The sequence below is a fragment of the Drosophila hydei genome, unplaced genomic scaffold (genome assembly GCF_003285905.1).
Source record: "Drosophila hydei strain 15085-1641.00,03,60 unplaced genomic scaffold, DhydRS2 tig00008114-arrow-pilon, whole genome shotgun sequence".
Lineage (NCBI taxonomy): Eukaryota > Metazoa > Arthropoda > Insecta > Diptera > Drosophilidae > Drosophila > Drosophila hydei.
In genome coordinates, this window is record NW_022045827.1 from 4,423,393 (window position 1) to 4,495,481 (window position 72,089).

At 38.5% G+C, this 72,089-nt stretch overlaps 1 protein-coding gene across 1 annotated transcript; it reads left to right on the forward strand.

Moving 5' to 3' along the window:
* Positions 1–5,351: 5,351 nt before the first annotated feature.
* LOC111599455 lies at positions 5,352–56,641 on the forward strand. The gene is made up of 5 exons (XM_030224424.1): positions 5,352–5,742; positions 15,142–15,185; positions 36,335–36,365; positions 52,584–55,025; positions 55,092–56,641. The coding sequence occupies exons 4-5, from the start codon at positions 53,496–53,498 to the stop codon at positions 56,295–56,297; spliced, it is 2,736 nt and encodes a 911-aa protein (XP_030080284.1). The 5' UTR covers positions 5,352–5,742; positions 15,142–15,185; positions 36,335–36,365; positions 52,584–53,495; the 3' UTR covers positions 56,298–56,641.
* The last annotated feature ends 15,448 nt before the right edge of the window (positions 56,642–72,089 follow it).

Consider the following 72,089-nt stretch of genomic DNA (forward strand, 5'->3'; position numbering starts at 1 on the left):
CTGCCTCGCCCTAAATAGCAGTGCATGGAAAGTTTTGGTAATCGAAAACCAAATTGCAAATCCCAAAACAAAAGCCTTAAAATAAATGTGGGCAGCAGAAATGGAAGGTTTTATGCCCTGGCTGCCTGCCAATGGACCCAAAAAGGGCGTTCGAATCTATATATATATATATATGGATTTCACATAAAAAGTTGTTAACAACTGGAACAGCGCGTCAGAGCTAAAAAATATTTGTAGAAAAATATTTCAAGTGTTTGCAAAAATTTAACAAAAAAATAAAGTTTTCTTTTGTTTTAGTTCGAAAGGCACTCAGTGCAAGCCAATGATTGTGCGAGACAAGGTCGAAATGGGTGAGCTCTGTCGGGGCTTTCAATTAGAGTTGCGGCATAGGTAATTACAGCTGCCACGCCCACACAAACACACAGAGAGACATAGATGCAATGCAAAATAGCTATGCCTCCGTCTATCTGTCTCACTCTCTCGCTCACCATCTCCCCCCATGCCGCTCGCCAACTCTGCCCATCTCTCTCTCACCTAGTCACACATAGACATAGTCTGACAAATTCTCAGTTAACTTCCTTGGCATGTTGGCCACGTGCGGAAATTAAAATTCCAGTTGCGTCAAAAGACTAAAAAGCAACATGAAGCAAGAGCGAGAGAGACACCAAATAAAAAACGGCTGGCAACAAGAAGGAAGACGCATAGACGTCTTCTGTTTCCTCTTCTTCTGCTTCGTTTTCTTCCTCTCCATCTTCTTCTTTGCTTTGCTTTGCTTTGCAATTGTCTAGACTTGAGTCAAAGAACTGCGCCAAATTGTATGCTACGCTTTGTTACACGTGCATAAAAGTGTAGCTCGAGTCGTAGCGCAATCAACACTCCCCCTGAAGTAGATCATAGTTACAACTGTAGCACATACACACATACACACACATACATATATATGGCAGCTAAAGGTATCCATGACTTCAATTAGCTTGTTTTCATTTCGTTCATCGTTCATCGTTGTCAGGCTGTCGGGCTGAACCCATTCGCTGCTTGCCGCTCATAGCTCACAGCTCACAGTTCGAGTTCGCCTAATTAAAGTCCACGAAAAGTTCGTGTATTTGTACAAGCGCCGCTGATACGGCAAAGGGTCAAGAAACTTGGCAAAAGTTTTGGCCAAAAAAAAGGAGCAAAAAAATATTTTTGTTGACTTAGCAAATCAACGTTTCAAGGGATACAAAATTATTTAAAGGACTTTTTTCGATCACGCTTAACTCTTTAAAATTTAGCTTTGGCTAAGTCCAATTGAAGTTCTCTTTAAGTAAATTAAATGGAAAAATAGTGCAATAAAAATATAGTTAAGATTGTATTGATAACTTAAAAATTAGTCAGAATATTTTGCTTTTTATAACTATAATGTTACTGCCTTTATCTTCAGGTGGAATGCGGTAGAATATTACGATCAGTCTAAACATATGTCGTATCAGATTCTTCTGGTTCCTACATTCAATCCTCGGCGTTTGCCATTTCTTCGAGCTTCGCAACATGCTCACACAATACACACACACGCGTCAGCTACACACTATATTTATCTCACTCTAATACATTGTCAGGCCAAGGCTACGCAGATCAGACAAATCTACTGAGCTCGCATTGTCAAGTGGTTATTTAGACGAAAGGCAGAAAAAGGAAGAGGAAAGGAGAGAGTAATGGACATTCAACTTACGCAGAACCTGTCGTACGTGTTGTCGCCTCTTTTATTAGCGATGGGACATTACATTAGCGATCGTACTTAGATGGCATTGTTTGTATGTAACGATACAAATGCAATTAATCAACGGCGCTGCAACGCAAACAAAACTATCGAATACAGGCACGTGACAAAAAAGGACTTAAAATAATTATAATAGAATAACTAAACTGAAATGTTTATAAATTGAAAATAAAAAAGGAAACTCATGTGTCTATAAACAATCAAGATGTATGTAAATATTTCTGCACAGAGCATTTTATTTTCTTACTCTTCAAATCAATCAGTTTTAATAAAAAAATTATTCCAGTTATAATATACTATATTTGTCATATTTACTTAAGGTTTTAACATTTTTTTTTATATATTTTATATTTTTTTCGAAAGGCTCTAAAATTTGGCTGCTCTTAAGGCATTTGAAGTAGCTCTGGGCAAAGGATTCCGGCATACGTGAGTCGTACAAGGACCACACGCTGAGAAGCGGAAGAACTGTGGGCTGTGGGCAATCCATTTAGGTCTGGTAAATGTTTATCAGCATTTCACAGTTGCGTCGAGATATGCAAGGGCCAAATCATTTCTCAGCCACGTTTGCATTGCAAACATACCTCACTCGCTCGCTCTCTCTCGCTTCTCTCTCTCTCTCTCTCTCTCTAGCTTTCCCTTTCCCTCGCTCTCTCTCGCTAAAACATAGCTGCGTGTGTGCGCGCAACCTTTGGCCGATTAAACATAAATCCCTATAAAGCAACAAAGTAAAAAATTGCCAACGAGCCAAGCTAAAAACTTTGGCAAAGTGCTCAACGTCTTTGCCGACCGATACACCCGCCCGCCCACTCCTGCACTCCTGCACGTTCTTATCCTCAGCCTTGTCGTCGTCGTTGACAACGACGTGCGAGGCCTTTGAAGTTGTGTTGCGATTTGGCTGGGGGCGTGGCGCGCAATTTATATGCCATGCACAAGATCATTTCTGTTGGGGCATTAAAAACTTAAATAGTTTTAATTCGCCTCAAATATGCAGCAAGGCAAAGCCAGCCTGCACTATGCGCTCTATGGCAACACAGTGCGTATGCTTAATGCCGCCGCAAGTGTTTTGATTAGCCAGGAGGGAGAGAGGAGCTGTTCTGTTTGTCCTTTAACATTAATAATATGCAATGCTTGGCTTGTCTTTCGCTGGCAAAAATTTAAATAAGGATAAGGCAGAAGCTGCTGCTGCGCGGCCAACGAATTGATTTGAATGGCCGCCGGGGCAACTGCCAAGAATAACAATAAACATTACTATCTGCTTCATTGGTTATTTGCTTTTGTTGTTGTTGTCGCTGTCGCTGCTGCTGTGTGTCGAAGGCAACAAGAACATTTTAAAAGGCAGCCGCAAAGGGCAGGCGCAGACAGACGCTGTTTATAAAGCAATATATATATCAGCTAGCAGGGGGAAGGTAAGCGAAAGCCAAGCCAAGCCAAGCCAAGCCAAGCCAAGACCCTCCCCACCCCACCCAACTCACTCGCATCGAATTGTATTGAATCAATATTTTTGGCCTGCAGTGTTTGTGCGTGGCTAGCGTCCAGAGCCCAAGTTCTGGCTGGCTGCAGCTTCAGCTCTGCAATTCGTGGTGAGTTTTGCGGCAGCAGTCAGCTGTGTGTTGGGTTTGTTGTTTTCAAACAGAGCGCCGACGCGCTGCGTGAGAGCATTAACCCGTTTAGCACAGTTTACAGCTGTTATATGCAGCGGCACGCAGCTATACTGGGAACAGATAGCTCTTATAATTTCCGTTAACAGTTCAATTTATGCGAGTGTATGTGTATGCCTGTGTATGTGTGTGGGGAAGCGGAAACAAAATATGTAAACAAAAAGCCATTGATAGTGCTTATCAAGACAGCAGCTGTAGCAAAATACACACTCGCCGAGTGGTAAGTGAGAAGCTAGTGATAACTGGGTGTTAGCTGCTCGTATAAGATGAAGACGAATGGCACTTGAGTTATGGAAGAGAGTTAAAACATAATTAACTGGTTTTTATACTATTTAGAAATTGTCTTTAATCCTAGACTTTACTTACCAAATTTAACAGGTCCTAAAATAAATTGCATTTTTTTAATATTATTAAATATAAGAATTAGTTTTAGAAAAAGTTTAGAAGTAAATTAATATAGTATTAAAAAAATTATTTTTATTATTAAAATTAATAACTATAATTATAAGTATTGTAACGGTTTTTGTTATTTTTTATTAAATATAAATTTAATGCTATTTGGTTTTTTATTTTTTAATGATTTTATGAGTTGTAATACTTCCAAAAATCATAAAATAATCTGATAAAATAAAAATTGTATATATTCTTATTTTTAATTTAATTAAATATCTTAATTATATAATTTTGTTTTATATTAATTTATATACGCAAAATCGTCTCATATCAAATAAATAAATATTTTGGTTTTTTCTACAGTTAATTTTGGTTAAGCTTAGTATCTTTGCTTGCTCTTTATTTAGTTGCTTAATTTTAATTTGATAACCCGCATTTATTATGCATTTTTACGGCGACATATAAATCACATACCGCAAGGCACTAAAAATAAAAATCAAAATCCTAATAGAAATGAAAATAAAAGCCGAAAACGAAAACTCTTTTCGCATTCGCTCTCGCTGAGCGTTGGTAATTGCGGCTCTCTCGCGCTCTCGGTCGGCGCTGCAACGATAGCTCGGAATGCGCCTGCACGTATAACAGTTTTCGAAAATACGAAGACACGAGGAATCCAACGAAGACAAGGCCGAGCACGCTGCCGATGATAACGACGACGCCGTAGCTCTGCCCGGCAGGCAGGCAGGCAGACGAACGCCTGCTGAAAGTCGTCGGAGCGTTGCGGCCAAGCAGTCTCATAGCGTACGCCGTTAACGACAGACACAGCAGACACAGCGTGAGTTCCCATACACGCAGACGGACGGGGTGTTGGCGTCGTGCGTGGCGCAGTTCTTGTTCATATTTTAATCGCATTGCCGTTGCATATTTACCGCTGCACAGCACAAATGTAAAACAGAGCAATAAAAAAAGAAGCCGAAAATCTAAAAATAAACTAAACCAAGTGACCAGTGAGCTGGCAACGCTACAAATTTGCCATTTAAAGTGGTTCAAAACAAAAAAAAGGTAGCGCAAGACACGTGCTAACTGTTAAGTGGGTATGGTAGACGCGCGTTTGCCGGGCAGACAACGCGAAAGCCGTAAATTTCGCGTGAGAAACTAGCGTGGGGAATGCATTTAGCACGTGAATTTCAAGCTCGCAAATTGAGCTAACAACGCGACAACAACAACCGTAGCGAGGCAAACGACGACGACAACTTGAAACATGTGTAAATGCTAACGAGCGAATAAATGGGAAATGGGAAATGGGGAAGGCGCTTGACAAGTGTAACGAAATTTGATTGATTTTGATTGACATGGCACTCAGCAGCTGTGGCCACCCAGAAGTGAAATTCGAGTGAAAAGCAAACACAAATTTAAAAGCAAGCAAACAAAAAGTACAAGAAAAAAACCGAAAAACGAAAGAAATAAAGAAGAAAACTGAAACTGAGAAAACTTAAATTTAGTCAGAAAATGTTATATATATATATATATACAGTAATAAGTGCGAACAACAGAAACCAATAAAAGTTCAGCTCACATAAAGTAAGATTGCAATAAAATATATATATAGCTACTCTATATATGAAGCTAATCAACTGCTGCGCACAATAAAATCGTCGAGCTAAGCTACTTTTTTCTTGAGTTTTTCCCTTTTCTGCGGCGGCTGTCGCTCACTTTTTTTCATTGCCTGCCATCATCTTCCGCTTGTGTCCATGTATGCGTGAGTGTGTGCGTGAGTGAGCTTGTAATTGCGTGTGTGTTTGCCGGCCAGTCATATAAAAAGGATAAAATATTTGCGCATTGATTTTCGACCAACGCAAATGTGACAGCAACAAAGTGGATCAACGACAACAACAACTTTAACGACGACAACAAGTTTTGGACACCCAGCTTACTAGGGTATGTTATTTCTAATTTCTGCTGAACATTAACACTACTTAAAGTCCTATCTATATGTCTGTATTCCCACTAGCCCCCTCTCTCTCTCTCTCTGTCTGCCTCTGAACAATATTGCCAGAGTTTTGAACTTTTTATGCACAAGCTCTGCAATAATGCTTCAAGTTTGTCTTCAATCCACATCCAAGTCGTGTATATATAGATTTGTATGTTTGCATTTGCCTAATTATGTCGACTGGCGTCGGCCATTTGCTTTTGGGCTTATTGAAAACATATTTTTAGTTTATTCAACTTTGAACTGCGACGAAAAGTTTGGCAATAGCAAAACAAGTTTCAGCAGTAATAAACAGAAGTTGATTATATTCTGGCCGTATTAGTCGAACAACTAGATTTGTCATATAAATAATATATGGACTTACTACAAGCATGCGAATAAGTTTATTTATAGCCGCAAAGTTCTTTTATTATATTGAGTAAGAGTTGCTGAAATTAGTATTTAATGTGACTTGAAGGTATAGAAAATCTTACTTAAATATTAGAAAATTGCATCAAATTCAATTCAATTCAATATACGTATTATAATATAGAAATACACATAGAACGTCTTCTTTACCTCGGGATGACGCCGTTTTTATGTTCTCCTTCAATATTGAATATTTCCTATATCATTTAAGCTTTAGTCCTACATTATTGGACTCTGTTTTATTCTTCTTTAGGTAAAACAAGAAGGAAAAATAGAATATTCAGAGCATATTTAAGCTTTATGAACTACATATGAATGATGCTAGCTTAGGCTGAGAGCAAAAGACTTTGAACTATCATACTATAGCTAGTTTTTAATCTAAGCAAGTTTATATCAATATAAATTATATCTATTATTTATATTAAATTAAGTTTGTTGTTAAGTTTACAAGTTATATGTTGGCCGAAGACTTTCAATTTGAATACTGCTAATTAACTAAGAGTCTCTTAAGAAATATATTTGATTTCGGCATATTAACGTTTTGATAACCTAAATAGAAGATCTCATCAAGAAGTACTCAAGAAAAAAATGAAGAAAAGGAGACTTAATTTAATAGAATAACCTAACTTCGAAAATTCCCAATGAAACACAACTCAAAATCTAATTTTTACACTATTCTGAAAAGTCTAAACTAAAAATCAAAATGTGTTTCAATCTTTGATCTACAACTTGATAAAGTTGGCTTAAATATATATCCTCATGCTATACACTATTGAGCATAAAGGTTTTCCAAATTCAAATTAAGTATTTAACTAATCCAAATATTATTTATTTAATATTCACCTAAATGGTTTGGCCTCAACCTTTTTTGAAATTTACATATTCAATTAAAGTTTATTTTTGGCAAAAGCTTTTACAGGTATTTATATTTAATTGGGCGATTAATTAAGTTTAATTTGAACGTATTTTTAGCGTTTATCTCTAATTGATAGTTTTTGCAAATACTTTTACGGGTTGGGGTCGATTATTTCCAGACCTTTTGCAGTTGAATGAAAATTTGGGCCCCTTTTCGTTCGCATGTCGACAAATTAAAACTCGTCCCGCGCAGCCCAATAAAAAGGCAAACACAACCCTTTTCATAGTAATTTTAATTAACAACAAGCCAAACATACATTAAAAACAAAACAAAACAAAATAAAAAAAAGAAAAAACAACAAAAAGAAAAACAAAAAATGAAAATGAAAATAAGTTTTAAATGTTTGCGCTGCGGCTCAGCATATTCGAAGGTGGAGCGAAGCCACAACAAAAGCGGGTTGCGGGTGGCTGCTGGTGGCCTGAAGTGCCTTTGCCACCTGTAAATATTTGGTTGCCCACGGAAAACTTATACGCCCAAGAAGAAAGGCGGCTGGCTGCTTTCCCGGGGCATTGGCTTTTCAGCATCGGCAGCGGCATCAACATCAGCAGCGGCATCGGCATCGGCTGGCGTGTAAATGAGAAAATTCATTATTTAACATTAATTAAGGCTTATTATGCACATTATCAACACAGAGCGGAACCAACACACTCACACACAGTCAAACCGCATTAAATGTCAGCATGAGACGACCACACACCGACACCCACACCCACCCACAGAGACAGACATAGTGAAAATGTGTGGGTGGACAACTATCACCCATGAAAATTCACAGCAATGCGAAGGCTAAAAAGTAAACGTTCATAATTCAACGCGGGGAGGCAAAACGCAAACAGGAAGTGTAATAGCCACAACAACAGAAGCAGGAGCAGCAGGAGCAGTAGCAGGAGCAGCAGGAGCAGCAGGAGCAAGGCAGCCTATTTAAATTATTCAGTAAATTGTTAAGTAAATAACATGAGAGAGGCACGTTAAAAAGGCAACAGAAACAACACAAACAACAACAATAACAAAGCCAAAATGGCTTCTCATCCTTGTCGTCTGTCTAGGGGGTAGACAGTTAGTTGCCATATGAAAACACACGTTGCTGATGGCTGTTGATGATGATACTAATGCTGATGATAATGACAATGCTGTACGACGCGTCGGGCACAGCTCACTGGGCGCTGCTCTTAAATGTACTTCGTACAATAAAATCAACACAGAATGTGTCTGAAAAACACGGCGAGCGTCAGCCCCCCAGATGTGTGTGAGGACACACAGGTAACTGAGTAACTCAGTAACTGGGTAACCGAGCAGCTGTGTCCACACAGTCAAAATGCTAGAACGGAAACTCTGCATATTTGTGTCGAAAACTATGCCTGAAAAAGCAGCTGAGAATCGAACTTGGCCGAGACCACAGCCAGCAGGCAGCTCAGTTAAACAACAAGCAAGCATTTTGCAATGCTAAGTGTACGTCAATAGTCACGGAATATATTAAAGAATTGCGCAAGAATACACTGTAAGCAATGCACTGCAAGAAATGGGACGTGAAGTGTCGTATAGAAACCTAAGGTTAGTCAGAGAAAAGTTTCTTTGAAGTAAATATATAATTTGCAGTATATCGATCATTAATCGATAGTTATCGAATGCAGTAACTGCTGCTGATATCAGAATGAAGCAAATTTACATATTTAAAATGCTTTCATATCAAGATACACTGCTGGGCATTGAAATATATTTTATTCATTTTATTTTACAAAAGTCTTGATTCTGCAATTTAATATTCGAGAAAAAGGTTTAAAAATTTAACAAAATTATGTTTTTTAACATTTTAATGATGTTCTTAATTTTAAAAAAAAAATATTTTAAACTTTAATGTTTAGTTAAAGTAAGCTGTCGAATACTCCCGTTCGATCCAATACATTTTCATACGCATGCGAAACGTCGCCAGCTAAAGCCGAACATAGAGCGACCTGCATATATTCGCTCAAACAAAACTTTTTATTTACTCAATAAACTCAAATATTTTGATAACAAAATAGCAGAAAATATTTGTGCTTTTTTTTTGTTTTTTTGTTTTCTGTTTTCTGTTTTGCATTTGTTCAGAGTTTCCGGGGCAGTTGAATTCCCGTAGGGCATCAAATCACACAAATAAAAATAAAAATAAACAAAACTGAAACTATTATTTAAAGCAATAAATTGGGCCGAAAGAATGTGGAACTGCGCAGGCTAAAATAAAACATATTCATTTATGTTTTCATATTTATGAGTGTATAAATATTTTGTTAATTCATAAATGGAAGTGGAAGACTAACAACAAAAATTAGAATTAAATTGAAATTGAACATTGTTTATATCATATGAATAAAAATTATAAAATATATTATAAGATATTTTGTATATAAAATATACGGACATAAACTTTATATTGTATGCGAATGCTGATGAAATAGAGAGTGAATAACTTAAGAGGCAGTTATTGGGAGAAATTTAAACTAACAAAGAATGTATATACATAAAAATATGAAAAAATAGATGAATATATTATATATTCTTTCAATACATTAAAAGCCATAATAAAAATCATTTTTTATATCAACCTGCGCTTCATTCAGTTAAGCTCGAATATATTCCATGTTATTCCAGCTATAGTTCTACAGGTTTTTTCTACTGCTGCTACGGCTGCTTTATTCTTCTTAAAATACAACAAAATTTGATGCTGCACCACTCCATATAATATTTTTTTAAAATATTGCAAAAAATACTTGCCAAAAGAAAGTGGCCAAAAGTCATCAGAATAGCGCTATCAACGATAATTTCATGTTCCTTTTGTACGATTTTTAACAATATTGGGTTTCAATACTTTATATATTATTTAATACATTTTCAACGGAAATTGAAAATATAGACCACTGCCATTGTTGGCAATGAATACATTTATTTCAGAAATTAGTGTTAAAAGTGCTAAAGAGCAGTTTTTAAAAGTTTTCGCAGTTCTTTCCATTCATAAAATAAATTAATTCAAAGATTTCATGTGCCTTTGGGTTTGGTAGCAAAATCTTATCTTAAGCTTTTCTATATAATAAAATCTAAATAGGCAAAGCATTAGAATAGAAAACAGATATCATGGTTGTCATTTTTATTTTAGAGTATTAATTAATATTTATGAAACCTTTACATTATTTCAGTTTTTTCAGCGAAAACATCACATTTCTACAATATCAAGATCCGTATATATACTATATACTGTATAAACATATACTTAGTAGTACTTATTGAAATATTTGCATGTGGGCACATACACATTCGTTGGAGTGTTTCAACAAGCACACACACACAGAGAGAGAGAGAGAGACGCAAATGACATGCAGAATAAACAGCGATTGTTGGGCCACTTTTGTGGGCCACACCCTTTTATATACGGTCTAATTTTATGGCCGAGACAGTGTTGAACAGCAGTGTTGCAAAGTGTTGAGAAACGCCATAATTTATGCGGGCGGGCAAAAATGTTTGCATAAACTACATATACATATATGCAAAAATATGCTATGGACACCGGCAGCCAAAGCAGTTTGAGGAGGAGTCAGAGTAGCAGCAGGAGCACCAGCAGCAGCAGGAGTTGCTGCCAACGCATTCAGATTTGCCAAGTTAGATTTTGGAAAAGGCGGATGGCGGGTGACGGGTGACGGCCGTGTGTGCGGAGGCATATCTGGCACATGTGTGCGTGCCGCAGGCTGTGGAGACCCGGGCAGCTAGCAGCCAGCAGCCAGCAGCAAATTTGCCCGGGCACATTAACCAAAATTGATTTTCGATTTTTTTTCCTGCCCCAGTTCAGAGGGACGTCGCAAGTTTTCTGGGTTAATATTCTAAAATATCAAGGAAGCGGCAAATAGATGAGAAGCAGCATTAGAAAATAAAGCAATTTGTTACGAGTTGTTGCTGCTGTTGTTGTTGTCAGTTTTGTTGCCGGCCAAAGTTTGATTAGTTTGTTTTTGCCCGAGCTAATGTTATTAATGTTTTTATATAAGCTTACTCGAGCCGTAAGTTGATCGATGCCAATGGCCACATGGCTGTTGTCAACGTTCGTTGGGTTTTTGCTAGAAAGTTTTGGGCCAAAGTTTTGGCCAAGCGCATGCAAGTTGCGTGAATACCGCCAACGGCTAATGGAGCACCCATAATTTCCAGCCACTAGTTGGCCCCTTTCAAGCACTGCAGCTGCACTTTGGCAGCCGTCAAGGGCGTAAAGGTTGAATGCTTAATAAGCCAAAAGTGGTCACAAAGTGCTTTGGCTTAACCTTCGCAGTTGATTTTCGTAATTGGCCACTGCAAATCTCTCAATAATGTGGCCAAGTATTTGGCCCGAACCGTTTAATGGGCCGCCGCACTTTAATAATAGGCTTAATTTGCCATTGCCACAGTTAATTGTGCGCTTTAAAAAAAAACCTATCAAAATATGTAATATATTTTTGTGTATTTTTTTTTATAAATAATGAAAGCATAAATATTTTACAGCTGGCTCATTAAGCTTGAGCGAAAACTCTGCAGCTTGCATACAATTAAGGACCATATGCAAATGGCCACGGACTAAATAGCTCAGACATAATGAATTGTTTAAAGTGCATTTACAAATTGATTGAATAATTCAAACTGCAGTTGGGCTGTGTAAATTTATAAATTGAACGCGATTTTGTAGGCTATTGAAAATTGGAAAATATTGCAATAGTGCGACATTTTTTTTATATTTTTAAAATAAAAATATATAATATATAAAAATATATAATTGTTATCTTTGTTTACCAAGTTGCAAATTTACAAACTTTTTAAAAAAAAATATTTATAAATTTAAAAAAATATACTTCAAGTTTTCATTTTTAAATTAGTTTAGGACATATAAACGAAATATGTTTCAAAAGTTTCGCAAATTTTTTTCTTGTGGTCCTGTTTGGCTGCATTTTCGCAACAGTCTCTATATATAAGGCATAAGTAAGGGCATTGCTGCCAATATAATAACATAAATTTGGAATAACAGTTATACGTGTGTTATGTTCATCTAAGTTTGACATAACTAAATATAAGCTTATCTTAAAATAGTGCTTCTATTTTAGAAAACATTTCCTTTTAAAAGAGAATTAGAAATATATGTATATAATATATATTTATATATCTATATATATATATATTTGTAGAACTTGCGAGACGGCAGCTTGTCAAAGTTTTGTGCAGTTCCATTGCTTTGCCATGCTGAACTCCCAGTGGGCTCAATCAACGCTCTGTGCCCCATTCCTGAGCGCGTGCCAAGCCTGCCCACATCCTGGCTGGTGAGCCTCAAGCTGACCATGACGAAAATAAATGGCCGTGCAAAATGCCAAACAAATCAGTCGCAATTACGCGCCCGCGTGGCCCCTGAAGAGAATCAGAGAAAGAGAGTGTGAGGTGGAGTGAAAAATAAAAAGTAATGCAAAAAAAATGAGGCCAAGGGTGAAGATATTGTGTGGCGGTGCTGCTGGTGGTGGTTGTGGGGCCCATCGAACAAATGTAAAACATTAAATAATTTCATTTTCTTTGACGTAATGCGCCGCAATGAGCCACCAGCTCAATCAGAAAGTTAAGCAAACAAATTGCAAAATGAAAACAAGCAGCAAAAAGCTGAATTTATATACACAATTTTTGTTTTGTTTTTCTGCTTTTGAACAACTTTCGCTGTTGCTCTACGCCTTTGCGGCAACAACAATGCGAGTGACGGTAGACAAAGGGAGAGGGGCAGAGAGATCGGGCGGTAGAGCCAGTGAGAACAATACACAGCAAGAGCTTTTACTCCATTCTGAGGCAGCGAAAGCAATTTCCGTTCGTTAAACCTACATTTCGAAATTAAATTTCTTACACTTGAAAAGTTCGCAGCTTCAATATTGCGAGGCGTTTTTCATTTGCCTCGGCGGCAGCGCAATTATGCTCTGTGTGTGCGGCCCGCCTGGACCCCGCACATACACGCCCAGTCAGCCAGCCAAACAGCGGGGAGGTGGCGTTTAAGCCACACACCAAACCACAGCGCACGAGCCAGCCAAGCGCCTCGCAAGTTGAGTTGTAATACGGCGTCGCCTTTAAAACTTTGCCAAAGCAGTCCGACAAAAAACATGAAGAAGAAGAGGAAGGCGATGGAAGAAAATCATTAAAAAATATGTACAAGCTGCAAAATATACATGAAAATATTATGTAAACAGCGCAACACCCAAAAACTGCCCAAACACACATACACACTCACAGACACACATACACACACACAGACACACATATAAATGTTTATATACAGAGCCACTCATTACGACCTTCGATCCGTAGCAGCAGCAAGAAAAGTTCGACGCGCTGTTTGTAAACGCGGCCGCTGCTGTGGTCTTTACCATATTTTTTTGATACCCTGAACCCATTGGAATTGGGAATACGTGGTATAATGATTTGGTTAGAATATATGTAACAGGCAGCAGGCATGGCAGACTTGGTAAAGTTTATAAATATTTGATTTGTACAGAGAACTGTTTAGATCTAGTCATATACGTCTGTCTGTCTATCGTGTACTAAAATAGCTATAGACCAACATAGATAGATATACCGAAAAAAAGATAGATTCATAGATAGATAATTAGATATTGATAGATAGATAGATGGATGCATCAATAGAAATATATATAGATAGATATATTTGTTATGATGTTCAGAAAATTTGATTTGGAAAGTTGAACTAGAATAAAAGTTAATCAACAATTAACTGTGTGTATGTAGTTATTATGATGTGAAAAACAGCTTGACGCCGTGTATCAGGGTATCTCCAAGTCAGGCACTCTCATCTATGCAGCTCTTACTGGTTTTTTGTGCCGAAATTGCTGAGTATTAAATATCTATTGAGTCGAATATTGTGGCATAAATTGAGGCGCACTGAAAATACTCGACAAAATGTTGCTTGTTTTCCATTATGCTTTGCGCTCTACACAATTTTCGAATTGTGCTGGCCAAGCGTAATATTGTTGTTGCTTTTGCTTTCTGTCCCAATTTTTTGTTTTGGGGCTTAATTGAGGTATTATTTGTGTCATCGATTAAGGCGTCTTTTCAACGACCTGTGTGTTCGTTTGAGTGCCTTTTAAAGTAACTTTCTTGATTTTGCAATCTGGTTTTTCAGTTTCCCTGCTCATACAGACAGCTCTATCTGACTCCACATAATCTGCTTAATTTATATGAAACAAAGGAAGAGCAAATTGCGTTTCCCCTGCATGCAGAGACGAGATAAGCCCAAACAACAAGCCGGGCCACGAAATTAGAATAAAAAGGGCAACCGCTGCCGGACCAAACTCGAGACCGTCAATAAAATCTCGTTTTTTATACATTTTATTTGCATGCTCTTGGCGAGGACATGAGAATTATAGCCGGGGCGGGCAATAAAATTGATATAATGTGAATGCAATTTGCTCGACTCTCTCTCTCCATCTATGCGTATATCAAAGATATTGCGTGTTAAATTTAATACCTGCCAAAAGAGTCAGACACGCAGAGAATTAGGCGCTTCCACGAAGCCAATAGATGGGCTTAGTGCGAAACGAAAGTTACTTTTAAGACTTCAATTTCAAAAGGCTGAATATTTGCACGAGTCTTGTCTACACGACTCCTTCAGGCGGCTCAGCTGCTAGTAGTTGGCATACAGCCACTGCCATTAAATAGAATATTTAATTTTATTGTTGTTCTTTTCTTTTTTTTTCTGTTTTTTTGGTGCCGTGTCCTTTGCCCAAAATACGTCATACAAAGGGTCAGCCTGGGCTGAGCGACGCGCATATTTTGGGGCTTAGCTACAAATTTAAATTCCGTAAGCATCCCGAGCACATATTTGCATATTGTTCACTTTACATTTCCAAAAATGAAAAAAAATATAGCTTAACGACAATTTTTTTGCTCGTTGTTCGTTTTTCGTTTTTGTCTCTTATGAAGCTGTGAATAAGGAAAAGTTATAAACATTTCTAATATGAAACCCCTTTCTTTTGTGCTTTGCATTTTGCCATTGCAGGTTACAAGAGAGGGTCTAAGCCGAGTCTGATTAAAGCGATAAAGGTATGTACCAACTTCTCTGCAGCAATTCAGAAGTCTAAGTTGACATGGTCTGAATGATAGAATGTGAGATACGCAGTAAATGAAAAAATATTGGAACTGTTCATAATATTTGTTATACGGTAAAGGACAATCATAATTTTTATTATTAATTCTGGTTTTTAAGTATTAAAAAAGAATTCAATTACTACTTGAATTATTATTTATAAACATTAAGAAACTATTAACTAATAATAATTTTTTACTAATGTTAATTAATATTTAGAAAAATTAAAATCAAAACATTTTGTTAATATTCTATTATTTTCAATTAACTTGTAATATACAATTAGCACTTTTTATTTAAATTTTCTATTACTCTTATAATTATATTTTATAATATCTATAATTTATATCAATTTATATTTCCCAATTTCTTTTCTTTTTATCTATTAATAATCGGAATCTTATGATACTTTATTTTGCCTTTTAAGGCATCTTGATCGAAACCTTTTAGTAGTCCCATTTATTTTGCGAAAGGTAGGTGGGTTAGGCGGGTAGGTGGTTAGGTGGTTAGGCTGTTAGCTGGGTCGGGAACGTTTGTTATTTTTGCTTTATGCAAATGGCATTAAATATGCAAATCAGAAGCTGCGTCTGTTGCTTTGAAGTGACTTTTAATTTTTGTTGTGTTTTTTGCATTCATTTCAAGTTGGTTTTGGTGTTGGCGTTGGCTTTCATTGGGCCTGTCATAAATGGCTGTCTGTCTATTCGGCTTGCACCTGGTGTCCTCTTTGTTCTTGCTATTTGGGCATTTAATTCATTTATTTATTTATGAACATTTTGTATGCATATGTGCCTTGGAGGATGGGGATGGGACGCGCGCATAACCATTCGTCAAAGTTGCCTGGCCATATTTCATTGAGATTTACGAAAATAATATTTATGTACTTGCGGCTCGGCGGCGGCACAAACAGAATTTCGATTTTGGTTTATTTAATCAACGGCAATGGAAAATGCGGCTGAAAAGCGTTGACCATGTAAAAGGTGCGCTGACAAATGGCCAGCACGATAAAAACCAATTTGATTTATGAACAGCTTAAACATGGCTGCCATGTTAACGCCGCAATTGTGGCCATATAAAAATGAAGTACACTTTTTGTCAACGCTGCTGACAACTGCCTGGCAGACACTGGCCAAAAGCTATGAACCCGCCCGCCTAACAAGAGCAGCAAAACCGTAGCCAAGTGCGTGCGGGCACAGCAGGTGCTCAACTGTGACCACATTTTATTAAAGCCAGGACAGAGGCAATAAAACGAAACTTAAAATGATTTGCAACCAAGTTGTTTTGCTGTGATACACTTTGGCCTTAGTTGGCCTAGAATCGTGTTCAGGCAACTGCAAATGGCTTGTGAAACAGCAATTCACTGCAATTTTATTGAACAGCTTATTTCACCTTTAACATTGCTGTGATGTAATCTATAGTTATTTAAGTGTCGAGAGGATATTTAATATTAATATTTAACACAACTAACTAAAATATTTTGTTTAGCTTTATGAATGAATTATCTGACTATATTTTATTATTATTTACAATTTTTTCAATATTTACAATACATACTTTAAGTATATATAAACAGAAGCTAGAAATCATGATAATGTTTATTATTATAAAATTAATATAAATTGAATATATTTTGGAATTTTTTGTTTATAGACAAAAATAAAAGATTTTCCCCTTAAAGTATTTGCTTGAAAATTCGCAGCCAAATTTTTAATTTTTCAGTAGGCAAAATGTATTTAAATATTATACATTTCTTGAATAATATATATACATACTTTGCAAGAAGTCAAGCTATTTAATTAAATAATATTATAAACGATTAATTAAAAATTAAAAATAAGCTAATAAAGTAAATTATTATAAACAGCTAAATTAAAATCTTTGTTCATTTTGCATTGCCGAAAAGCAAGAAAAATTTCGTGAAGATAGAAGAAATTGTGGAATTAAACGCTTGTGAGTAATTTGGCAAAGTCTGTTTTGAGGCGAGCTGGAAAGACAACAGCCAGAGACACATTAAGCTGGTTGCTAAGGCGTCGGAATGTGTGTCGCCTGTATAAGTAAATAGAAACATTCTAATTTATTTTTAATGAATAAAAAACTGAAGGTCTTAACTTGAGCGCAAGCGGGCCAAAAAATTAATTATCGTTGGCAAACAGTGCGAGAGAAAAATCATTGCAAGTTCGTCCTATATAAAAAAGATATATATATATATATATATATATATATATGTGTGTGTGTGTATGTGTATGTTTGTAAGCTGTCTGCTTAGGCCCGCCCGCGTATTTCATTACAGGCGGCGGCACTTGAGCGTTGTTAAGCTAAAAGTAAATTGCTTATTAAAAAGCAGCCTCAGCGTTTACACACGCCATATAGAGAGACTGGACGGTGACAGTGGCGGGGGGTGGTGGGTAGTGAGCCACTCATTTACACTTCAAGTGGCAGCAAAAGCGAGAATTAAGTGAGTGGGAGCTGCAGACAACACATGAGACGAAGTCGCTGGCAGGGGCTTGTCTGCCAGAGGTAATGACAAAGCGCCAAGCAAAAGCTGAAGCTGATGCTGAAGCTGGAGCTGGAGCTGGAGCTGGCGCTGTTGCTGGCAGGATCTGTGTGAGAGAGAGTGCGCGTTAAGGTCCTTGAAGCAATCGACTTAATGCTCAGCCTGTTGTGTATTTAGTTTGCATTTACATTACACACACACTAACACACACAAGCATAAAGAGCTCGAAGGACAACCGCACACATGACTTGCTGCCCCGCTAGAGGGGCGCACATTTAATTTTCTACACATTGTGCCATGTCCTGATAGATTAACTGGGTATCGGCTTTGCCAGCGTGCATGTGTGTGTGCCAAAATAAGTTGTGTCCTTGTCACACACACACACGCACACACAGACACACAGCCACATAGAGCAGCGTGACTCTATGCTACTTGATTGGATGACTGAGACACAGTTCGAAAGTCAAGGTAGCTCGAATTGGGCATTGGGCGTGCCTTGGCTCTGTGTATGCAGCACGCTTCAATGAATTTTTGTCAACGTGATTCGCATTAGAATGTGTATTCAAATGAGTACATAATTTGTTTGTTTGTCTGTGTGCAGTTAGATATGCATAAATATCGAGGCGCTGAGTTGTTCGCATTTTATGAGTGCAATTATGAGAGCATGGGGACTGTGCGTGTGTGTCACTGTGTGTGAGTGTGAGTGTGGGCGTGTGTCTGTGAATGCCTTTGATATAAATTTCAAACAAATTGCAAATAAATTGGAGTTGTCTTGGCGTCGCCATTGTCAACCCTGAGTCTCTTTAGTGTGCCCCACAAGTTATTTAAAATATGTAAATTTCCTGTAGCTCATAGTCAAGCCACCCTCGCTCTGCATCACTTACATCCTTATCCTCATACAAACACACACACACACGCAATCGTAACAACCCCACAGCTTTTATTGCTGTTTAGCTTTGTGTCGCCAGTTTAAAGACAATTTTCATCACTGCTGGGGCTTCGCAAAGTCGCTTAAGAGCACCAGCTAGGCATATTCCATGGCATTTAATTTACTTGAGCTTGCTAAGCCAACCCCAAGCGCAGCCAGAACCAATCATTAAGCATTGCCTGTCATTTTATAATTAAATTTTATACTAGTTGCCGGCCATATGCATATCCGGCTGAACTTTGGGCTGTGGTTTGTCTGCAGGGCAACACAAGTCAAACTGAATTGATTTAAATGTTAAAAATGCAATTTGTTACTTATTTTATTTACACATGCACAAGCTGATGCTGATGCTGATGCTGATGGACAGCTGGCGGACATGCGCTTATTGCATTCAGTTGCATCGCCAAGCGGAAACAATAAATATAAATCGCTTCGAGTGTTTATGAAGGCCTCGCAGCGTATGCAAATAAGAAATCAACAATGATACAGCAAGGCATTTTATTTAATTAAATTACATATATATATATGTGTATAAATATATCTATATACATATATCTGAGTATTATTAGTTATTCATCAATCAGTTCAATGAATAAATTTTCATGCAGCAGCAGAAAAACTATTTTTTGTCCAATAATAAATTTAACTTTACTTTAATTGATTTAACTGTTTTTTGTTTAATTTGGAAAATATTTGTTTTGATTTTCTATTTATTTGTAAGAAAAAACACGGCATATAATTTAATTAATATTCATATAAAATAATATATACGCTTGCAGCAAGTGGATACAATTTTAAAGAAATAACATTTGAATTTTTTTGAATATATTTTGCCATTTTGAAACCAATTTTTTTTATTGATTTTATAAACTAAAAAAGTTTTAACCACTTTCAAAATTTTAAAATAAAATAAAATATTTAAACTGCGCAAATGCCAAAGGAAACATTACGGTTGACCAAATATTTGTGCCAGCACTGTAAAAAGTTTTCCTTTATTTATATATTATTCATTTTTCTCTTTTTTTGTGAATTCTTTGAACTGTATTGTCGCATGTGATATTTTGTGTAATGACGGCTGATTTCAGCGGGAGACAAAACACTCAGCAAAGCTCAGGCATTTGCAGGATTTATAGTATGGGCTCCATCAGCAGGCAGCTGCCTGCTGGCAAGCCCACTTCAGGCAGTCTGCTTTATTTTCGCGCATTTGCTGTTGGTATAAAACAATATTAATAAATTTGGTGGCAATTTAGAGGAGTACGAGCCTTTTGTTGCCATCGCCTCTTTGACTTTGAGTTTGACTATTGTCAGCCTCAAATCCAGACGAACAGCGCCCAGAGCAGCCCTTGGGGCAGAGGCGGGCTCAATTTTATTTAGCCTGCGGCTTCAGTTGCTGCGAATTGTAAACTTTCCATCGGATTCTCTGTGTGTATGGCTGTTGCTTCTTCTTCTTCTTCAGCTTCTTGTAACTGTTTGTGTTTGTGGAAAAGTTTTTGCTCTTTTTCGTACAATTTATTTGTTTGTTTTTGTTCGAGTTTTCGGCGAATTATTTTTAGTCCATTGAATCGGGTTGCCAAGCAGCGCTAATTATATATACAAACACATGTATATATGTGTGTATATATTTATACAAAGTTAACGCACTATTCAATTGAATTTACCATAAAACCATGTGCGCCACAATCTTTGTCTTTAATATATGCTTAAACAGCATGATATGTCGCTTTGGCGTTCTTTAATCCTCTCTCGCTCTGCCTCTGAACAGCTGCTCGGCTGCTCGGCTGTTCGGGCTTTGCATTGATGGCCATTCGAGACGTTTGAGATTGAACCAAAAGATGCTGAGGCAAACGCAACGGCCCAATACAAAGCCAAAAAGGACGCTGGCGCCATTTTGTATGCCAAACATACATACACACAAGTCAAGAATGTGTGTGTGTGTGTGTAAGTGTGTGGCAAAGTGACGATAAAACATTTGCTCCGATTGCTTAAGTATGCCATACCAGTTAGTATGAGGCACGCAGGCAGCATACGAATTTTTATACCCTGGCGATAAAGGGTACTCGCCTCCAATGGCTATGTTTCCATTACATAACAGCTGAATAGGAGCGGGCTGCTCTAAGCACATTGTATACTTTGCATACTTTATAAATAACAAATCAGAGCCCAGCATTTCCAATTGCTTTATTTACTTATTTACCTATCGATGAAAGCTACGAAGCTGCAATTCTTCTCTCTAAGTTGAGCATGAAATTTTTGTTCAATGGCAAATGAAATATTTTTTGTCGGGTTTGATTTTAATCACATTTACAAAAGTAAACGGATTTCTTGCCATTAACTGATTTGTTTTTCCATGCAATTTCAATGCCAAGGGCTGTAGTAAAAGTCAAATGAAAATCAAGCCAAAGTCTGTTTGAATGTAGTATAAAAAATTGAACTAGAAGTTTAAGAAATTAAACTTAAATTCAATGCAGAGCTAAGACGAATCATTTTATATAGTTATGTTTAAATATACTTATGCCACTAAGACAGACTCTTATCTCACGCTATCTTCTGCTGCTTCTGGCACTTGTTATGTTGCGTCTTACCGTTAAGCCAGCAAGAGCATATCAATTTCGATTTGCTTTTTTTATTGTGCGGATCTCGTTTATTTACTTGCGTGTATTTCATTGATTTTGCGCTTGGCGTTTTGTCAGTTCAATACGTGAGTTTTTCAGACTTAATCTGCACACACGCATGCACAATACACACACACACCCTCACATACTTAAGTTAATGACTTGGCGTTAGTTGGGAGCGCCGCTTAGCCTAAAATCGAAGCAAGCTGTTCAGTGTTGTTAATTTAAGTAAAAAGCATTTGAGCTGATGTGTTTATTTGCCACGCCTAACACACACATATACACACACTCACACACATGCACATAGGCTGCGATACGGTTATTCTCTGCTTCATATAAGTGATAATTTAGTTGGTCTCTAATGCTAGCAGCACACATTTATTGTATGCCATATAGCACCAAGCTTTGCCCTAGCACATATGTACCAGCACGACTATGTGTGTGTGTGTGTGTTTGTGCGCTCTCATTTTTGGCATTTTGCCAGCGCGCCACATTGGCGTCCTTTAATGTGAAAATGAGCTGATGCTGAAGGCAAATGTGTTGGTTGCCAGATACATACACATTTTTCTATTTCTCCCATTATGAAACGCTTCAATGAGCATGTTAATATAAACACACGCACATATAGATAGCCATATATATATATGCATAACTGTCTGTCTATAACTGAATTATGAATGGAAACGTGCGATTAAATTGCTGCCAAAAAATGAAACATTTTAGTGCTCGAAAAGGTTTAGAGTTCTGGCAAAGTGGCTTAAATGGTTGGAGAGGCTTTTAATATCGGAAACATGTTGGCAGCCAGACCAACAACGTTTTTTTGCTTTTATTTTTGCTGCTTTTTGATTGCAACTGGATTTAGTTTCAGCATAAATAAATAAGCAGACAGAGTCTGCAATTGAGCAGCTGCATATTTTTGCAGCTATAAATTAAACAAAACTCGAATTGCAGGCATCTAGCGTAAATAAATTATGGCCACACGAAACTCGCGTCAGTTGCTAATACGAAAAATATTAAAAGCCAATTGTGCGACTAACACACAGTCCACGTGTGTGTGTGTGGCATATGTAAATGTAGACATGTAAATAAATGCTGCATGTGGCATGCTCGGCGCAAACATTTTTCTAAAACAAGAGAATTACAACTTTGAAGGCAAACATAATATAAAAAAAAAAAACAACGAATTTTCGGGCGCACATAAATTATGGCCAAGCATGCGCCGACGCACACAAACGACAATTGCCAAACAAACAAACAGAGAAACAGACCTGACCTAGAAACATTTCCATAGCATACTTTTCTGGGCGCGTCCACACAAATTGCAGGCCATTAATTAGCGGCATGCGCCTTCAGCGCAGCAACACTAATGTCATTTAAAGCCAACGAAGTTGCTTTAAGAATTAATTTTTTTGGTTCAATGAAAACAAATAACAGAGCATAAATATACTTCTATATATATCGTTATATATATATATATATATAGGGTCGAACAAGTGTTTAACATATATTTCATATGCAGCGTTGTTCGCGCTGCGGTTTACTGCTTTATGTTGTTGTAAATTGAGTTGCTGGCATTGTTCAGCTCGGCTCAGTTGCAATTATCCAGCATTGCACGGCCATATTTGCAATCATAAATAACTGCAAATTATGCTTGACTCTATAAGTTACAGCATTGGCAGCAGCTCAACGAAAGTTATTCAATAAATGGTTTTATTCCTATGTTGTAAAAATCAGAATACAAAATTTACTTTATTTGTTGCAGTGTATCGCATGTATATATCTGCCTCGTTTATGGCAGCCATCTGTCATGACATTTAAGTGACAATAAAGTCAATTTGTTGCCAACAGCATGCTTTTAAATTGGCCTGATTAATTGATTCGTAGCTGGGGATGGCCATTTTATCTATATGATTTGTATACAAAATATTATGATAAAACAATTCAGCTTGGAACTTATTATAATTGCCCTGAGTCAGGCCAAAGTGGTTTGTCTAGCAGTTATTCTATATAGGGTGACCAGGCTGCAGCGTTACTTTTATGAGTGACTCTAAATCAGACAAACTTAGAGTTATTGCTAAAATTTAGCTTTCTAAGTATTGAAAAACATTTGTCATTTATTTCAAAATTAATAAGAAAATTTAACAAAATTCTAGCAAAAAAAGTATTAGCAAAATTCATAGAGTTGAAGTTTGTAAATTTTCTATGCACTGACCAAATATAAGTGATGCTATTTTCGTTAACTATATCCTAGAAATTGTTTTATCTATACATAATTTTTAGCTTTTGAAATATTTAACAATTCTTGCCACTTAAGCATAAATTGTCTAATGTCTAAGGACAGCTTAGAAATAATTAAACTTCACCAAAAGTTTCTACTGAGTTATTTGCTCTTAACGTCGGTGATCATCATGTCAGCTGGTTGCACAGTCCAAAAATTTAGGCATAAAAAGTCTTTTGAATCTTCAGCCTACATTCAGATGTAAATTGGTATAGAATATAATAAATATATAGCTGCTATAACAAGCAGTCAGCTGCATGCAACTCGCTTTAGCAGCTACCGCTTCAGCCCCAATCAGCGTAGCCATTTGAATGTTCTATTAGACCATACAAAATGGCGTGAATGTGGCTTCATATAAAACAAGAAATAACAAAATACCTCAAATGGTTTTTATTTTATACCAATGCCTTAGCCTATTGCTCTTATTTAGTCACCCTATATGTGCTTCATTTAGGCTATGCCATTAGCTCAGCTAGGAACTCAGCCAGCGAACAGGCAGCCAGCCAGGCAGCCAGTCACATATAATCAAAGCGAAAATCTCTCCGACTCCAAATGATTAGCTAAATGTGCGCTCATTTTGCTGCTTTTGGGGAAATAAAATAAGAAAAAATACAAAAACAAAACATAAAAGCGTAAATTATTTATTTTGCTCTTTTATTTCGCTGTTTTATGCGCGCATTTTCAACATTAAATTGTCGAGGGAGGCGTGGCGAAATTACCGCAAATCCAATGGCCCCTGCCACAGGCTGACATTTAATCAAGGTACAGCGTAAAGGTAAACAAACGGAAATAAGCGCAACTTCCTGTTGCTGTCGCTGTTTGTGTTGCTGCTGTTGCTGTTGTGTTCGCATACGAAACGGAAATACAATCAAAATTTTGTAATGTTTGCTTACCAACAGCCTGTGGAGGCAGTTTGCTTGTATTTGTGTATTAGTTTTGCAGTCGCCTGTTGGGCTGTCGGGCTTTTCGGCAGCTCTGTCGGTTTGTGGGTTTTCTTTTTTATATATTTTTTTTTTTTTGGTGTTTGTTGACAACGACAGCTTGTGACAGTTGGCAGCGCTGTTAACGTGCTGCTAATGAATTTTGCGCCCAATAAATGATTAGCATTATGCCATTGAATATTTAACGCGTCCATTCGCACAAGCGCATTTATTGGCAATATTTGTTCAAATTTAATATGCACGTGGCAAGTGGAGCTGGAGGTGGATAAACGTGGCAGACAACTTACAATTCGCTTTGTAAATGCAAATGGCTTTGCTGTAGCTGTAGCTGGAGGGGGAGCTGTCAGTTATAATTGATGCTCTGACAAGTCAATTGTCAGTCAATTGAGCGGGCGCGCGGCAACTCACAGTCACATTTACGCATATGAGGCTGGGCAAATTAATGCGAAACATGCGCCAAAGTGCGAAATTGAAATCAACACGACTCCTGCTGTTGTTGGGTAATGTGATTTCAAGACAATTTTATTTAATAATTTAAGCATTTGGCAGCCGAAGACTCTTTCCAGCTAAAACAGAATATATATAGTTGTATTTAATATCAAAAGCATCTTTCAGTTGCTATATACACAATCTGGCACTCGAAACGAACTTCAGACTGTTGACTGTTGAATAAATGACAGTTCTCAGTATACTATTCAAATCATTTCTGAATTTTTGATTATTTTCACACATTTTGCACTTTGAAATAAATAAAAATTATTTACAAACTGAATTTACGGCTAGGGTAACCTTCGTGTGCTTCGAGTGAACAGGGCAACGTTCACTCAATGGAAAATGGTATTTCTTCAATAGTTAAATTTTACAATTTCTAAAGAAAAAACCAAATTTTACAAAACATTCTTTTTAATTTTATTTTGAATAAGCCTTTGAATCTAAAAATTGTGCAAAGAATATGTGAGCTAGAGTTATGCTCAGTTCAGGTCTTTCTTTGGAAAAAGTTGGAATTGTTCTGAAGTTATGGAAAATCTGTGAATAAAATGTATACTCCGAAAGTATTTGATTTTCAAGAAATGTGTTTGATTATTTAATTTAATATAATTAAATATTATTTAATAAATAAATTTATTTCTATATTTAAATTATAAAAATGAATATATGGAGTCTTGTTCACCTTCAATTTTGGCTTTCGCAACAAATATACCTTCAGCTACTTCTAACTTACTGCGAATTCATTGCTTTTAGACACATTACAGCATATTTATTCTAGCTTCAATCAAATGCAATCAAACTATCATATTATTTGACTCGAAAATAACTCACTCTTGGTCTGTGCAGTGGTTGCATTTGTTACATTGGGCTTATAAATCGTATATGATTTGTCTATGGGCACTGCAATGACAAGAATTTCACATCCATCAACACATTTTCGCAAGTGGTCTTCATCGCTCATGTCGCATAAGTTGTGGCAGAGGCGGGGGCGGTACGGTACGGTTATGGTGGGTGTGGTACAATTGTCCACATTGTCCATGCGGATGTCAACTGGGCCAACGCCTTTTTATATGCTGCAAAACAATTTTCAAAGTCATATTTTATGCCATCAAAGGCATTTGTCATTTATGCGCAAAATGTTTGGCAATTTCGCCCGGCCCCAGCTCCTGTTCTAGCCAAATGTTCATGCTCAAGCCAAACAAACTATGTGAGGAACGTTTGAAAACATGATGTGAGTGCTTGTCATAAAAGCATAGGCAAAGGGTAAAGCATAGTCGTAAAGTGTTGGATATGCTATGCTCCTACACACCCACACCCACACACACACATATATATATATATATGTATATATATATATATATATGGTTTATATGGAATATGGAATATGAAAGGCAAAACGAGGCCAGCGACAGATGACAATTTAGCAAACTTCTGTTATTTGTCTCGGCTATGCAAAATAATATAAAAAGAAATTGTTACGCAAAAAACTTGACAGGACAGGAGCAATTTGATTTTGGCATTAGTTCCGGACAGCCGGACTGTCAGGCAGCCACGCTGCCAGGCTGCCAGGCTGGCGGGCTGACAAATTTTTGTTTTTGCCTTGGCTAATAATAAAAAATATGCGCGCGTCAACTTCGACGCAGTCTGTGACAGCTATCCAGATTGCTATGAATATATAAAATCCTGCATATGTATATGTATATGTATATGCAGTAGTATATTTGTGTGAAGTTTGATGCTGGGCAACAGCACAAATATTAAAATGACAATTCATATTTACTGCATGCCCTGTAAATATAACGAAAGCTGTGGTAGATAGAGATAAATGCATACAGATTTTATTTGTTTATGATTTATTGATAACAATGAATCGTTTGAGAGTTTTACAAATAACTAAATGGCAGCAGAGAGAGTGCTGAAATAACATTTTACTTTAAATAAAACGACAATGTTCTATAGAAAATAGTATTATAATAATTTTTTTGAAAACGATATTTAATTAAAATATTAATAATGATGCTTGTTACTTTCAAACAAATAAATTTTAGGCTCAACAAATTTACAAAAATATTGCTTTCTAAAATTTGAATGGAAATTATAAATTTTATTTGTTAAAGTACAAAAAAATATAAAATTTACTTATTTCTATTTATCTATTTCATTATAAGTTATGTATAAAAATTATATTAATTAAAATTAAAAATTACTCTATAAAATATGTAAATGAATCAAAAATCTTATTAAATAAAATGAAATCTTTCAATAAAATATAATGAAAATAAAAATTCTCAAAAATGAAGCAGGTCTCCATATATTTTTTAGCTTGAAATATATGTATTTAATTTTTAGAAATTTTTATGATATTTTATTTTTTTATTACCAAAATTTTGCTTTACATTGACATCTAACAACACTTACTTACTTGTTTACAGGGTATCCACACTTCAGTCATTTTATTACAAAAATATGTGCTGTATTTTGTATTTGTTCTTCCGCTGTCCCTCGCGCTCTCTGTTTCTTCCTCTCTTACTCCTACAGCCTATTGCCTATTGCCCTTTCCATTTTTATCTGCTTCTGTTTTGTTTGTTGGGTTTTCTGTTCGTTGTCATTGAGGCCCGTCAAAATGGCTGTCATTGTAAATGTCGTTGTTATTGTTGTTGTTGCTGCTGCTGCTTGTACTCGTTGTTGGTACAGCGCCAAGCCTGGTCGCACAGCCAGCTAGCCAGTGTGGCAGCCTGGCAGCCTGGCAGCATCGAGGCAGAGATACTCGCACTCGCATGCACTTCGCGTTTATTGTTTGGCAATAAATTTGCTGGATAATAATTTCAGGCTGGCGTCATAGCAATGATAAACTGTAGATGATATATTATTGCGTTCTTAGGCGAGTCGAGTCGAGTAAATACATAACTGCTCCTACACAGCCAGCTAACCAGCCAGCCAGCCAAGCTCAAGCCTGTGAGCTCTTGGTACTCTTTCTCTCTTCCCTTCTGTTTGTGTAAGCAGCCGGAAGAGCAACGCTTAAGTGCGTGGTCGGATTTGTGAGCCGCCCGTTGTTAACCACCAAGCCGGCTTAAGCATCCAGCTGGAGACCTTTACAATATGGCCACACTCCGCCTCAGAACGCCCATTGCCCAAATCCTTTCCGCATGCAAAGTGTTGCCCTGTTCCTTGTTAGCTTGATCCAAAATGCTTCTTTATAGATGTCATTTTTATGAGATAGTGCGACGAGTGCTCATAAATTTGATGACTCAACGAGCGCCTCGAGCTTTCCACACATATTTAGGTAAATTTCTTAAAAAATTTACAAGTCTCTTCTTGCTTGCTTATAAATAGGCCGCCTGAAAGGTTTGTGACTGCTCGAAATGATAGATGGAACCCAAACCATCTGAGAGAGACACCTAAAGTTATGGAGTAGGCCAGCAAGCAACGCTTGATGAATGGGCTGTGAGCATTTGGCTATGTTCTAAGTATAACAGGCATAAATCATGTCCAATCTATTATTTATAATTACAGAACTGTTTCGGATAAACAGACGCTGCAAAAGTAACGCACTTAAGCAATAGCTGCCTGAGCAATTGTTGCTAAATTATGATAAAGCTCTTTATTGCTTCAGCTCTCTTCTAACGTGCAGCAAAATAATTGTACAATCAGAAGATCACTACAAAAATATCTGGACTCTTTCGGACGCTGGGCAAAACGGTGGTGTATCACCATTAATGCACAAAAGTCTGTACATACTACCTTCGCCACTAGAAGAGGAGATTGCCCAAGCGTTGCATTGGGGCCCACTATTCCCAAAGCCTCAAAAGTAAAGTACCTTGGTATCACTCTTGACAGAAGGCTGACTTTTAAAGCGCACATAAGTCAAGTAACCTCAAAATGCAAAAGCAAGCTAAAAACCCTCGACTGGATGCTGAGAGCTTCAAGCAAGTTGTCTTACAGCAGCAAGGCCGCCATCTACAAGGCAATAGTTGTCCCAACCTTCGTATATGGTATCTCTCTATGGGGCTCCTCGGCGAAGACTACAAGGAACAAAATTCAGACCCTGCAGAATAAAGCACTACGCAGATGGACTGGAGCCAGCTGGTTTGTAAGAAACTCAGTCTTACATAGGGATTTAGCAATTCCCACAGTTGCTGAACTCATTGGGCGACACAGTTCAAGATACGCGGACAGACTTGCAGCGCATCCTAACCATCTCGCAAGCAACCTGGCTATAAACAACAATAGGCGAAGACTGAAGAGATTGCATCCTCTAGACAATATTAGAACTAATTAAGATAGTAGCTACAAGTGCAGAATAATTGGCATATCTGCCCTCCCATTAGTTAAGGTTTAGAGCTAAATGCGCTATAGAGTCTAAGACAATAAGCTGCAACAAAATAAAGAAATAAAAACGAAAAAAAAAAAAAAAAAAAAAAAAAAAAAAAAAAAAAAAAAAAAAACAATCAGAAGAATCGTAAATGTTTAAAGTGGCCACTTTGGATATATTAAATTCGAGGTGTAGCCATAGCTGTCGAGTCGTTTTATATTTTGCACTTAAAAATCGTGAAATCATGAAATTTGCAGCAGTTCTTTCAGATTGCGCGACAGCGTTTTACCCTGTATAAAGGGCTCGATTAGTCTGAAATAAGTTTTTAGAGCCTTCTTACCAATAGCTATTTATTTATTCCTATTTATCTGTATGTGACCTGCGGCATCGATATTGTAGAGTTGTGCTAATTCTTGAAGCACTGAAATATACAAAATATCATTTGGTATGCTCTTCTTGAGCTGCTCATTTTCATTTTAACCGAAGATAAAGCAAAAGTCATCCAAACACCACAGCTGCTAAAAGAAAGCTGAATAATCAAAGTAATCGAATTTATAGGCATAAGTCAAATTTCTTAAAGAATTTTTATGTATTAAGATTTTTAAAGCCTATGTTCTGTAACAAGTTAACAACTTATCATCGATATATAAAAAATCCGTATAAAGCAAATGGAAACAGTTTCATCCAATTCGTTTAAACTTGCTGTTATTTTTATCAGCGTCTTATATATATATATATACATTTATTGATATTCTTTTGGTATTTGTTTACGCAAGTGCTTTTAAAACAGCGAATCAAAGAGCTGTCTGCAAAATCATTCTGTAGCTACAGTACAGGATATAATTTCTTGGTTCTTTGAACGCATCTCAAAGGGGAGCTCATACGGGTATTTTCACCTATGCGCGCACACACACCCGAAAAAGAAGAAGAATAAAGAAGCAAGGGAAACCGCAATACAATGCAAAAACCATCGAAAGACGCACAGGGCATGAGGCTGACAGCGAAATTTGCTGGCTGTCAATTTCAGGCGCGCCAAAAAAAAGAATATTGAATATGCATTACGCAGTGCGGTGGCCGGAGAAGGAGGAGGATCAAGTGTGGGGAGGGAGGAGCTCAATATGCGTGGGCTATTGATTTTCGCTGCGGTGCGGCCGCACCCTTTCAATCGCGTGAGACAACAGCGAGACTTCGACGCGTGTGTCTTAAGGATGTGAGAGTTCTGTGATTTCCTTTCGCCGTTGTCTCAGATTTCGCCTTTAAGCAGTAGCATACAGCCACACACACCCACACACAAACACACGGAGTCACAGGGAGTAAGTTTTATGCCCGCAACGTAAAAAATTAAAAAGCCCAGCGCTGTAAATAAGCAACATTTTTCCCGCAGTTGGAGCTCTCTCGCTTTTGGAGGACTGCCACTAGTGGGCCGTGGTCAATGGACCGTTCAGGCCGTGTGCCTGTGACTTATCCGACTGGGCGTTGTTTTTGCTGCTGCCAATGCCGTAACGTGAAATGAAAGCACGTAGCATTTTCATTTCGGCCAGCGTGCGGAATGCCAATTACAAGTTCTGGCGGCCACACGGCCAGAGAGACGAAATAACAAACAGAGAAAGAATGCTTAAGGGATAAAGGGCTACGGAGAGAGAGTCAGAGAGAGAGAGAGAGAGAGGAAGACTGTGTCAAGGCAAGGAAAAACACGAAACTCATTGAAATGAGTCGCGCACTGTCTACGCGGGTTCGCCTCATAACTGATAGATGCCTTTTGGCGAAATTTTTAATAAACTTGTGTGGCTCCTTGCAGCACACACTTACACTCACACACACACTCACACACACGCACAGTCACAGTCACACACATACAGTTATACAGGTCTGGTTGGCAAAAATGTTGGAGCCTGGCGCCTACGACGCATTGGCGACGTTGGCCTCGTCGCTACCTTTTTTCTCTCTTTGTTTTTTTTTTTTTGTGTTCAGGCTATGTCTGCGGCAGCGACGGCACTTAAAAGTGTTTTATTATTGAGGTTTGCAATTGGAATTTTAATTTTTATTTTATAAGTTATGCGTGCTGAATCTTAAACATGCTACATAGAGATCTCACGCTCGCCTTTCTCACTCTCACTCACTCGCTCTCTCTCTTTTTCTCTAGATGTCCTCTCAGCTCTGAGTCGGCCAGGCTCTTGATTTCTTAAGCTGCCATCGAGTTGTTGTTGTTGTTGTTGTTGTTACTTTTGCTGGTTATTTATTATGTTTGTACGTGTGTGTGCTGAGTGTGTGCTGCTAATATCATGCCCCAAAACAGAAACCCTCCCCCCCACACACACACACACATGCAAAGAGCGTCACATGTGGCGGCTACTTAATATGCGCACCTGAGCAAACAGAACGCCCGGTCCGAGCTTTAAGGCCCACCACGCACTCGAGGTGCACTGGGTAACCAAAGTAAAAACAAGCTAGCTGAAAGTAAATGAAGTATTATACAGAATTTGATACACTTTCTAGCTTCAAGCTTTTTTGCTAGATAGCAGAAACTTAGAATATATTAAGTATTTATTGAAATAATTTAATTTTAAAAAATTAGTCTGAATTCCATCTAATAAAGTTAGTGAAGGCTTTCACAATTTTAATAAAAAATTTTTAATTAACATAAATCGAACTGTTTGTAGAATATATAAAAGTTATAGCTATAAAAGATATATATATAGAAAACTTTTTTATTATTATTATGATTTATGATTATGATTTAGTAATTAGGTTAAGTTTTGATTAAGAAATCATAATGAAAAATATTTTTCTCTAGGGCTCTAACCCTTACTAGACTTCATAAAATTTATGCTAAGAAAAAGGAAGCTGCAGCATCGCGGCATCTACTTGATATAATTTTCTTAGCAACTGATGCTCTTAGTCAAGCTTGTTTAGCTGGCATTGCTGCTCGAGCAGTGAGGGTAGAAAAAACTATATATCACAATGTCAGCGCACTTAACATAGTTTATATGTGCGTGTCGCTGGTTTAGAGCTCTCACTCCGCCTCCGCCCGCCCTTTCCCAACACCTACTCTTAGCCATTATGCACACGTCGCGCATAACCATAACGATTATGCTAATGCTCTGTGAGGTAGTTGGGGCGGATGCAGGTGCTGGGGCTGATAATAAGAATGGGGTTAGCTAGCAGCTACTCGCTGGCTGCTTATGATTTGCCTTGGCTTATTTCGAGCGGCGCCCGCCTCTCGCGCACATCGCGTTATTTACATACCTTAAGTAGTTGTAATGGGCTGCCGGGTGTGGTGGGGTGTGGTGTGGTGTGGTGCGGCTGCTGTTTTTGGCCCCAAAAGCGCGACAAAGTGTTGGCAATGAAGGCAGCTGGGAGTGCGTCCTTGGCTGAAAGACGAATATGCGAGTTGTCTCAGAGCCAAGAGTGGCCATAGAAAATGTGAATCTGAATCTGAATGTGAATGTGAATGCGAATGTGAATCTGAATGTGAATGAGATGAGCTAGTTTTCATTATAAGCGCATTTGGTCTTGGCTTACTTTTTTTATTAGGCTGTGCAAGTAATACTTACATTTAGCTGCGTGCCAGGCTTTGGTTATATAAATATATGAATTTAAGTGACGTTTGCAGATGTTTCAATCAGCTCCATGTGCTATTTATAGACCATTTGCAGATTGAGTCGCAGTCCGTGTTATCAATAAGTTCAGTTCATTGCTTTTGGCTATAAAATGTAGACGATATACAAATATCAAAGAAGTTCGTTCGTTGACCCACGTTTGGTGCCCAAAACTTTGGCATATTAGTTTGTAAACATTGACAAGTCAATGGCCCAGTGGCGCCATGCGGCTTGCCGAACATTTTCTGAGTGAACTTATTCATTTTTATGCAAAATACGATTCAACCGAGCAGCTGCTGCCATCGGCTTTATCTCAAGTTTCCCGCTGATATTAAACTCAAATTTATCTTCATCAAAAGTTAGTCCTTTGCACTTCGATTAGTCTGCCCACTTGCATATGATTAAAGCTTATTGAACTCCTGGAGCGTCAGACAATTTCATTAATTAAATAACATTTTTATGAATTTTATTGCTATAGTTTGAATTCAAATGAAAAATAAATCAATTTACACACAAATTTTTACCCAGGCTGAAGCGCATTTTCCTAAGTCAAAACAATGCTGAAGCGAAAGCAAATCAAATCAAATGCAGACATCGTTGAGTGGCAGCAGCAGCAAAATGTTAAAACCAACTACAACAGCAACAAAAAGAAGAAGCAAACAACACAAATAACAAAAGCAAATTAATAGAAAACAATAACAATTCCCTTTATTATTATTACTGCAGAGAGACAGAGAGCGGGAGACTGGGGAAAACACACAGAAGGAAGCGAGCAGAGAGAACAGATCCAAAACAGTTTCCAAGTGCCCAAGTTTTTGTGCTTTATTTTATTTGACTGTGTTTGGCAGCAAGTGTGTGCGTGTGTGTGTGCGTGTGTGTGTGCGTGTGTGTGTGCGTGTGTATGTGCATGTAATTTACACAACAAAATGCAAGTAAAACAGACAAAATGCTGCTCCAAGGCGCTGGCATAGCCTAAAAGTATGCCACACTTCGACGCCTTCTCAAGGGACTTTTGTGGCAGATGCTTGAACACGGTGACATTATACTCTAGGCAGCGAGTGGGTACTATAAAACGACTGAACTACAAGTGACAACACTTCATAAGTAACTATAGTTAATCAGAAATGGAATGATTTTTGAATGAAGTGAAGTCGTGGGTGGCATGGCCTGAGACTTATTGACAACAGCTCGCAAGGGTATTTAATATTCGTATTGCAGCAACACTTTTCAAGTTTTGTTTTGCGTTTTTCTACATGCCACAAACAAGGAATCGCTCAAAGTGCGAACAAACTGTGTGGAGAAGCTCAAGAAATCATGCCAACAAAAAGGTGGAGATAAGAGCAAGAAACAAGCGCATTGAATGCGTCTATCACAGCCAACTTTATCCAGGTGTAGGTTCGGGTAGCTCTCTCTCTCTCTCTGTGTGTGTTGAAGCATGTACGTGCATTGCATGTCGAATATGTTTGCTAAAAACCAACCAGCAGCAGCAGCAACTTTATCTAAAGTACAACTTTTTGGCGCACACCGACTCAGAGCTCGTCGGCAAAGCGTTTTCCTGTTTTTTGCCTGATTTGTTGCCACGCCCCATGAGGCTGGGCGAGCACAAGGCTTTGCAGTTGGTAAATTTGTATTGTTTTGGCAAGTTTTTACCCGCTTTAAACTGAAAATGAAACTGTTGTTGTTTATTTTACGTTCGTCGTAGTTTCCTTCCCTCCCGCCTGCCACACGGCGCTACCTTTGGCTCTGGCCCCGCCTCTGCCTCTGCAGCATGTGCCAATGATTTTTAATGCGATTTAAGAATATCGCAAAAAAAACAGCCATTGCACGTTGATGCCTGTAGTTTTTTTTTGTATTTATTTTCCCAGGTCTGCCTGGCCAGAGGCTTAAGTCTGGCAGCAGAACCTTTTTTTGCCTGTTAAGTGGCCAGCCAATGAAAATGTTTTCAAAGGTGAAACTGAGTAACATAATGTTTCGTAGGCCCTGCTGATAGTGTCTGTGCGGGTGTGTTTGTGTGACTTTATTTAATGCCATTAACGCAAATTGAATGTTATACGCACTTAAGCCCTTTGAGCCATTGCATGCGCAATTGAGTTTTCGTATGGATCTCGTAATTCCAACTCGCAGCCCTTGAACATTCTCGCATTAATGCTTCAGCGCACCAGGCGAACAAGTGGCCCCAGAGCTTGGATAAGAATTATAAATTCTATAGATTCAACTAATACCTAAAGTGCTTCAGGTTTCATTGAATATAGAAAACCATTTGATGCTTATTATATCTGCATTAAACTCTCGCAGCCGGCGTTTATTCATTCGAGCTGATGGCTGCAGCGTGACTCTACCACGAGCAGTTTCATCATCTGTCCAATAAGAAGAGCTGAGCAAACTCGTGAATTTCAAGGAGCTAGTCGAACAACAATAATATACAACTCCTTTGCCATTTCATTGGCAGAGTGCAGCCGCGAGTGGGAGTCGTAGGTGAAATGCTTAGCATAAGCTCGTTTTGGCCTGGCCTATTTCAATAATAATAAAAGCAAAATGCTTCGGCTTGTGCTTGTGCTTGTGCAGCAATTGCGAAATATTTCTCATGAAATTCCGCGTTTACATAAATATTTAAACTGAGGCACTGGCACGAAAAGCACTTGGCCAAGAGTCTCTCGCTCTCTTTGAAAGTAGATGGAAAATAAAAGCCCTGCCAGCTGCCTGAGGCCATGATGAAAGTCTCAATTTAAGCCAACTTCTGTGCATATTGCATAGACGAGTAGCTAGCGAAACTAAACAGCTGTCGAATGAATGAGTGCGTGAGTAACTGTGTTGCTGTGTGTGTGTGTGTGTACATGTATCCTTGGGCCAGAAAAGCGCTTTTCAATATATAAGGAAGACCAACTGCATGTTGGCAACTATAGATCTATGGCGCTTCAGACCAGTTCAGTTCTTCCCGCAAATGAGCACACAGCTCGGGCTCATCTACACCTTCTGCAGCGCATACTTTCACGACAGACTGTCATTTGTTGTTTACTTGTTTGCAAGCTTTATTTCCCTGGTACAGTTGGAAAATAGAACCATAAGCTGAGTATCTATCTTGCATCTTGTTGCTGTCAGTTCAGGCTAATGTCTTCGCTCCAGTTTCCTTTTTCGTGTTCAATGTCTGGCTGTTGTCATTGCTCGCAGCCCCATCACTCAAACCACCCACGCAACCCACTCAACCACTCACGCTATGCGCCTGATTCGAGACTCTTGTCGTGCCTCATGCACGTCAGCATCGTTGAAGCCTGCTTAATGTGGTATATATTTCTCCTATTTCTTTTTTTTTTATCAACTTTTCTTGGCACTAAAACTATTTCCCCGATACGACGAGTTTATTCAGTTTTAGTCTGCATACAAATCAAAGTCTTATTATTAATTGAATTTATATAAACATTTGATATGTTAGCTAATGGTATTTTCTTTCATTTTCAGAAGTTCCTCGAGGAGCACGCACATCTAGAAGGTAAATAAATAAAATGCTACAAATTATGGGAAATTTTTGAAGAAAAATTATTTTCAAAATATATTTTGAATGCAAAAAGCAAGTAATCTCTGAAATAGTTAGACAATATATATATTTACCCCATTTATTTTGCCTTTTTGAGAAGTTAGAACAGAGATGAGGCTAATATTTTGATATGAGTAGACAAAGCTTTATTTATATCTAGCTTTATGTAACATTTTCATGCACAACTTCGTACAAAGAGCAGCTAATTTGTACGAATACCCAATGCATGGCCAGTACCAGGAATTGCCAAGCGGCTTTAGAGTGCTGCCACCCACACTACCTCTCAGTCTGTCTTTCTCTACCCAACGGCCCACAGATAAGCGGCTTATGCTGTTCGCTTGAAGTGGCAACGAGCTGTGAGTCATAAATACGATACAACTGAAGCCGAGCAGCTAGGCTCAAGGCTCAAGGCTTGGTCTGCCTCTCGCCAAAAGTCAAAAGAAAAATGCCGAAAGAAATTCACTCTAGAATAAAATTCCATTACCCTAGCTACAGACGAATTCAAGTCTATTAAGACTACACCTATGCAGTGGCTGGCTGCAATTAAAAAATCTTAATTGCTTATTAATGCGCAACTTCCAGAAAGCGGCGTGAAAAAATAAATTAATTTGCTGCTGCTTTAAATACGGCGCAGACGATTTAGCATGTCGCGCCTGCCTTGGTATTGGGAGTCTGCTTCTGAGCCTGATAAAAATAAATCCCCCTCGCCGTCATTTTCCAGTGAGACTGCCTAATCGATGCGTGTCCCCTTCGGGTGGGTCCCAGCCGCTGCTCTTTGATTTATGCGCTCTGCACTTGTTCCTAAAAGGGGGAGTTGTTGCTGTTGCTGCTGCTGTTGCATTGCTGTGCGCATTCGATTTAATTGCCTGCTGGATTTCGAATTTTCACACTAAGTTCATGTTTCCTGCGCCAGCACCAAAATATAAAATAAAAATAACCCCAACGACATGTAGTCGGATGATTAATGTGACAATTTTTATGGCACAAGCACAGTGGATAAATAATTAAGACACATAATAAAGAATTAAAATTTATGCATACAAAATTTAATTTAATAGCTAAATTATTTTATTTACATCACTTTAATTTTAGAATATTTTTTTATTTCCTTTTAAAAATTCTTTGATTTCTTAAAATATATTTTTTAGATTGAATTAAAACTTATCCAGATTTAATATTGTAAAAAGAATTTACATATCTAAAAATACGTTATTTTATTTTTCTGAAACTCTTTTAGATTTTACTTTTAATAATAAATAAAAGAAATCTAAATATTAATATTAAATAATATTTGAATCATCTGTAAAAAAAAGTTTCCTTGGTCTACTAATAATTTGTGTAGCTCAAAATATATTTTCTCTAATGAAGTGAAAATTGCTGAAAATATAATTGACAGAATTCAGTTTTTAACAGTTGTGAAAACAATTAGTCTGGCACCACTGTGCAGAGCAGTCTTCATGCTATAGCGCTTTGAGAATGAGAAAGATTTGGTCTTGTCGCGAGCGCGTGAATAACACGAATTGCGTTATGAAAAATGCATAACTGACATGGAATGGGGTCTGAAAGCTGTTGGCGTGGGGGTGCGAGTCTAGCAGATGGGATTATTGTTGGGGCTGTCGTGGCTGTTGGAGCTGTTGCAATCATTACAAAGATGAGCGATAAGCGACGTTGCATGCGGTGACACAACTGACGATTGCAATATGATGTGTACCCGCTATATGTCATGTTCTGTATCTTAGCATGCAAATGCGCCCAGATGTGTATGCTTAGTGTGTTGTGTGTACTGTATGTGTGTGCGTGTGTGCTGTGTATTGTGGCTGACAAGCACGCGAATTGATGTGCCACTTGGGCAAAATGCTGTTGACTTTTGAGGGATTTATGTGGCGCACTGCTGACAGCTGCCAAAAATTAGCTGCCATTCGAACCCAGAAGCAACTTCGCGGTTCCCAACTAACTAACTGTCTGGCAACCTAACTGAGTTTCAGGTCCGGGCGGCATAATTAGCATTGGATTGCAAACTTTTGTTCCAGGCGCCAGCAGAACAAAACAAAACACAACCTAAGCTGACTTAGCAGCTGTGCTCGCTGCTGCTGCTGCTACAACTATTGTGGCTGCTGTAAGCTGCAACTGCATGCTTAAACTAAAACTCAAATTTGCGCACAAAATCCCAAAATGTCAGTGACCAAAAACAGTGGCAGCGCAGCTGCGACAACGGCGGGCTGGCTGCCAAGGGACAATGCCAGCAACCGCTTTGCTCCAGACTCATTATTCAAATGTGTTTTGCTGCCTTTTGTAATATGCAAAAATGGGCGTGGCCGCCTGGCATACTGTGTTTCACTTTAGCATTTGCTTTCGTTCTTATTACTATTTTTTTTTATTCCACACACAACATTTTCCATAGTTATCAGATTCGCAATGGCAGAATTCCGCAGTTTGCATTACGCAATCGTTTATACATTTTGCTGCTTTTGCCTCTTTGTGTTTTTTAGTTCTTAATGCCTTTAACTCAACTATATAGACAGACTCGATTCTTTGAAATTTAAATTTAGAATTGTATAAATAAATGATTATTAACTTATAGACTATTTATTTATTATTAATTATTATTATAATATTATTAATATATTTATATTAAATATATATTAAGGAAAGATATTCCAATTGACTTGTATATTTATTATATTTATTTTTTTCATTTATTTATTTATTTCAATTATTTATTTATTATATATATATTTTATTTACTTAATTATTTATATATTTTCTTATTTTTGTTACTTTTTTATTATGTGGTTATTTGTTTCTGTTTGATATCTGCTTCCATTTTAATATAGCATAAATAAAAACAAGTTTTGTTAATATGTTTGCCAACTCAACATTGGCTGTTTATTTTTCATTTTAAATTTTTATTATAATTGTTTTAATTTATGATTAACTTAAACTTATTTTCTCTGGCAACACATCTCCAACGTAATGCAAGTTGGCCATGCTGGACAATGTATTTTTATCTTTTGTGTTGTCGTTGGATGATTCAACAGTGCTATAAAAGCTATGAAAACGTTAAGAAAGTGACGGGATGTGAAGATCATTGTAAGGTCCAGAATCGACTAAGCTGTAGCTCTAAGAAGGCATGTCAGTAACACAAAGAGATGTCACAGAGTTCGTAATCAAACCTGTAATATATAAATTATTTGTTGTTGAAATTTGGAATAAAAAGGGACTGAGTTTGCATCACATATAAGATTTTGTGTCTCGCCTCAATTTGAAACACATTAAATATCAATCAAATTATGTTCCTACTTATTCTATATAAGAAGTAAGTCTCTGAAAATTTAACGAGGTAATTTCAAGTCGAGATAATTTCTACTTAGCATCGCATTAGCTACAGCATAATTATAAATTGTCTTTTTTTTCGAAAGATCAATTTGTTTCACAAGAATTGTAAGTGAAACAAAGAATTTGTATTATAAAAACGAATTCGTTTGCCCTGTGCTGCATGACAGTGACTCCCCAAAGACGGGGCACACAATACTTTGATCTCAAGGCAACGCGTGTAATATGATTTCGAATGAAAGGGCGAGGCGTATGAGTAAAGGGCCTCTGAAAACTGTTGCACGCCTCACTTACAGCGTGGGGACTGCGAAAGGACAGGTCATGTCTCTTGGGGAGCAAAAAGGCAAAAAGCGAAACGGATTTGCAAAGCGTTTGATCTGTGCCCTTGGCGATTGTCACGCATGTTGGCGAACCTGGACTGGACTGGCTGAGACTAATTAGCGACAGATTGTATTAAAAAGCCAGCCCAGGGCTCATGGCTCTGCAGATAGCGGTGCACATGCGTTTAATTAGACGCTTGGCAACATGAATTGCATTTGTGCGATGGAAATTTGATTTGATTGAATTTAATGCGTCTCCGATTCGTTAAACAAAACTCACAATTCCCTAATTTCCGCTTGCTGTAAAAGTATTTCTGTTGCTCCTCTGCTTGATTTTGTTTGCGCAAAATGTATTTCCTCTGCTGTCGTTTAGATTTTGCTGTTGTCAGCGTGGCTTGTTTACATGGCAGCCAGAGTTTCATTCTGCGGTCTGCGCTCTAATTGCGACTTGGCAATATATCAACGCGCACAGTCAGCTACCTAAATACGTACATATATATATATATATATACACGTGTGTGCATATATGTGCACAAGTACTTAGATACAATGTGTATCTGTGTGTGTGAGTGTGTTTATGCAGGTATCTTTGGTTGGAGCTTTGCTCTAGCCAGCAGCCGTTTTGACATTTGCTTACGCGTTAAAGCTGACAGGTAAAATGGATTTGTTACGGCAATAGAACAAGCAAAAACGCGTTGCTTTTAGTTCTGGCAAGAGATGAAGGGAAGAGAGAGAGAGATGAGGGGGTACTTATGTGTGTGACATGTGAGCAGATAACACCCAGCTGCCGGAAAGGTAAAGTCCTCTTTTATATGTATAACAAAAATTACTTTGAAAGGAATCTGCTGCTGTGGAAGAGGAAATTCCTTCTAACTGCAGCAAATTATTTATTTATAAAGAAGAAATATTTCTATAATTATCTTTTCATCTAAATCAATTACCGTAATTGCTTTTAGAATGAATTTGAAAAAAAAAAACAACAAAACCTGCATTCAAATTAAAAAAAAAAGAAATTTATTCCTTATATACTCCTTCTGCAATTCTGCATTGTTAAATGTTGTATTAATCCCCTGTTTCCTATTCAAGCTCTTTAATTTAAAATTTCTCTGGATTTTCCTTTACCTAGTGAAGCAGAAGTGAAATAAAAAGGGCCTCGTTCTAGGAAAAAATTGAGGCAAAGGTTGAGGCGGCACTTGGAAATCGATTTAAAAGAAAATCGCCAGCACATTGGCCATTGTAGTTGGGAAAGCGAGCTAAATGGCATTTTATAATAGAGTCGAGCAGAGCAGCGTAGAGAAGGGCAGAGTGAATCCATTAAAAGGATATTGCAGCAGAGAACCAACAGTAATTATCAATGGTAAAATAATTGAGCGAACACTTATCATGCGCAGGCAGCAATAAAAAATGTGAGAATAGAGCAAAATAAGGCGAAGCAGACTCGATGCTCGATGCTCTGTATTGCCTCAAAGGCCATGCCAGAGGACTTAATTGCGTTGACGGCAAATCCGCATTAAAAGCACTTTAAATGCTAAGCAGCTGCCTTGTTAAGCCTACATAACACTTGCCGTGACCTTAAAGACATACTTGAAAATTTAATCATTTACTGGCAAATGAAATTTGCAAAAACTCAGCCTAATTTAATTAGTTTTGCAATCCATCTGGAGTCTTGTGCTTCGGCGGTCTAGCAAAGAGCAAATTAAGTTATACCGAAAGGTCAAAAGCCAAATGGCAATTCAGCTGAAGCTGAACAGCCAAAAGGTAAGCGAAAAGCAGTCGAAAAATTCGCTTCACAAAGGCACAAAGCATCAGGGGTCCATGACACAAACGTCAATTCACAGTTTATATGCCAGGTTTTATTTCTTAAGTACTAAGCAGTTGCCTAACTCATGGGCTTAATGCTTCGGGCACAGCTGACAGGCTCCCTTCAAAGGCGCACAAAGCCAATTCAGTTTGCGCCAGCAAATGTTATTTTCATCAAAATTTCTTCAAGCGAACAAAATTCAATACAATGCAAATTTTACACAAAAAAATTGATTCAAAGTGCACCGTTTTCCATGTAGAACAAAAATCAAAATGTATAAAATTCATAAGTAAATATATTAAATAAAACATTTGAATTTAATATTTTATTATTTTACTTTATTTAAATAAATATTTTAATAGAAAATATGTATACTGCAAGGTAAATATTCACATCATTAATAAGCCTGAAAAATGGGTTGAATATTTTATTTATTTATATAAATGTTAAAAAAGCATAAATGATAATATAAGTGTTATAAATATAATAAAAATAAAAAATTATGATATACAATAAAATCATATGATACACAATAAAATAGGGAATAATAATATTAAAATATGTGTATATAAATTAAATGAAATAATAATATAAATAAGAAAAAAATAAAATATCTATTTTTATATATATTTTAATTTATTCATGTTACTTAAATTGTACTTACTTAAATTAAATTGTATGTGTAATTGTAATCGCATTTTTGTAATTGTAGTTGTATTGCAACTTTTTCGCGTTCATTCCGAATACAAAAATTATATTTAATATTTATTTTAAGAGAAATTTGAAATTTAAAAATAATTTTAAAAATTCATGATATAAATGTTCAAAGTCCAATTAAAATCAATAACAATGAAGCAATGGAAACCCCAAGCTGACAAAAAACAATAAAATAATTTTACACAAAAAAGTTTTACAAAATTAAAAACAAAATTCAATAGAATCATAACAAAAGCTGGCTTACGTTCGTACATAATTTAAAGCAAAAAAAAAAACACATGAGTTCGATGTACAATTGTACATATATTATTGTAATTTAAGGTAAACAAACACTTTAAGGTAAACAAGCATATATTCTCTTAATATAAACGTTACGTGTGCGTGCACAGACACAGAGTAATTTATTTTTAATGCTGTCCTTACGACAGATCAGCGTCGAACTGAGAATTTAACTTGCCCCTTGGCGCTGCCTCTGTTGTTGCGTGGGCAACACGCAAACGAGTGCAACTGGCACTGCTAATTGCACTCATTCACACGACGAGCGCCAACAAAGGCGGCCAGAAGTGGCCTCTAACAACAACAACAACAACAACAACGAGAGCAACAGCAACAATAATAAGTGCAACAACAAGCAGCAAAAGTCGAAGAGTTGTCGCCTTGACGGCACGGAAACGGAAGCGTTAGTTGCAAGGATATGTTGCACTAGTGCACAATAGTCAACCAGCCCGGTCTGCCCCTGCTCTTCCTCTACCACTCTTCCATTCAGCATACACAATTCAGTCAGCTCCTGGCTACCGCCCACCGCGTCTCTGTTGTCTCTCTGCGTGTGCCTGTGTGTGTGTGTGTGTGTGCACAGCAATTATGTGCCATTGAAGTTTCATTGTCAGCGTTGCAGATTGCAAGTGGAGTCCGTCCGGAACCGGAGGGAGCATGCTTCTGCTTCTTCTATATAGCTTCGTCCGACACTTTGTCCGTTTCCGACGTAATTGTTATGCCAATTTTTAAGAGCTGCGCGTCGCCTGCTTGCCAAATTAAATGAAAATCAAATAGAGCCCGACATCCAAAATACATAAATGCGGTTAAATTTGTAGCGTTAAATGTTAACAGTCGATTTTGCAACTCACACACACTGAGACTCCCACACATGGCCATAAAAATATCAGCGCGTATTTGCGTGTTAGAGCTAGAGCTCTGGCTCGGGCTCCGGCTCTGGCTGTGGCTCGTTCTACGAGCGATGTCGTTTGGCTTAGACTTACGAGCTTGGGGCGCAAATTGACAATTTCTCTGAAATTGCACAAATACTTATGAGGCTGTGCTCCATTTTTTATGGCAAATTACACAGCCGCATACGAGTGTCGATGTGTATGTGTGTGTGGGTGTGTGGGTGTGTGGGTGTGTCGTCATATAATAAAAACGTTTGGCAGAGGGTTTTATGATTGGTTTTCAGCAAAAGGGGCAAAAGGAAAAAAATGAAAGTAACATAAAATAAATAAAATATAAACTGCGTTATGTTTATGCGTCAAAGAGAGAGAGAGAGAGAGAGAGAGAGGCTGAGGGAGAGGGCAAAAGAAAACCCATCAGACATCATCAGCCTGCGCATAATTAAACATTAGACGCGACGATAATAAAATTGAAATCATTGAAGATTATTGCCAAGCTTGAGCCAAACCGAGTTAAAGGCTGCCATTACCCAAGAGTTTTGCTACTAAAGAAACTTTTCCTAATGCTTTTCGGGTTCTTTGAGTGCTTTAATATTGCTGCAGCATTTTGAAAGACTAAATATTTACAGCCTCTAAAAAATGGAAAGATGAGCAGAATTAATTTTTGTAATTCAATATATATATTTTTAATATATTTACAAACATTTAATTTAAGAAATAATAAATAAATAAAATTAATTTACTTTATTTATTTAAAATATGCATAAATTTAGTTAAATATATTAGCATAGATTAGTTTTCAACTGTTTGATAATCGAGTTGAGACAGCAATACAGTCCACTCAGATTTCAGCTACCAACCGGCGCTCAAAATCAACTTGTTTAGCTGATACAGCTGCCATGGTCAGCCGAACATAATCTGAATATCAAGCTAAAGGCAAACTTATAAAGCAATTAAAAAGTTTTTTTGCTTGTTTTTTTTTTGTAGTTGTTTTTCTTTTTTGGATTGTCATGATTTTGATATTTTGTTGTACTCTATGAAAAAAGTTTTGAGAGCGGAGCACACCTTGGGCCAAAAAGAAGCAAAAATGAAGTTTGGAGCGGCAGGTGCTGAGCAAATGGATGGCAACATTAGTAGAGCTACCATAGACCTGAGCTTGTGTAGCTAATAATAAGACGCTGAGTGCCTAAAAGTATGCTTAATTTTGTGCAACTTAAAGGCACTAAAGCTGCACGACGCAGCTCAAAGGACAACTCAAGCCGACCAGCCGGACGCTGGCAAACTTGGCAGCGAACTTTTTCCTTTAAGTGGTGCCATACTCTCTAACAACTTAAGCTGCTAGGCAAATAAAAGTATGTATATACACACTCGAACACACACACCCACACGCCCACTTTTGCACACATCAAATGCTTGCTGAAAGCAAGTTCAAATTGCCTTTGAGAGAGTCGCAAACAAAATGGCAGCTGCCTCGACGATGACGAGGACGACGACGACGACGACGACGTTTGGCGTTTATTTGCGTTTATAATGTGTGAGCTATTAAAATTTTAGAGGTTGTGCCCATTTCTTTCAGTGCACGTATGTGCACTCGACTAAAATATGTATTTCTCTACAGCATTTTGTTTGCTTTTTACATACATTTTACTCGGCGTCTTCTTTTTCGGCTGCCTTTGCTTTTCGCACAGCATAAAATAAGAAAAATTAGCTGATTTTCCTTTAAAGGCAGACGCGGGCGGCTCTTTTAAAGTGCACAGCAGCAGCAGCAGAACAGCAGCAGCTGCTGTAAACATCTTTTTAAGTGAAAACTCGCGCGACGTGTTTTGCACTTTGTTCAAATGCTCAACGCATTCAGCAAATTCATATTCGTGTGCAGCAGCCAGAAATTAACATAAAAATGAACGCGAAACGTTTTAATGTCAGCGTTTTGTGGGCTATGCATACCCTGCACTAGATTACTGTGGGGTAAGCACATTGCGACAAATGGTATGCCTTGGAAAATGAGAGCAGGTTGAATAATCCTTGAAGTTGGAAGGCTTAAAAAGATTGTAAATATGAATTTCAAATTTGTAGATTAAAGAAGTCGTTGAATAAAGTTTTTTGTGTCTTAAAAAATTAATTAATATATTTAAAAATATTTAATTAAGTTATCCCAGAAGAAGATCAAGAAGACCAGTCGAAGATCTTAAAGAAAATTTTTGTTTTCTTTTATTTGATATAAATTTAAATATTGAGTAATCTGAGAAGTGGGAAAACGTAGCATATGAAAGCTGTATCTGAAACTTTTGACAATATTATTTTAAACACAGTGATTTTATTTATCTGCAAATGTTTATTCACTCATTGAATTTAGATTTTAGTATTCACGCTATTTTTTCGTTATTATTATTTGTCGAACATTGTCAGTTAATGTTCGCTCTGCCTGCGCCTAAACCTAATATTTATTATGTTTATGTGAATGCTTGAAGTATTTACATTTAAAAAATGTTTACTCTTCAATGATTAATAAATTCGTTATATGCTCTAAAATATTCTATGTAAATATATATTTTCACATATATGTTATGTTTGTTCTATGCAAAGCTTTAAAAATATTTAACTTTTAACTTTTGGCTCTCTCAGCATAAACACATTATTTGCTACAAGAGCTAATATTGTCGGAACACGCAGAAATTGTGTTGTTTACTGATAATGAAAACCTTCTAAAGACATTTCCAAACGACTTTGTTGCCAGATGAAGCGATAAAATAATAAACTAGTAACGCCATCTGTTGGCAAGACGTCGAACTTAGTTTCCCAACAAGCTCATTTCAACATACCATCTTTATTGAAATTTAAGCCTTTCTCAATTTATAAAAATTATCTGCTTGTTTAGTTTATTAAAATATGTATTTAAATAAGTTTTTCTCTTTAAAATTTTTCAAAAATTATTCCACTGCAATTTCTCTCACTAGAAAATATTTGTGGAATTTATTGCAGAGCATCTCGACGTCTGTTGAGCTGTACAGTAGTACTAGTTTCAGTTATTTTGCCTTTGTTTTTGTTGTTTCTCTGTGGCATTTGGTTTTGCTTTTTGACCAGATTCTGCTGCAGCTTATTTTTTATGCATATTTTATTATTTTGCCATTGCATGCGTAATTTTATTTGCCGCCTCGTCTCGTTGCAATGTCCTTTTTCTGTTTATTTGTTTTTACCAGTTACTAGGTGGCAGCCACTAGGAGTATACGTTTTATGGCCCTCGTTTTTTTTTCGCTCAGGTTGTAAAAAATGTATGCACGCTAGAGAATGGCACTCGTTTGTTGTGGTTGTCCTGCTCAGCCAGTTGTCGTGCCGCCACTCTGGCTGCACCTGCGCTTGTTTTTGTTGCTTTGTCGTCATGCTACCTTGGCCAGGGCCAGCACACGCAATAGCAGCAACATGCCAAATTAAGTGCTCTTGCCGTCGTGTGGGGCCCTCTCGAATGGGCAGCACCTAGTGAATGCCAGCTGCAGAACGAAGCACGCAGAACGCCGCTTATGTTGTCATGTACATTTTAATTTTCACATGTTATGACATGCTTGCGACGCCACTTTGAAGTTGCCAGCAGCACAAGTTGCAGCATTTGCAGCACGCAACACGCATGTCTGAGCGCCCAGTGCAAAATCCAATTTAAGTAGTTCTTAATAAATATTTATAAATAAAAAACTACTTAACTTTTCGCACTCAGACAGCTCTGCTCGTCAATCAAATTCAGTTTATTTGATAAGGCTCTAATATGCAACTGCAATGTTGCTAGATTTTGTGTAAGGAACAAAGCAGTCATATGTTAAGAGAATGCTCCCGTGTACTCAATACTTATTCAAGTGAAAGAAAATGGATTTTCAGCAACTTTTTGCACTCGTTGAAGCAGTGAGGATTGCCTACAAAGAAAACCTAATTAAATTATAATGAAAATTAATTAATTGCTTTTCAAAATATTTTACTTAAAAATCAAAATACTTCAGATTTTGCTACAATCAATTTTGTAAGAACTTTTGCCACTCACAAGAGAATACTTATAAAACGAGCTGTTTAAAGGTTTCAAACTGCTTCTTCTAGCATTAACTTTGCGTTTTATTTTAAATATTTGGAAATCAAAATAAATAAATAAATACGTAATAAATTAGAACTGTTAGGGGAATGACCTTTATGAGTGGGACAGAAATCCTCTTGCTTGAGTGAGAGCTCTAGCTGTCTTGCTGAAGAATGATTCACAGAAACTCAAAGTTCTTTCATATATATCAATGTATTATATAGTTGTAAAGGGTAGGCCAGGTAATTTTTGAGCTGGGCACTTCAAGTGTTGTAGTTAAATTTATATGGAATTCTCTGTTTTGAAAGGAATCTACATCAATATTCTTTACTCTCAGATGACAAATTGAGACTGTTTTTGCCACATCCATCCATAAGCCATAGTTGTTAGCTTCTAAATTTGCCTTTACATATATTTAAAAGAGCTTAGAGAAACAACTCGACTATTATGCCCTGCAATTAAGCCTCACTCTCAAAGCTTGTCAATTCAATTATTTGTTCAATTTGCTTAAAGATTCCCACTTGGCAAGGAAATGAATTGAATAGGTATTGCAGCCTTTGGCATTTCTTAATTGTTTGACACATTTATTCCATGTATAACAAATCCAATTTTGGCTTACCTAACAGCAGCTTAGTTTTCTTTAAACGGCAATTGATTCAGCTGCCAGTAGTTTTCTCCGATGATTTCAGCATATCTTTGGGTGGTGATAAGCTTGGTCTGTGCTGCCGGAGGCAACGGCTGGGGAGAGAAGGCAGGAGGCATGAGGCATGAGGCATGAGACAGGAGACAGCCAAATTGTTTACCGCAGCTGTTGATAAGTTTTTAATTAAGTTTAAGCGTATTAGCTGGCACTTTAGCCGGCTGTGCAGCTCGCAAATCTATAGAAGCCACAAGAACTCGGCATTACTTAAGCGCTGCTCCAGCGAAATAAGAAGGCAACGAAATTAAGTGCGCGGTCTGAAGTCGCTACGGCTCTTGAATAAAAAAGAAAATAATTGAAATACGCAGACAGTCGCTGTATGTGTGTGTGTTTGTGTGGGTAAAGTCACGACACGTGCCGTTGCCGTTGCCACAGACACTTTTTATGCATTAAGCATACGCCGCGTATTACCAGCGCGTTACCTATTAACGCGCCATGAAAAAGGGGGCACTGAAAGACAATTGCTTATGTCTGCTGGCAAATGCCAATTTGGTGTGAATGCCTATTGAAATGGAATTGAAATTATTTTCAATGACAGCAGTTTAAAGGACCATGCCACAGGAGTCATGGGATCAATGAAATAAAATGAAAAATAAAATGAAATAAAATGAAAGAAATGTTTATTTATTAGTGAGCCTGTTACGCTCGCTAGCTGAGTGAAAGGTACAAATCTGTCTCTACTCAACAGTCGTTTCTATCGTAGAATAGAAGATATTTCTAAGACACACGGACAAACAGTTCAACTGCCTGTTTGCTCTCGATTGTCAAATCATTTTGTGATAAGGATATAAGGACAGGAGGACATGCACACGCACACGCACACGCACACGCAGACGCACAGACATCCGCCCACGCACTGTTCCGTGTTGAATGAGTCCGGAGTCGGAGTCGTATGTGCGTGTTTCTCTGCTTCATAACTGACAAATGAAAATGTCAAAAATGTGTACAAACTGCTGCCAAATGAGAAATGTCTTGTGTTTGTGCGAGCATAAATTAAATTAGAGTTTCTTTCAGCACAACTCAACAACCGACAACAAACAGGCAACAAAAATATTTTTGTCTATTTGCAAATTGATATTTTTATATATATATATATATTTTTTGTATTCCTTTTCACAAGCAATTTTCAAATAGAAATTCATGCATATTTAAGGAGTGGCCCCATTTACGTGCGCTTGTGCAAAGTAATTTAGCATCAACTATGGGAATGTTCAATATGGACATTTTCTGATATATCTCTCTCTTAATTTATACATTTATATTTTATGCTCAAATTGTTTCTAGTCCAAAAATGTTTTTAATCGTATTTTGTCAAACAGAAAAAGAAAACAGGCGCTGAGTAAAGCTCTTTTGCGAGAATTGCAAATGTGGAATGAATAACAAATGACAAATAAATAATAAAATAAAAAAGAAAGATTAAGTAAAACAGCATAAAAATAACGGCAATATCCATTTAAAGCTAGTGAATTATTGAGAAGCATTAAAAATATAATTTTCCGGCAGTTGAATTTGCAGCAATTTGTTTGTAAACTGATTGACGTGATTTGCCCGATTACAATTGTTTCTAAGTGGTTTCTGGGTTGCTCTGATATGCAATAATAACTCATTAATTAAACAGTTCATGAATTTTTCAGAGACCCCAACCCAGCCAGCAAGTTTACCTTGTTTCGCGAACAACGAATCTCGGCAACAATTACAAGCTAAGCGCTAAGCATTTGGCTAAAAGGCCAAGGCAGCTGCTGCGCATAGACAACGCCAACGACAACGTGGCCAAGATTAATGCCTGGTTATTAATAATGTTGAAAAAGGCTCGGTTCAGGTGAAAGTCGTGGTGCTGCCATTGCCATGGCAAAAGCAAATCAAGTCAATTTGTTAGCCAACGAAATGATGGCATAGCCAAGTATCCATTACACATTTGCATTGGCGCCAGCCGGCAACAGCCACTCACTCAGTCAGTCAGCCAAGCAGTCAGTCACTCAGTCAGTCAATCAGTTAGCCAGTTCCGCTTGCTGTGGGTGGCTAATGAAGCGCGTGGCTTGTTGAAATTCTTTGCCTGTTCTCGTTTATCCATTGGATCGAATAACACAATTGCTGTTTGCCTTGTTTTTCGAACAATTTCCTTTGACGGCGTCTCGCTGTCTATTTGCCTGGCTGGCTGGCTGGTTATCTACTTGCAGTTGGCTCAATTTCCAGTATAATTTATATGTTATTTACCTAAATTGGCTACAATGCAATATGTTGCATGATTTATAGCTGTCATCTTCATTCGATTGTCTGGGCTTTTGGTTATTTACATTTTGGTTTACTTTGCTTGCGCTGTCATTTCCTAAGTCCTTTGTCTTTTGCCATTTTAATGTCCTTTGATTAATTTGCGCAAATATAAATGTCAGCTTTTTGCCGTTGTCGTTGCCGTTGCCGTTGCCGTCGCCGTCGCCAAAGGTAATTTAATGGCCAGCCCACAGCTGTGCCCTTGTCAAGTCATATTAAGGCCAATAATGAGCAGGCAATCAGCACAATGAGATATAATAATAAACCCAAACCGAAACAAGTCCAGGCCAGCTCAGTCCAACCCGGGGCCAAGCAGAAAAATTAACAGCTATGTACACATTTGGCTGGCTCGCGGCATTAACAAAACATGAAATGCAATTAAAGGCAACAAAGTGAATGGAATTGGTTTTTACAGCTGTGCGATTTTCAGTTTCATTTTCATTATCGTTTTGGATTTCGTTTTCATTTGGCCGCATTTGCATATTGGCGATAGGATATGAAATATAATTTTATCCAGCTCATGTTTTTGCCATTTTACTTTCAAGTGGAAATCGATCCGACGGATTCATTATGTACAAACACACGCACTCCGAGTCGAGCGCGAAGCGAAAGTACATTAATAATCAAGTGCAGTCGATGAAATATTTGCCAACTGCCAGCGAAAAGTTATTAAAAATAAATCACCTGACATAAAGTACGCAAATAAACGTACTCAGCAACAGCTCTATAGATGTGTGCGTGTGTATCTGTGTGTGTTTACGTGTATTGACACGTAACAATTCATCTCGCGTTAAAATGAAAAAATGTAATTATAGCAATAACAGCGCCAAATAAAGGAAGCTATAAACAAAATAATATTAAAGCATGTATTAAATATTCAATCAAACATGACGAACTTATTATTTATGTTGCCGGCGGATGTATTCTTAAGCGAGCCAAGCGCATTTTGCTGTAAAATCAAAAATACAATTTTTTATTTATTTTTTTTTTGTCTTTTTGTGTCTTAAATAAATGTTTCACTTATTTAAATTATTTATAAATTATACTGATAGATTATAATTGCAGTTGACAACTTTTGAAATGTAAAATTTAAATTAACTTTGCTGTGAATAAAACTCAATAAGTAAAATTTATTAAAGACACTATGAGATGAGTTTAAATTACACTGAAGCTAAAAGTGTTTTATATTTAACAATGTTTCTACTTAACTTTAGTTGATCGGTCTATGCCATTATCTTCGGAGTAACTTGTTAAACGGTTTCTGTTTTAGTTTAGTTTCTGTTTTTTAGTGAGCCTAAAGTCAACAACAATTCATGTTGCGTCCCAATAATTCAGTCTGACGTTTATAAATTTTAAATATTATCTTCACAAGATTAGCAAACTATAATAATTTATCATAAAAGGGCACAGCTTACTGAATATCAAAAAATTAAATAACTATAATAAATTAGAAAACTGTTAAACTAGATGAAATGAGGTTTTTAAATAAAATTTAAAATTCATTTTAAGATGTTTAATATACATTTTTGTAATTTTAATGAATTCAATATATTATTTTATTTATGTTGAGTGCATTAAAATTCATATAAAATTAATAAGAATTAAAAAATAAAAATTCATTAAATAAATTAAAATGCATATATAATCAAATATAACTATATATAATTAATTAATTATATATATAATTAAGTACTTAAAATATTAATAAATATTAAAATTTAATAAAAATTAATTGTTTATATTTTAAGTAAATATTTGAGCTTAATTAAAAGTTGGCTATAAAAACTAACCATTTTATTTTGCTTGCTTAAATTTACTTCCAGCGCTTAAGGAGAAAGGCAACTCTAAGCAGCAGCAACAAAAACAATAGCATAAATCTGTACACGTGTCGCATACACAATGCCAAGCATGCGGCAAGGCATTGCCAGCGACAACAACAACAACAACGACAGCAACATCAGCAGCCGCAGCCGCAGAGACAACGGCAACAACAGGAACAGCAACAGCAAGTGAATTGCGTTATAATTTCATTAAGGACAAAAACCTTTTCAGTCAACGGCTATAACGCGAAGGGCTAAGGCAGAAAAGGAAAAGAGCGCTAAAGTAGAATAAAGTTGAGTAAAAGCGAAGCAAAGCAAAGCCGCAGGACCCAAGAGGCGGCACTAACAAAAGCATTGCCTACTTACAGGCGCTGCCAAGCAAAAATCAAGCGACTGGCATTTTTATGAAATTAATACAAAAGACACCAGATAGAGACAGAGCAAGAGTGACAGAGCGAGCAAGCAAGGGAGCGGGGAGTGGGAGTGGGAGCGAGAGCGAGTCAGCAATGACAGCAACGTAGACGTGGACACAATGATGAGCACTCGCACTCTGATTATAATGGCGGCCCAACAACAGCAGCAGCAGCAACGGGCTAGCGGGAAACGCTTTTATTGCCTGACACTCGAGTAGGCAACGTGATTCTGCTGCCAAGTCGAGACGACAGAGACTGAGTAGCTAAAGCTGAAGCTGTAGCTGTAGCTGTAGCCGTAGCGAGATCAACGTTATATTCTAGCGACTGTGCTTGGATGTCGCTAATGATATTTGCGTGACGCGGAAGAGGAACTCTAAAAACGTCACCTTCATTTACTAATTTGACATGCAAACGTGACCAAGTGTCGCACAAGCTTAAAAATTAAAAAAAAAAACAAGCGAAACGCTTAGACAAAGCCAATAACAAGAAACTGTAGAGCAAAATGCAATTACTATTAGCCCAACTGCTGTTGCTGCTGCTGCTGCTGCAGCTGCAGTGCAGCGTCGCCTGTCCGCCGGATGTGTGCGTCTGCAAGTGGAAGGGCGGCAAGCAGACAGTCGAGTGCGGCGGGCAGCAGCTGTCGAGCCTGCCCGAAGGCATGGACCCGGGCACACAGGTGCTCAACTTCAGCGGCAATGGCCTGCAGGTGCTGCAGAGCGAGCGCTTTCTGCGCATGGATCTGCTCAACTTGCAAAAGATCTATTTGTCGCGCAATCAGCTGATACGCATACACGAGAAGGCCTTTCGCGGCCTGACCAACCTGGTGGAGCTGGACCTCAGCGAGAACGCGCTGCAGCATGTGCCCAGCGAAACGTTTCAGGATTACAGCTCCCTGATGCGCCTGTCGCTCAGCGGCAATCCCATACGCGAACTGAAGACGTCGGCGTTCAGGCATTTGTCTTTCTTAACCACACTGGAGTTGTCCAACTGCCAGGTGGAACGCATCGAGAACGAGGCCTTCGTGGGCATGGACAATCTGGAGTGGCTGCGCCTAGACGGCAATCGCATTGCCTTCATTCAGGGCGGACACATTCTGCCGAAGTCATTGCATGGCATTAGCCTGCACAGCAATCGCTGGAACTGTGACTGCCGCCTGCTGGATGTCTACGGCTGGCTGGTGAGCCACAATACGCCACTGGCCGAGGAGCCCAAGTGCATGGAGCCGGCACGTCTGAAGGGCCAGGTCATCAAGTCGCTGCAGCGGCCGCAGCTCGCCTGCCTGCCCGAGGTGAGTCCGCAGTCGAGCTACACGGAGGTGAGCGAGGGTCGCAACATGTCCATCACCTGCCTGGTGCGCGCCATACCCGAGCCGAAGGTGCTCTGGCTGTTCAATGGCCAGGTGATGAGCAACGATAGCCTGCTGGACAATCTGCATATGTACTACTATATTGACGAGAGCGGCGGCAGCGGTGCCGAGGAGAAGCGCAGCGAGATCTTCATTTACAATGTGGGCGCCGAGGACAATGGCACCTTCTCGTGCGTGGGCCAGAATATAGCTGGCACCACGTTCAGCAACTATACGCTGCGCGTGATCATTAAGGAGCCGCCGGTGGTGAACGAGGTGTCCTTTCCGCGCGACTACATGAACTACATTGTGGCCAGCAGCGCTGGCGGCGGCATCATCTTTGTCGTGCTGCTCTGCACGATTGTGGTCAAGTGCAAGCGCGGCGCGGAGCCGGCCAAGCGCAAGAAATGCGATCAAGTCACCAGCATTGCGGGCGCCACCGATTCGACCAACGGCAGCAGCCAGGACACGGGCATGATGAAGTGCGCCTCGATACTCAACGACGGCGACAGCTTGAATGGCGGCGCTGGCCTGATGCTCGGCGATAATCTGACACCCACCAAGGCCAGCAATGGCAATGCCGGCGGTCCGGGCAGCATTGGCGTTGGCAGCGCCGGCGGACTCATTCTTGGCGGTCAGATGAAACAGAATCTGTTGCTCTATGCCACGCCCAACACACATTCGCACGCCCATGCCCAGCAACAGCAGCACCAGCAGCAGCAGCAGCAGCAGCAGCAGCATCAGCAGCAGCAGCAACAACAATTGCAGCTGAATGTTAATATGATGAATGCCGCAGCAGCTGCAGCGGCTGCTGGCTCGCCACCGCTGCTGTTGAGCAATGGACTGGCAGCCGCCTACTGCTCGCCGCCAGCATCGCTGCGCAATTACCCGGAGAAGAATCCCGATTTGGTCAACGATGCGGAAAGTGTTAAGCACAAGCTGAAGACAGCCGTCTCTCTGGACGGCGCAGCCGACTATGAAACGGCCAGCGATTGTGGACAGTACGAGGGCTGTTATCAGCTGACTGCGGCCTCGCCCCATGCGCATGCCATGCTGGGCATGGGCTCACGTTTTGCTGCCGCCATGACAACACTGCCGCGTGGCATGCAACTGAAATCGGTGTTGAGTTCGGCGTCGGCAGCGGCGGCGGCCACATCGCCGCATCAGGTGGATGTGCATTTGAATCCGGTTTGCTTTTTGGGCCAGGACGGCTATGCGTATGACTATAGCAGTGCGCATCTGGTGCAACAGGTGGCAGCAGCGCCGCAGCACCAGCAACAGCAGCAGCAGCAGCAGCAACTGCAGCAACCGCAGCAGAACTTCTACCGCACGCTGCCACACAATCGCGCCCACAAGCAGCAGCAGCAGCAACAATTTGCGGCTGCGGCAGCCGCACAAAATGCCAGCCTTCGCTACAGCTTGGAGGCGGAGTTTGTGCAGCGTGCGCCCGCCGTCGCCTACGAGAAGTATCAGCTGCCGAATGTACGCTTCACCGCCGAGGGCTATCCACAGCAACAGTTGCAGCTGCAGCAGCAATTCCCCTCGCCACCCGAGGGCTACAAGAGCAGCGATCTACCGTTGCCAGCCTTTCAGCAGTGGCCAAGCTGTCTGCCCGGCTATCATGCGCAGCCGCTGCGCTACGGCCTCAGTCAGCCGCCGCCACCGCCGCAGCCAGCGTTGGCAGCACCAGCAGCAGCAGCGGCAGCAGCAACAGCAACAGCAACGCCCGCACCCACGCTGGAGAGCAGCGCGGTCAATGGCAGCGCCACCATACCCGAGCTGGACGAGACTGAGACGTCGCCCAGCGGCTCGAATGCAGCCATGGCCGAGACCGAAGCTGCTGCCAGCAGCAGCAACGACTCAGCTGATGCAACGAAGCTAAAGCAGTTGAATGGACCGTTGGCGGACAGCCCGGATGAGGGCTATGTGGGTGAAGCGCAGGAGACGAGCGACATTTGACAACGCAGCGCTGCTGCCGGCCAGGATGCTGCCTTAGATGATTCAGTGGCTCTGTAAACACACACACATAGACGACCACACACCCACACAAACAGACACACATACTCGCACATAAATAGAATTAGTCTTGTGTTCGTATACGTGTATCCGTGTCCTTTGTTGCCCACAGCAAGCAAGCAAACAGCCTAGTCGCCGAGTCAAACAAAAGACCCAATCTGAGTCGTATACTGAAAGCAAAAAAAAAAAATAAAACAAACACGAACAACAATTTAGCAAACCGAATTAAATATGCCCTTGCTGAGACAAGAGTTGCAAAAAATAGAAAATAGTTCTGCCAGCTAGCAATTGACAAATAATTATTTCTCTGTCTCCATTTGAATATTGAAAATTGATTTTTAGTTCAATTAGAAACTCATTTGTTGCACAGAAATTGACAATTGAAATTGGAATTTAATGATATTGCAAATCCTTTTGACCTTCTATTTATTTTGCTCTTTGGGTTAGCAAAGTTTTTGACTAAGTTGCCTGTGCCCGCTGCAAGGGTATAACAAAAGGGCAGAGTGCCGGCCTAACCTAATAAAGCCGAAAAACAAAGACGCGCTGCTAAACAAAAGACTTGGTCTTCGGCCCTGGCTCTGACTTCATCTTTGGCAGTTGTTATTGTTGTTGTTGGGGCAGACTCCTTTTCCTTTGCTGTCGTGCCTATGCGTGCCTCGAGTGGCAAGCTGGCAGCATTTTATTTCCGTTGATGTAATTGAAAAAGTTTTTCATTTAATATAAACTTTTCAGCGTCTTGCCAGGGTTTGCTCGCTCGCTCTCGCTCTCGCACTCTGTCTGAAGCCATAAAAAAGCTGGGCAAAAAAGTGCTCAAAAAACAAGCAACAAACCAAAAGAAATACCAGCCAGGCCTATGCCTACTTTTTGTCACAGTGCTGGGCTCTTTTTGGTTTCGTTGCTTGCCGATTGAGTTGCTGTTGGCGGCGTTGTTAGCTGACAATTGACTCGACTCGCCTGTGCCCACATGTCACAGGCTGGCATGGCCCCAACCATTGCATTGGCAGGCAACTCAGCGCACTCCACACTCAAGTGTCTCAGGCTCGCTCGTGTGCTGTTGTGTTGCCGTGGCAACACCTGCTCGGTGACACAAAGGATTTCGACCTGTACCGAATGGGGAACAGGCTCAAGTGGCCCAGTCGACACAGCGTCTTAGCCGGAGTGCCAAGTGTTCCGGCCAAATCGCGAGTGGCATTAAGGGTTTGGGTCCTTTGCGCATTCTGCTCTAGTTTATGAAATTTTAATTTGGGACACAGCAGCGCCAAGCTGCATTTAAATAATTTAAAGTGTTTGTTATTCGTACTAAGCAAAGACTTTGACATCAAAACTTATTTCGTTTTTCCTGCCTTTCTGACGTGTGGAAAGGTCTTATATCAATTTGACGAGGTGTACTAGCACTCAACTAGCACAGGTATTTCCGGGTAACAGAGCAGCGTAGATATCGTAAATAAGTAGGAATAAAAACTATATAATAGACACTTAAGAACAAACTGCTTAATTTTAACATAATGTTTAAATATTGTAATTTGCGAATGGAAACAGCGTGTGTTAGTAATGGCAAAGTGAAGGGTTCGAGCATAAAAAGCTTTAAGTGATTTTCAAATATTCTAAAGAAATATATCATTTATTTTTTTCTGTATGCATTTTTTGAGAAATAAAAGAAAATAATTGCAATAAATAAGCCAACAGCGATAGAGTTTTACGAAAATTGTTGTTTAACAAAACATTATTTTTTCGCATCCAATTAAAAATATTTGAAAGGAAATTAACATCGATTTTATTGAATGCATGTACAAAAAAAAAAAGGAAAAAATATGGAATATCTTTGCATTTTGTTTTCTTTTGATTACTAACTTTAATAGGGTTCATTACTTTTGTTCAGGCAAAAATGTTCAATTAAATTTTTTTTGAATATGTGTATATAACATTTTCTTGATAAATTTATAACTTACATGTCTTTATAAAAAAATTAATTATTTACAAAAAATGCTCTCCTTGAGTAATTTAATTTTTTATTTTCTTATTTTCTTAGATACGATTTTTTCTAAATTATTTTCTCCATCTAAAAAAATTCTCTCAACTTTCTATGTACATATATGAATACAAGATTGGAACAAAAATAACGATGCAGGTGAAAAGTTGGATAAAACGGAAAGCAAATTTCAAACGTTGTAAGGTTTAAAATCAAGTAGCAAAAGGAGGAAAAACAAATTAATAAACTGCATTAAGCTGACAGAAATGCAGAAGCAATCATTTAAGCACACTACTGAATATTGTAAATGAAATAAATATATAGGAAATCATAGATGTAAAAATTGTAAACACACAGACACATACACACACACATACATATGTATACACACTTGCAGTTGCGTATATAGCAAATTATTTAGTTTTAATTTCACCAAGTGAGTTAGTTGGCAAAATGCACCGAAAATTAAGCTGGAAATGGAAATCCAAATAACGAAAATAAAAATAAAAAAAAAACAAAAATACATTTTAGCATAGCAAATGTAAAACTGAATCTAATATTATAAACACACAGAAAAAATATTCAAAAATGAATTTGAACGAAAAACAAAACAAAAGAAAAGCAACAAAAACCATTTTAAAAATACGCCCATAATTTACAACTATTTTAGCTGTATAAATAAAAATTATATATTAAGCTAGAATTAGGTAATGCAAAACGTTTATGCATAAATAAATATATAAAGCGCCATAAACGCGGCAGCAAAACATTTAAAAAACAATGAGCATTAATAATTGAGAGAGAACACAATAAACAATACACACACACACACATAGACACAACATAAATTAAGCTAAATATATATATATATATATATATATATATATATATATATATATATATATATATATATATACATATATATATATTAATTTTCTAAGTTAAATGATAAAATGATTATTAATGAAGCAAATTGTAAAAAGCATAAGACGAAATGAAACCAAATAAAAAACGCATTAAACTGAAGAATTTAATAAAAATTAAATGATCAATTCTTAACATTCGAGCAGTCAAATATGTTAATAGCTTCAGCTATTCATTGCCACTGCAGCATTGTTTTGGCCTGATTTAAATGCAGCTAGAGAAAAATGTTGGAGAAAAAATTCCTAATGGCGCATGACGGTGGAAATGCAAATGGAAATGCAAGTGGAAGCGCAGTAGAATGCAATGAAGCATGGAAAAGTGCGGAGAGATTTGTGAAATTCATCAAGTGCTGGGAGGGCTGGGGAAGGGAAAAACAAATGAAAATTCTTGGATAATGCCAGGAATTGAATCAATATAAGTCTGTCAACAACAGGCGAGGCAGCGAGGCAGCGAGGCATTCAGCCAGCCACATAGCTTTTAAATTGTTTTCAGTTATAGAACATAATCATATAATAATATTTGCATCAGTGGGACGAGTCTCAAATAATTTATGTGATAGGGCAGATAGTTGCATTGCCTAACCCCATTTTAATGGCCATTGCAGTAATGCAATAAATACAGATTTATATTAAGACTTAATAATGTGTATATAAATTGATAGCGGTTGCTAAAGAGAATCTGTAAGCAGTACGAAAGCTGTTTATATATGTATGGGCAGTTGCACGCACACACACGGTGATTACGCATACGCAGCGTCTGCCAAAAAGTGCCCACACGATAGCAAGGCCAGAGTCGGGAGCAGCTGCAGAAACTGCAACTTCTTGCCAAGAGCTCAAAGCAGCTGCAAAACGCAGAGAGTGTCGAGGCTGACGCATTATACGTTTCACTGCGCAATAATCCCATTAAAAGGCACTCGTGGACAAAAATGGGGGCGGGGAGCAGAGTTTTTGGGGAAAAGCCATAGGATAGAGCTCAACTGGGTCAGTTAATGCAGCTCGACCTGGCTGACATTTATGACCACAGAAGGAGAAAGACACAAAGAGAGAGAGAGAGCTGCATAAAAGCAGCACCAACGGCAGCAGCAACTTGAACGGCATCCAATTAAGTTGCCGAGTTGCCACCGGCACATACCACAGACATGAGTGCCAAAATTTATTGAAGAATCCTCAAGCCAGGGCTTTAAAGTAAGAAAAAATATGAGCAGCTCAAGTGTGAGTGGAGCTGTGATGACAACCAGGCGGCAAAGCACAAACAGATAGAAGCAGCAGAACCACAGAGCAAAGCCAAGCACAGCCGAGAGCAGAGCGTAACCAAAAGCCAAAGCCTGCCAGGACTTGTGGCAAGCGGCAATGGCAATGGCATCAAAATCAAAGACAAGCCAAGAGAAAGTTACCAAAAACCAAGGCAAAAGGCAAAAGCGCGCATAATTAATGTAGGCATAAAAACAAGTGACTTGTAAATATTACCAAGGCAATGCTGTGGCTGAGAGTTGCTCGTCTCTACTGCGCTGGGAGTGGGCGTGTGTGCGACTGTGTGCGGCTAGGGCTAGTTACCAAGTGGCAAGAGCAAGCTGGGCGAGAGCTGAGAGACTGCCAGGCATTGTCTAAGTTTCACTTTGCTAATAAAGCGCCCAAGTGGGCGAGTAGTGCCCACTTAAAAGCGCACACAAAAGCCAGCAGCAGGACGAGCGCCATATGCATGTGTGTGAGTGCTGTTTACGCCTATGTGTGTGTGTGTGTGTGTGTGTTAGCTGTCTTCGCCACTTGCTCTAGCCTTGTTTGCTTGCGTTTATATGGTCTAGTGATTGTGACATTGTAACTACAATTACATGCGGAAGTGACGCACACATCAACGCACACACACGCACACTCGCACACACACACATAGTCAGTTTATTTGGCGGCTATCTTTGCTTTATGTATGGCTAATGCGCCACTAAAGCTGCGCACAAATTGAGCTTATCGTATGGTTATTTCAATTCTATTTTATGCCTAACGGCTCTAGAGAGAGAGGCCCACTGTCTTATGCTAGGCCCTGGGTCTTAGGCGTTGTGTGTGTGAAAAATGGTAAGCCTAGAGATGGGCGCGCGCGTGTGTGTGTGTGTGTGTGTGGGAGAGGAAGCGGATGCGTGCATAAGTGTTTGATATGCTTATGTATGCGTTAGTTAGAGTTGCCTTTATAAAGTTATTAACCAAAATTAATGCTTGTTGTAAAATGTTCGTATGTGTTTAGGAAGTGAGTGGGTCTCTCAGCAGCTGGGCGAACGGATTAGTGTCTTACTTATGAGTTAAATTAGGTTAACATGAGTTCATAGGTCAAGGCAAATGAATTAGCCACAGAGCATGTATTATTCAACTAGAAATTTGATGAAGTTTTCCAGTTTTAACAATGCTTCACTTTCTTAAATACATGGCAAAGCTACACGCAGCATAATATCCTGCCTCCAGTGAGCTACTTATGCTAAGCTTTTTAAACTTATCCAATTATGCGAAACACTTTTAGTAGCGACATGCGTGCTTATCTAGTTAAACAAGGCTTCGACTGGTCCGGCCAAAGACTTCAAAGTCCATACACACTGAAGTGCCATTGAGCGCAAAGTTAATTTCTGAAGAGAAATATAAGTGTGGATGCTCGTTGAGAGTGTAAAGAATTTATTAAAAATTAAATATGCACACACGTCCATTCACGCATGGACGCACATTAATTTGCATAACTAATAAAATGGGCCGAAAGACGAGGCAGAGCGTGGCTGTTGCCAAAAAAGTTTTCCAGCTGGCAGCAAAAGAATGCGCAAAATATGTCAAACTAGAAAAGTTAAATGGCAATGAAAAGTATGAGATTGGGCCAGAGATTGCCGCCAGCTGTCGAAATGTTTTAAAATTAATTCAGACTCATAAAATATTGACAATCAACCGACTCTGTCTGCCCCTCTGCCTGTGCCGCTTGCTCTTTTTGCCGGGCTGGCGTGGGGGGACTCCCACCTACTTCAGCTACATCCCCAATGAATATACACGTGTTGTGTCATCTACAATTTGTTTGGTTGTCAATTTTTAATGTGGCTCTGTTTGCTGTTGCTGCTTGATAAATAAATTTACTGGCCAGCGACAAGTTTTGCAAAAGGCAAGACATCACAGACAGCAGCGAGTGGATTTATAATTTGATTGGATTTGCACTATTTTGTCATCATCAGCAGCAAATTGATAGAATTTTCAATTTGTTTTGCTTGCCTTGCATTGGCTATTTGAATCATTTGCAGCTGTTGTTGGCACACACTTTCACGTTCGGCTGAACCATTATTACTCTTAAATATTTCGCCAGGTATTTAGCAAACACACACAGAGCGAGAGCGAGAGACAACACCTGCTACAGGAGTTCCACAAATAAACAAGCTGTCAGTTTCTTGTGGCAGCTGCACACAAATGTCCAAACTGTTTTCTGGTCACACAATTAAACACGCACACACACACACCTTTGGCCTGGGTATTAAGCGTAATTAACTTGGCCAGCATATATAAATATCAGTCGTGGCTTGTGCATTTGCCCTGCTGCCTGCTGCGTGCTTTAGCCATTTAATTCGTTTGGATTTTGTGGTTATTTTAAAGATAACTATTACAGACTTATCTTATCTCCGCAATAATAAGTCTAGGCTGCTTGGCTTTCTCCTCTTTTCCGGTAAACGTATTGCACTTGATACAATTTCCACTTGACCTAGTTGCAGCGAGGCAGGCTTTTCAGCTGGCCGGGCTAAACAGGATTTCCAGGCTTAGCAATTTGCAAACAAACACAGCTACAAAAGGCAATTTTATAAGTAGCACAAATGAAATCCAATCATAAAAATTGCTTAAATTCCTGTAAACTCTTTTCAGGTATTGCGCTGGCTGAACGTATCGAAGTGTTTTGTCTAGTTTAGCTGTGTATATTTTGGTACGCTGTAATTGAGCTAAAGTCGACATAGTTTTTAAGATGCACACGGAACATGGAAATGCAATTTGAGGCCTGCCTCCGTTCTCTGCCCTAACCGCATTGACAATCCACAACAGCTCAACACTTTGCAGTGCAAAATCAATTTATATGTTAATTTGTGTGTAAAGTACACACATAGACACACGCCAGGGGCATGAGGCGTAACAAAACTGGCCGACGCAATCCTAACCCCTCAACTTACTAACCCTTAACCCCCCACCAGGGCATAGCGGCAACCCTAACTCGTTTTGGTTTTAGGTTAGCAAACAAAAATATGCGCAGGCCAAAGCAAAACAAAAGCGTTGTAGGTGCCAAAACTGACATTGGTTAAGGTTAAGGCAATGTGTGTGCGAGTGTGGGTGTTGCTGCTATTCTGTGTTTGCACTTGTCTAGTTGTGTGTGTGTGTGTGTGCGAATATCATTGTGTACAATGCTGCGAGGGCGGTACAACTTTTTAGCTGGAATCTGGCAGCCTTCAGCTGGCAACACAACATGACAGCTATGAAAGGCATCTGAAACTAGCCAAACGTTTATGTGTAGTTGTATGCATAGAGAGAGAGAGAGAGAGACGGAAAGAGAGAAACGGAGAGAGAGAGAGAGACAGAGAGTGGGAGATAGAGAGCAAGAGAAGTTTACATTCTTCTAGCAGCTATCGCAGCCATAACAATTGAAGCAATCAGCAAGAAGAGTAAAAAATATGGCATCAAAACAGGCAAAGTCAACAAGAGAGTTGTTTGACAAAAAATACCCTATTAATAGTGAAGTAAAGCCAATAGCCAGAGGTTGTTTATTGCCATGGATATATTGCGCTCAAGCTGCAATAATTGCAGCAATACAGGAAGACTGCAAAGAGTTCAGTTAAGGTGTTAACCTTTGTGAATTGAAAAGCAATAAATACAAAGAAATCAAGTTGAGAGCATTTTGCTAAATGATATCGTGCAAAGAAGCGCACAAAAAGGACGCTCATAAATCTTGCACGCAACAAAGAAATAAAAATAAAATACACAAAAAAAAACAACAAAGTATAAGAAGAAGAGCAGAAAAAAATCAGTACAATTCTGTATTGTTTTCTAACTTTTAACTTTGGTATTAAAGTGAGCCGCCCACGCGGCAGCCGTGTCCACAATTTAAGCCTTGTCGAGTTAGCCTTAGCCGGGTAAACAACTCAAACCGTCTGCAAAAGGCAGCAGCAACACCAGCAGCAGCAGCAGCCAGTCAGCCAGCACATTCGCACAAAGTTCAAGATTTAGATGCGTTAAGCGTTATTTATGGCCAGCAAATAAATAAGGCTTAGACCACATGCAATGGCTCATTGTGGCGTTGAAAGTTTTCGACATTTATTGTATTTTCGGTGTGCGAAAGTCAGACTCAAAGGCCAAACAAACGTGCGGCAGAAAGTCAACACTGTTGACTCATTAACGAATATTTCTGGCAATTATTTGATTAAGCTCGAGATCAGGCGCGTCAGCTGCAGATGGAGAGTAGATCTAACACATAAAATATTTATAATCACTTCAGACCAAGCTTTTTTATATGCAAACAGAGTGCCAAATGCAATTATATAAAATTGTATTGATTTTTGTTAACTATTTTATTGTTAGTCTATGCACGCTATGTACATTGTCATTTATAAATATTTAATTAGACATAGTCAATGCTGACGCGCTAGCTAAATGAATAATTCAGCTGACAATTTATATAAAAAACCAATAAAAAATAAAAATACATATAAAACACTCTAAAAACACGTAAGAATTTTTGCCGTCGGGCGTTGTCGACTGCATAATACTGGCTACGGACTAAATGCTGGCGGGTCTAGGACTTTAGAAGATATGTTTTTCTTCGATTTGCCAGACCTTAAAAAGGCTTTTATATATATTTAAATTTAGGTAGTTGAATAGCGGAAAACTACTGTAATTTAGTTGTTGAATTTGGGTTTTCTCATTGCCAATATGCAGGCTAGAAGAAGTCTTCAATGACAGGCTTCTAAGGTTTTTGTAGCTAAGACTAGAAGATTTTGGGAAAATTACAGGGTATTTCCAATATGCTACACCTCCAAAGGGCATTATTTTATTTTTGAAGCATCGTTAGAATTAAAATATTAAAAAATCAAGTATTGGTTTACTGAAGACCTCATAAATAAATATTTAAATTCTTAAGTTTGTAGCTTCACGACTCTAGAAGATCTAAAGTATGTTGTTTGACACGCCCACTAGAAGCGTAGCTATATCATCTATATATGCAGGTTTTACCCACGAATTTATATTCCAACTGTCAAGTCTCTGAATTGAATAGCCTAGGTGCGTAGGGACAGCAAGTCGGAAACTACTCAAAGCTAATATACTCCCGTCGTCTCGGCTGTTGGCAGAATAAGCACGACAAGCGCATTATATCGCTCATAATTAGCAACAGATAATACAATGTTTATACACATTTGCTGCTTATGGAAATACTCTGACAATGGCACGTTATGAATACATAAACAAACCGCAGTCTTGTTTGCACTAATTAAATTTCAAAATTAAATGCGTGCCAAGCTAATTATAAATATATTATTGAGAAGGAAAAACTGAAATGCAAAATAAGAATTGATAATGAATAAAAAAAAGGGGGAAAAAACAAAATCACGCGCTCATTGAAATTGGATAATTAGCTGCGAATGCTACAGTCAATAAAAGCAGCAAAAACAAAAAAGAAAAAAAATCTTAATTAAATTTCAGCGAGTTGTAGGCGCAGCCGGAAATGTGACTTGCAATCAAATTTTGGCTTATGCGGCAAATCCCTGTACGCAACTGCCAAATCGTGGACGATCTGTTAAATTTACCATGTGCAAATTGTGACAAAATGCCAGCTGAAAATCTGACGAACTGACGAATGCGATTGTCCGTGCAATTCTGTTGACGAAATTACCATAAATAAATTTTTAACCCCAGTCCAGCGCTGGCCAAAAATTTGCCAATATGTATGAGTGTGTGCGTGTGTGTGGGCAATTTTATTGAGTTAGGGCTAAAAAGTAGGCGAGCTGCACGCGACTCGTGCTCTAAATTTTGCAACATTTTGCGACAGTGCGGAAATTGCAATTAGATTCGCGCGACGCATAAATAACTTGAACCAATGTTGTCGGGAGCTCGGGGCCAGCTTTGGACTAGGTATATATCGGATATGGGCAAGTTAGATACATAAATTATAGACGCGAATTCGAGGCAACAAAATTGTTAGCATTGGTCGGCAGCGGCATAAAATGAAAATCCAAGCGGCCCTTGTCAGCATGATTAATGATGACGTTTATAAAGGCAACGAAACTTTCGTCCTTTTCCTCAAGTGTCCGTGCTAATCCACATCATGACTGCAAATAATAGAACTTAATCTATTTTCAATATGGCAACGGCAACGGCAGCGGCAGCAGCGCAACACAAATTAAGAACTCATCAATTTTTAATGCTTACTCAGTGGCGGAGCTGGGAGCCCGGATCCGGTGCTGGCTATTGGTCCGCATCTAGCTGCTAGCAGCTCTTCAAAATACACCCCAGGGAATCGCTTAGTCCTCGCTGCTGCTGCTGCTGTTGCTGTAGGGTGTGGGCGTGGACGCTGGGCATCGGCGCCTGCAAATGGGGGCTTTAGGTAATGTTTTCTCAAGACATAAAAGTTTCACACTATGAGCTGTAGCTGTAGCTATTGTTGTTGTTGCTGTTGCTGTTGTAGCTGCTATTGTTGTTGTTGCTGTTGTTGTTGTAGCTGCTGTTGTATGTTGTTATGTTTGATGTGGGCGACCTTTCGCCGTTACGAGCTCAGCAGCCTTTGATAAAGCTTTAGAAATTTAATTCCAAATTGTTGATAATATTTTGTTTAATTCAGTAAAGTTACGCAATAAATAAAGAGGAAGAGTTCTTCTATGGAAAAATCTTTTCGATGTATATTATTCTGATATCTAAAGCATATTTCATTCATTAGCTACTTCGCATTTCCTGGAAGTTGCACACTGAACTACAAAATAAATCTGACAGAATCTATGGCAGCAGCTGTTTAGTGTGGCTTGAATAGCATTAACCTAGATTTAATAAACTAGTAAAACTGTTCTAAGAAGTAGTTGGACATGACCAACAAGGAGATAATAGTATAGTATTATCTCATCATTATCGCATCCTTCAACTGAGTTTTCCATACTTGGAAATTCAATTAGAGTGAACCCTTTATTTTCAGAACACAAAATAAAAGAAACTATAAAATACATTCCGTACTTACGAAATTTCTCGGAAAGCACACAATTTTCTGATTATTTGAAACAAACTCGATCTGCGTATACCATACGAAAACCGCAGTATAAAATTCTACGTATTGTCGGAAGGGCAGCGGTCAAAGCTCATCTGTGGATTCCCATCCATTATATAATATAATATAATTTATGTAGTCTGCCAAGACTTCAGTCAGTTTAAAACACCTTTTCCACCATCAAAGGAAACTATTTTGAAATAAATATATTGAGTTACACGTACTATGCATACATGCCTGTGCATGTTCCTTTATGCTTATATATATATATATATATATATATATATATATATATATATATATATATATATATATATATATGTATATGCATGCTACCCCTTCTATTCAATTATTATAAATATAATAAAGATTGTAGGGATTCCATGATAATTAATATTGCCTAACTAAATAACTCATTGAGCAAAGAGTCCTTGCTCGAACTCTGGTTATAATTTACAACCAATCAATTTCTTTCTATCTTTAACTCTCTTTCTCTCTCCCTCTCTCTCTCTCTGTCTTTATTCATTTTCTTTACAGTATCAGTCTCTTACCTACTTACTTTCTCATTTCAGTCTCTCCACTCTCTTTCCCTCTCTTTTACTAAATTGCCTCGGCTTTTAGCGCCTTCAATTCTTACGCATTTTCAACTTTTTTGCCTTGTGTTTAAATAAATATATTTTATCTAAAAGTCTGTCTGCCCCATCTTTGGTAAATAAATGTATAAGTATATCAATTTATTTATACATATATATAGATATAGATATATAAAGAGTGAAGCAAAAATGTAGACATCGGGGATGTCCTACTTAAACATATAAATATATAAATACATTTTCAAAGCTTGCTTTTTCGCCTGTTTACAATCTGTGTGTGCTTATCTTCATGCCCTTGGCTGTGTGGCCGTCTTTTCTGTTTAGCGAGTGCTAGACACTTTTGCGGCCTTTAGGCTTTTGGCTGGTTACAATTTGCCCCATCCTAATTAGCCTTGCCGGTCGACACTCGAAGCAAATCTATTCGCGGGGCTTACGCGATACGTGCCAACTAAGCGGCTTTAAAGTCCAATGTGTATGGTCCTTAGCAAATAATGGGCAGTTGTTCGGTTTGTTGCTGCCTGCTGCCTGCTGCCTGCTGCTAGTGGCATTTGCTTCGCTGTAATTGAAGCTCCCATTTGGCAAGCTGGGCTCAAAAATGCGAGGCGGATGCTGATGCGTTGCTGACAGCAAACACACGCAATGCGAAAGGACTAAGGCCTGCCGCCAAAAACTGGTATGCCAAATGACAGAAAGGCCAGTGGCAAAGGCATGACATCTCCACACACAGACACTCACGCATATGTACATACGCACACGCAAACACACACACACGCAAACACACACACACACACACAAAGTGCTGCTAAACTAATTAACTAAGCGCAGCTCTGGCAATGTCGGTGACGCGTTCTGTCCACTGCCATTGCTGAGGGTCAGGATTTTTTCCGCGCTGTTGCAGAAATGCGAATTGCAGCATTATATGTGTATGTCTCCCTTTCGTGTCTGTGTGTGTGTGTATTAGGCCTCTGCTGAGTGTGATGGCTGGGACAGCAATTTCCAGTTGCCAACTCTGCACTCACTTGTTTGGCAATTAATTTGCCGGCGTCTGTTATTTCTTTCCCTGGCATGAGTGTTTGCAATCTAAACACGGTTATTCGCTAATTAGCAAAAACAAGCACACACACACACACACACACACACACAACCGTAAACACAAGTGGAGTGAGAGCGCGCGCATTTCCCTGTGGCTCGTTGTGTTTGTTTGCTTTGGAGGTGCTTGGCCCCGTTGCCATTTATTGGCGCCCCGTCCAAACTGGCTTTGCTACATTTTTGCGTTCCTTTTTTTCGCACTTCGCCATGAAATTGGGTCGCCCTGTAATTAGCCGTTGTTGCCTACAGTTTAAGCTCTTCAATTCGAGCTGTTGTGCCTTTTTCTGATTTCGTTTTTTATTTACTTTAAATGTGTTTGCGCGAATCGCCGAGAGTAAAATGGGCAAACTAAATAGCAACGCAGATGACTCTAAATTCGTGGACATTGCTGATTGATCACTTTTTTATTGAATTGAAGTTGACTTTAATATTAACTTATATATATATTTTATTTGAAAAAAGTTAAAAAATATATTTTAAAAATATATATTTTATTTAGGTTTTAATGAGTGACCAAGCTAGTTGGACACTATTTGTGATCACCAAAGCTCTGCAGCGGTTTAAGTTATTGATAATATTATGCTGTTAGAATATGCAATTAACTTGCCTTTTTATACCTACTAAGTACCAAAGAATATATGGAAATATTTCACAAAAATTTATGCTCAGTTATTAATTTTTATGATCTACAAGCGATTAATCAACGCCTGGCAAACGCTCATCAAATGAACGTCTCGACTATGCAATTTAATACTTCTCAATATCATAAATGGCATATATAAATCTTCGAACTTACAGCCACAAAACAGTTTGTCATAAACTACTATTGTTCCATTGTAATTTGTTATCCTACTGCTCTTATTTGGTCAGCCTCGAAATAAATTTCTAAAAATATTTCATTGAGTGAGACTTGAATTGCACATAAGCTGCAAGTCTATTTTTAAGCCTAAAGCAGAGAGATATGTTTATTATTTACTTAAAGCTCAAAATTAGCTTTGACTCAGCTTATCCATAAAACACCAAACACACACACACACACATGCACAGACACATCAATTCACCTCTTGAACTTTGCTATCTGACATTTTTTTGTGCTTGATGCAGACTCAAAATGGAATATGTCAAGCGCTTGGCAATTTATTTAAAACAAAACGATATACGAATATTTTGCAGAATATTTTTTCAGTTCATTTTGTTTATTAAAATGCCAGAAATAATTTCTATACGAATTTCGTAGTCGTTGTTGTTGTTGTGCTTTGTTTTACTTTTGTTGTGAGGTGTGTTCCGACTTAAGTTAAGTTTTTAGCCAAGTTTCGTTCCGCACTCATGGATTATATGTAAATATTTGCTTTGGTATTTTTGGTAGGAAGTTTTATGCTGTCAGCGGACTTAGCAGCACACACACAGCGCATAGTTCCTAAGTTGATGCTCAGCTATGCTGGCATATAGTTGCTATTAGATAAATGTGTGTGAGTGTGCGCTTGAATGTGAATATTTAAAATGCCTGAACTCATGGAGCAATAACTTTCTGCACAGCCCTTAAGCGCAGTTTGCGTAGTGTTCTGAATGCTGCCATATAATTTATGGATGGACAATTTATGCTGCCATTTGCTTAGCAACATTTCAAATTGCTTAACAGTCCTGCCCGCGAGCCCTTTTCAATTTGCGAAAAATTGCTACTGCTTATATGCCTATAAATCTCGTTGAAATCAATTTAATTATGTGCTCGCCCGGCGCAGCAGTTGGGCTGGCTAGAGCTGGGATCCCTGCCTTATGACTGCTTAAGCAACTTAATGTTTATTTTATGGTACTGGAAATCTATTGAACTGCATTTTGAATATGCTCGAGTAGCGAGCGATGAGAAACTTGCCTCTTACTGAAATTCATACGGCTCGAGCCGAATGTCAAGAATAACGATGTAATAAAATACGTGATATGAAAGCCAAATGTTCGACATGATGAACTATGAGCGACGTCTGCTTCCAGAGATACATAAGTTGGGCCCGCCCCACCCGCCTCAACATTTGAAGGCATTTCTTGCGAATTAGCATCCAGCTCGGCCAGACTCTGGCACAGTTTGAGCTCTGGCACACTACAATTTGGAGAGTTCAGCTCGCTTTTATTTGCATGTTTGTGTCCTCTGGCCATGGGCCAGGCTAGCAGTTGCAGTTTCAAATATGACGAGATAATTCTGCAAAATATTAGCTCTGCCTGCTGGCAACGACTGTCCGACCACTGACCACCAAGCCAGAGCAAGCTCCGATTGTCACTGCATTGCCAGGCCTTCAGCAATTCTGTGACACACAATAGTTCAGTTGCATTCGGTCGAAAAAAGGAACAGTTTGGGGCTAGAGCTGTACGAGGGTCGTATGCAAAAGTTATCGTTGCATTTTAAATCGTTTTGTCCTACTTGTTTAAGTCTTGCCTAAGAGTCTGTACTCTTATCACTTGTAATATGTTGATATGCATGAGACTGTACTTAAATCGGATTATAGAGCATAGCAATTAGATAAAAAGGATTTTCTGTTTAATCTGACTGAAGTATTACTCGAGCTGACTTCAAGTAAAGCAAAGCAAATGACTGAAGATGAAAAAGACTTTTACCAAATGCCACTCAAAGAGCTCAGTTGCATAAGCTTTTTTCATACACATCGACTTTAAAGCTGAAGCAGAGAACTATAATTTAATTGTAATTCAATATTTTCCTATTTATAAAATGAATTTCCGCTTAATATGCCTCTTATGACATACTATGTTAATATTGTTTAGTATCAAATAACATGAGCACTTACAAGAGCATAGTCTTGTTGATTATTTCTAAAGAACAAAATAACAATTTTTAAAAAATAAGACAAGCTTTAGATTGTCTGTTAAGCTAATTCAAGAATCTCCCGCTGCTAACAACAGCAAACATCTAAATCTTTTTCT

What these genes read in the sequence shown, in the direction of transcription:
- LOC111599455 (XM_030224424.1), top strand. Translation starts at nt 53,496, where the DNA reads ATGCAATTACTATTAGCCCAACTGCTGTTGCTGCTGCTGCTGCTGCAG. An exon ending in CGCCCAACACACATTCGCAC is followed by an intron (nt 55,026 to 55,091) that starts GCCCATGCCCAG and finishes CAGCAGCAGCAG; the next exon opens with CAACAACAATTGCAGCTGAA.